The 72,089-nt window shown below is 38.4% G+C and overlaps 1 protein-coding gene across 1 annotated transcript; it reads right to left on the minus strand.

Annotated features, from left to right (window-relative positions):
* Positions 1-18,053: 18,053 nt before the first annotated feature.
* cdh10a (cadherin 10, type 2a (T2-cadherin)) lies at positions 18,054-46,993 on the minus strand. Its single transcript, XM_038732030.1, has 12 exons — positions 46,838-46,993; positions 41,336-41,677; positions 35,326-35,620; positions 32,669-32,788; positions 28,722-28,889; positions 28,384-28,565; positions 27,320-27,573; positions 26,138-26,274; positions 25,872-25,993; positions 25,213-25,321; positions 23,999-24,250; positions 18,054-19,339 (listed from the first exon to the last, which is right to left on the minus strand). The coding sequence occupies exons 2-12, from the start codon at positions 41,543-41,545 to the stop codon at positions 18,849-18,851; spliced, it is 2,340 nt and encodes a 779-aa protein (XP_038587958.1). The 5' UTR covers positions 41,546-41,677; positions 46,838-46,993; the 3' UTR covers positions 18,054-18,848.
* Between the last annotated feature and the right edge of the window lie 25,096 nt (positions 46,994-72,089).

A 72,089-nucleotide genomic window follows, 5' to 3' on the forward strand; every position in this document is an offset into this window, starting at 1 on the left:
AGCCTCTTAATTTTGCACCAAATTAATGCATTTACTTGACAGAGTAGCTTACACTCCAGTACTGCAACACACAAGCTGACACCATTTTGTCTACAAAGAATGGAATAACTTAATGTATTACATTTACCAGATTTACAAGAAGAAAATAATAATGGATTTGTAATAGACAGCGTTTCTCAAAGTTTATAAAGATTCCCCCAACTCTGTTTTTCTTTATGGGAATCTGGGGCGGATTAGCTGCAACCTCAAATTACTCACGCTCAGGTTTGGAGGACAGAGATCCTATGAACAGGATCATTGTGTATAATAATATTTCTCTCAACGGCATGAACAAGAGAAAATGTATAGAAAACGTTGCAGCACATAAAGAAACATAAACACACACATTTGGCTACAAAATTATTGTCTGAGCAAAGCAGATGACAACGCTAATCAGTGATTCACTGTACCATAACATATTTTCAATCGTACAGAAATTTGTATACAAAACAGTATATAAGCAGGGATTCATTTGGGTTTATTTCTGTGGTCACTCTTGTGAAATTTGCTCACTTCAATAAATCCCCATATTTCTTGAGGCCTATAATTCAATATAATATGGTATATTGTCAATGAAGAGTAACCCCTTTCTCCTTGATAGGATGGCCTAATTAATGGCAGGGATAATTAACCGAGTCCCATTTCATTGGGTACAAAGTGCAAGGCAGCAGCCCCATTATCCTGTTGATAACTAAAGTGTCCTTCCTTTCATCTGCATTCCTAATGCCATCAAATACCATTACTGATTGTCCAATTTACAGAGTGCTGTGAGATCTCACTGCTTGTTGAGGCACGGAAGTGCATCACAAATACGATGTCAATGCTCAGTGAGGTGCAACACACTGTGACATTTTCCACCTTACTTCTTAAACATGGCCTCATGGTGTTCGTGGTTGGATGTTGCAGAATGCCAGGATAGGATGTCATATCTGATGTCCAGAATATTTCACAGTTAACAGGACGGCGTGGAAAAGGTGAGTTTATCAGAGATTAGCTCTGCCGGGTCTCACGCACATTAAATGATTTCAGTGTTGAACATGGATGACAGTGACTTCCAAAAAGTTATTTTGACCACACAGAGGCAGGGGCAGAATCCAAACGCTTTAGAGATTGTGGAAATGGAGGTCAGTGTCGGGTAACCTTGGTAGCTCAGTTAAGTTAACCAAGATGGAGCCCAAGAACAACGAAGAGTTTCCAGATACAGTTTGATAACATGCTTACAGTATGTACTGCTTGTACTTACTTGTGATCTACTCACAGAAGTAGACACCAGATGCATATTGTCACACATTAGAGGCAATTTAATCTTTCAAGATATGCATAAAATATGTGGTTTCAATGTGACTGCTGTTTTAAGATTGAACACACATTTTCACCTCATGTTAAATAAAAAAATGATGACCAAAACTGTACTTTTTTGCGAGCAAATACAGAAATCGCAGTGATGATCTTGGTTCTTGGTCCACATATTAAACAGCGTAAGCATCATTTTAATTGTTTCCACTACTGTAGTTGACTTGATTCAAACCTGAAGGTATATTTAATGATGTAACTCCAATAAAGTTCTGCATTGTTGGTTTCTAAATGTATTACTGTTGGATGCAATTTTGGCAGTCAAGGTAGAAATTGTCATTTTTTCCATAGGCCTATACAGTTCTCATTATACATGTGGATGATATTGTGTACACGCAGTGCTAAAACAGAAGAACAGCAATAAGAATACTTATTGTAAGACAAATACGTAAGAGGAATTGAACCTAATAACCATGTATAAAACTTGTGGTCACTGCATTAAGCTCTCGGTCATCACGTGTACTAGTACTTTACTCACATTGCACTTTCAGAGCACATTGCTATTCTTGGCACATCAGTTGTGTAACATTTGATACTTAATTGTATATAACCTGCAGAAACAAGTAGGTCCACATCTGTCACTGACTTTAGAAATGTGTTTCCTTGACATCACCTGTAGACTGTGCATCAGTAACGTCCTGCCTCCTGGGTATACTTTGTTGCGGAAGTACAGACTAAACTTTAGTCTGACACAGTGATTACTTTTCCTGAACAGCAGATGCTTGGGAACATTGCAAGACTTTTACAAGGCAAATAACTTGTTGCCACATTGCAGACTATAAAGTGTTTCTGATGTCATTTGTAATAAAAAAAATAAAATAAAAAATGGCCTGAGCGTAAACAAATGCTTTTTGTGTTGATGAAACAGTTGTGACAGTTGTTCAAGCATTACTGGTGTGGGTTTATATTCTCTGGGGATTATGAGGAATCAACACGATGCAGTGAAGGTGGTGTTAGCATAAGCAGATGTTATTTTTTTAATACTTGGCGGGGTGGCGGTGGGGGGGTATGCTGCCGCAGGCATCTTTGCCTCAGACTTATTGGTTTATTCCAGCACAGCCTTTCTGTTGATATACCTTCTTGGTAAACATATGTGTTTCTAAGGTACAATGTCGGAATACAGTGTAGGTATTCATTTACATAGACTAGTCTGTTATAGGTCCCATATGCTCTTTTCATTAAGTTTTATTATTTTGCAAATGAATAAGTATACACACATATTTATTGAATTAACCTGCCCTCAGGCAACAATCACAATATTAGATTCTGAATGGCCCATAACACACAGCTGTTCTCAAATGAGCTAAATCTGCTAAGTGGGGGCTTCTTATTGTCAAATACAGCAAAACATTTCCTTTTCTTAATTGTTGTGAGTGTAGCCAGTCAACATTATCTCTAGATGTGTGCGATATGTTTAATGTGTCTTTGAATTCTCATGTTACCATATGCATTTTTGAGCTAGAGTTTGGAAATCAACATTTGTGTGTCAAGGAGCATTATAAACCAAATGCACCCTTATCTTTTAGATGCATCACAGCCAATATTGCAGTAGGCACTGTATAAATCTTCTAATGTTTTGTTTGCACATAAATATTGTTAGATTTTCTTCTAGTCCTTGCTCAGAACAAGATAATATTAGATTGATGGAAGCACAAAAGACACAGTCCTTTACTGAGACCGTGGATTTAAGACCATTAGCATTCATTATCTGTCCATGTGTGTCACTTGGTGTCGAAATTAATACGCTGGTCCAGATGTGGGTACATCTCATCTCCATGAATATAAAGGTGACCAGATTGCTCGTGTCTGATTACTTTAGGAGATAACATATGCATTAAAGGAACATACCTGAAACTTAACCAAGGTCAAACGTTAAACATGTACCATAGAAAATTGCAAATTGATGTGGTTAGAGATGGGCTGGGACATGATGTATAGCATGTGCCAAGTTGCATGATCTGACTTGTTTGCTGTGCCCCCTCTTTATATCCTGTTACAAATAAATCAACTATTGACATGTCCTTATGTGCAACCTGAAACACAAATACCGTTCATGAAAGAGACACTTGAAGCAGCATCACATCAGGGGCAAATACTACCTAGCGCTTGTAAACAGTAAACGAGGACAGCGCTCCACCTCCTGCTGCAGAGATTCAGGTGGGGAGGCTCTGTGCTGTTTCAAAAGTGCTGATCCTGATGTAATATTGACAGGCGCTGAGCCAGGCGAGGCGTTTGGGTCTGACACATTAAGGTCATATTACTTCCCTGCAACCTTTCTGCCTCTCTGACTGAGCTGAGCTCTAAAGATAGCATTTGGCCAATACTGAAGCTGAACGGTGTTGATGATTAATTATTCATGGACCTTTAATGTTAAACATGACAAAGGACACTGAGGCCAACACAAGTTTGTGACACGTGTTAGAAACCAATGTAAAGACATTTAACAGAAAAACCTGTCAGTCTGTCAATGCCAGAATGGATATTTATTATATTAATACTTTGATTAAATTAAAACTCAAACATGGCGTTTCAGTTTTATTATCAGATGCTATGTTTTACCTTAACACTCTTAAATTGGACAGACTTTATCTTATTGAGGTGTCAGAGCAAAATTCAATATTCCGTCTTGGCAGCATAAATAATGCATTACAGGCTCTTAGGGTAAAAAGGAGAGGAGGTTATAAATATGAAACATATGAGTTGTATTGACAAGGCCTAGCCAATCTGGCACCCGTCATCAGCAGGACAGCTTCCAGTGAAACAACAGACAAATGTCCTTTATCATCTCTGCCCTTTGTTGGACCTCTGGAGGTCGCGTTGGCACACACATTGTGGGAAGGTGAAATCTGCTCATGTTGGGCTTTTGCCAAATGCAACTTACCGTAATGGCTGTAAAAGTATTAGATTCTTTCTTTCTTTCTTTCTTGATGCAACAAACAACAAAAACATAAATTAAACAAGCAAACATCAAGAAGAACCTCAGCATATTTTGGTATATTGAATGATGGCATCACATGCTTTCTCCATAACGGCTGTGAGAGAACACCCTCGGCAATAAAATAGATACATTCTCAGATTTTACTCGTGTCTATTTTTACATATTAGATAACAGCACCAGCCTAATGCAGTCTACTATTTGTGTCTCATCCCGACTTGCAAACCTGAACAAGAACAATAATAAACACTCGGATATCTATTCAATATTTTATAATTGGAAAGGAAATAGGACTTTTTATTAGAAGTCAAAGACCTGCCATGATTTTTGAGCTGTCTTCAAGACAATTGTTACCTGGATCGATGATATTTCATTCCTCAGCCCAGCTGATTCTTGAGCAGTTGCAGTGGCAAAGAGTTGCTTTGCTTATGAAGGTACACGTACAGCCAGATTAATGGTCCACAAACCAATCTGAGTTACAGAGCTCAGTACCTGTAAGCCCTGAAAGAAAATAAATACCATTCCCATGGATAAAAAAAAAAAAAAGTTAATAGTCACATTGTAAATAACATATAACAGTGTTATACAATAATCACTGTATTCTAAAGAAAACATACAAACAAGACTTATTAATAAATTGAATATTAAACTGAATATTAAATGTAATACAAATTTGAGCAAATACTATTACTACTACTAAAATGAGTGTGTTACTATTGCCTGGGTTAGAGAAATTAATCCACCCATCAAGCTCCCACTACTGAAAATACAACAGTTAATTGAATGACACTGTATATTTAAATTAAAATACATAGCCTATTTTTTTTTTAAATGGTGGATTCAGTTGTTTATGGGCTATTTTAAAAGTGTGTGACAGACGTACACTGTTTTGGTGGGCGTTAGTAGTTAGTGTTGATTTTGTGCGTGCTCCCGAGCCTCTCTCAGTGACAACACCACAGCTAATGACATGCAGTCCACTAACACCACAAAACAACAGTCTCCCTGCACAACGCAGACTCCAAAGAGTATCAGAAGATGATTGGGTGAAAAGTCTTCCAGCCTTTCTGGGGTAAAAAGTCACACCAGAAACACAAAAAGAATCATGTTAGCTTGCCGGCTAACACTGTTATCCAGTGCAAAGTTGTATTGTTTTTCACATTACTTCACCAACTAACAGGATCCACATTACTATCCTGTGTACCACCGTTATTACTGTATGTCAAAGTATTGATTTAGCTTGCAAGAAAGGATGTAACGTCACAAAGCAAATGTGGAGCGATTTGTTTACTAACCAGCTAACACTACATTAGCACGGATCTACCGCTGCTGCAGTACCTTCAATTTAGATTTATTATCATTTTACCGATACTCAGGTACACAGCTTCTCCAACGGTCTCAGTCACTGTAACTAATGTGACCCACAGAATATGCAACAACAAGCTGACAACAACGCAGAGGAAGACTCATCCACTAACGTTACAGTAAAGTTACTTAACTGCGGTCTAACTGTTATAAAGTGTAACTACAATCTCATTTATAATATTCAGTTTAGCTCACTAACCTTTTCGTTTTCATCCAATACATTTAGCTTTGCTCACATTGCTGAGCCTCCGGTGAAGGATACACAAATGTGGCCAGGCCAGGAATGATGAGGGCAAACACACAATACATTTTATGGGTTTTTATTCCCCGAATGGACTCAAGCAAGAACAGCATTAACAATGTAAAGTCTAAGATTTAAAGCTGTTGGGGGTTATACAAAATGCAAGAATTACTCACTTAATCACTTGTCATTTACTTATTGCACCTGATCTCAACTATTTGATTTGACAGCTGTCATAAACTAGTTTACACTCACTCTGGTAGACTTCTGTTACTTCTGAACCGGAACTCTAGACAGTAAACTCTTGATTCTTCAAGCTAGACCTTAAACTGTCAAGTCTGCAACCTAGAATCTCATCTAGAAAACAGTCAAGTCTAGACATCACCAAAATCTAGACAACAGTCAAGAATAGACATTAAATTTCGACAACAGTAGTTTAGTTAGACTTTTCCAAATAGAGAAAAAAAAAAAATATATGTGTGGTGTATATATATATATATATATATGTGTGTGTGTATATATATATATATATATATATATATATTCATTCACTTAGCCAAGTCCAAAATCTCAAGGTAAAGTATTTAAATTTACCAGAAAACATAAAATACATCCATACACAAAATACAATTTGCCCAACACTTTGTACAGAAACTCTTAGGGCTGTCCCAAGGATTTACATGGTCGAATCACGTGTGTCTTTGTGCATGGCGATTGTGAGCCGAAGCTAAACTGAGGCTTATTGTTGACCATTTTTTCTCTCACTCTCTCTCTCTCTCTCTCTCGCCTGTCATTCACGGGTCTTGTGCAGAGTTTTGCGTGCAACTGCATGCACGTCGCGGGTCTATTTCAAGTAGCCGGCTTTGTGGTTCATCAACGGTGATAAATCATCCGAAAGTCCCGCGAGTTGCAGACAACTCAGCAACACCAGTTCAGCGAGTTTTCCTCTGCTGTCACTACACAATGTAATCAGTAACTCACTCTCTTCTTACGTGCAGTGTGCGCCTCCAGGACGCGCGCATGAGTCATGTGATCTCATGTTATCGCCGTTGGTCAGAGTGTCTTCCCGTGGTGGCAAAGATACACACACTCACTCTGCTATCAATCTTCAGGAATCAGCTGGGACACCCAGGTCTTTATGCATCTACTTTGGTCTGCTAGCCAGTTCATTCTTTCGTTTGCCGATCTTAAGGATTACTAATGTACTTTACCATGGTTTGTTTTCTTCCGTATTGATAAACCAAGGCTGCGGTGGAAAGTCAAAAAAATCTCCTTTTCTAACCACTTTTCCTTGATTTCGGAAGGAAAGATGTGAAAGAGAATTGATAAGGACTTAGGAAAAGACGACCGCGGGGGTCAGAGAATCCGACAGCGGATGTTACTCATGTGACCTGCCGTGATGAAAACTACAATGTTCAGAAGATGGACAACAAAAAGCGCATCTTTGACACTGTGCCCCATGTTGTTTTAATGCAGGCCATCTAAAGGTGGACAACACGTGGAATATTATTTCATAATCAAGATAGCAAAAAGGCCTATAGGGGACCGAGCAAGAGGAGGTGCTGAGTATATATACTTGGCTACACAAATAGCCAGGCTAAGTGTAGTAAATGTAACGTTATCATGTAACAAGCATGGATTACTTCAACCTCAAGCTGATACAAGTATTACTGTATCAGTAGGATGAAATTGATGGTTTGGACTGTCTGTTAAAAAAAAGAAATGGATAGCATTTTCCCTTGTTCAAGTCTGATGATTTGTTGACCATTCAATCCAGAGGGAAGTCTCTTTATAGCAAAAGCTGGTCTAAAACTGTAAAGTAAAATCCTTACCAGACATTATTGTTGCGTTGATTTAAAAGAGAGAGATAAGATTGCTATAATGGCAATTTGTTTCCTTCCGCCCACAACCCGAAGTGATCTCTGTTCTGTTTGAAATGGTAAACTGCATGTGTACGTGACAAGATATCCGTAAGTGTCACAGCTATGCACTGCACATCTGGTGTAGTTGCAGAGGCTTTGTAATTATCTCCCATAGTAATAACTGACTGAAAACGTACTCTTTGAAAAAAAAAAATATATAACCTCAAAGAACGTATGAGTCAGAAATTGAACAGGCTAATGCAAACATCTATCCGCTTACTTTCTGGGATGCTACTAAATTCAGCTTCTTTTTCTAATTTCTAGTCATTTCTCCTTTGCATTTTACCTTCAGAGTGAGGAAATGTGGTGTTCTCACTTAGCATACATGCAGCATGACTTTTGGAGGAGAATAGTCTCATGAGCAGAAAATTGTGGTTTTGGACCTCCAAAAAAAGGTGGCTTCCTCTGGCTTTTCCCCAGTTCTTACACCTTGCAGACTTGCTTTTGTCACTTTTATTTTGTCATTACAACCTCCTGCTGCTCTCCAGCAAGCCTCGAGTAGCTTTTTTGACATCATCCTGGCACTCATCTGCCACCTTTTTTCTCGCTCCAAGAAAGCCAACACAGAAGAAAATGCACTTTTGTAAATGCCCTGACTAAATATCCTCACTAAAGGCACGGCCTTTTAAATCAGTGGCGCTAAAGGATTAAACCTGTTTGCCATTTTGACAGTGTAACAGAAAGACACAAAACACATTTTAGAGTGAAGATAAGCTGATTTTTCATGACTTATTTATTTCTTTATACTTGTGAGCTTCAAATGTCAAAGGTTTGGAGAAAGTGTTGCTGTCAGAGGATAAATAAACTTAAAATGGGAACCCATTCAGTAATATGCTGTATAAGAGTAATTCCAGGTTAAAAGCACTTGTTGTTGTTAGTTAATTAACATTAATTTGAAAGCTCACGTTAAAAGCAATTTCAAATAAAACGCTGAAAAGGGCAGACTTTTTTTTATGAGCAGCATTTTTGCAAAATGTATTACAAATTAGACAAGTCTTTTGACAGTAGGCAAAGTCCTTGACAAAATGCTCTCCATCAGTCAATAACAAGAGTGCTTATGTTCAATGATTGTTAACCTTTTATATAATTATGAATTATTATGTGGGGGTGTTGTTTTCATCAAGTAATTAAAACACTGCCTTTTATTTTGTCATTCATGGATTTCTTAAACGATATAATAGATGTGTATGCCCTTTCCTAATTGCATCAAATGTATGTGAGAAGCTGTCCGTTTTGTGTCTTTCTGTTGTAATATATCAGGTTTTCTTATATTAAATTTATTCACATTGCTTACTGTGTAATGGAAATGTAATTCTAGAAGAAATTGCTTCCTTGGTGCACTAGTATGTCTGATCTGTCTAAAATCTGCATTCTTCCATAGTTTTAGTTTTAGCCAAAATTGAGTAGATTGACCAGGTAATTCAAGGAGTCAAACTTGTGTGATGCTGCACAGTTAGTTAGACATACAGTAAGTTAACTGATGAAACACCTTGTGTTCTGGGAAGTTATGGTGGCCACATACTTTTTTTGGACTAAATGATTATTTGAATAATCAACTGCCAGAATTAGTAATGAAAACTTATAGCCGTATTACAATTAGTTTGACCCGGCATGCTGGATGAGAAGACAAAATGTAAGAAGCTAACCAATATTGTCAGCAGTCATCAGCCTATGGAATCATGAGCCTTGAGCACTACTGAAAGTTTTTCCAAAGTATTTTATCCATCTTGCTACTGTATCTTTTGAGATACAGTTGGAAGATACTGAACACCCCAAGGAACTTTTGTTCAGAGGCTTACTAGCAAAGCCCAACAACGGAAATGTCAGTGCATCGACTCCGGGCTCCGTGTCTAAACAAAATCAAAGCTTTGAATCTTGTCTCTCTTTTTGCCAACCTTGGGATAAACTTAAACTATTTTCACACCTGGACAGAGTTATCTCAAGATCATAGGAATGTGCCTGTTTTTGGTTGTTGTTGTTGTTTTGTTTTATTGGAGTGATGTGCTGTGAATCACGCTATGGAAAGATGCTAGTTAGTGAGAAGAGATGACACTGTTGTATTGTGGGATGTCTGTTGAGCTACAGGCAACCCGCGGAGCTTTTTATCTGGCTGTGCAACCTGGCCGGATGGCATTCTCTTGGCACACCATCCTTATGACTGGCCGCTTGGCTTGTGGCCCAGGGATATTTGGCTCACTGTGCATAGCAGTCACCCCATCCCCCTAATTCCCTACTTTACTTCTCTCTCTTTCTCTCTCTCACTGGCCACTTGCCTAAGGACAACTGCAGTGCTTTGTGTGGCCTAGCGGGTCTCTTTATACTAGCTTCATGGCTGTGGCTGGTAGGAAGACAGTGCCATGATAGCTACAGACAACCACACAATTATACAACACAGTCAGTCATTCACTGCAAGGTGGCTTTTTGCATTGCGTGAGGCCCTATCAGCTGTGACTTACCAAGGCACCGGTGTAATTCAATTGTAGGGATGGCCTTGGGTGGTGCAGAATCAGGGGACATACAACAGCTTATTATACACCTCCCTGACTGTCTATCAAATTGATAGCTCACTCTTAGTGGCACCTCATTGACATTGTGTTGAATGTCCTGTGTCTGCCCTGCTTAATTGAACACAGAATCACCCTATTTGGACACAGTTAGCAGATCGGAGCTTAACGAACGTAGAAAATAGAAGATGAGATCAGAGTTGACCTCTGGAACACACTCCATATACAAAAGCCAGCACTCACAGAGATTATCTAAAGGGGGTGGTATGAACAGTTTGTGATCTGTCAAATGCTGGCACTGTAAGAATACACATTAAAAAAACAAAAAACAAAACAATGTTCAATCCTAATGTGTTGGAAGAAGAATCACTGTAGATTTAGTTGATTTTGTTTCATTGCAAAGTTTTGCAGATTATGGTTTGGTGTGGATGGAGAGAGATCACATGTGAGCTCTTTTAATTTGAATATTAAGGGGATAAATATGCAAGGGATAGGTTTCTAGGCGGATTTAGAGAGAGTTAATGAAAGATGACGCGTCTGATTTCTATGCAGATATTGTTTGATGAAAGTGTGCATTCATGTCTTTTGTTTTTTGTTTTCATTTTAAGCAGGGTGAAAGCAAGGACAAGTCTAAATCAGGAAATGTAATCATCCGTACAAAGGGTGTATGGTTTTGGCAGCATCTCATCTGTGTAACATGAAAATCAAATGGCCATGATCATAAACACTGAATGGTGCAACTCATATAACACAGCCAGTGAAAAGGTATCTAGAACGGTTGCTGTCACAACTTACTTAGTGTATGAACAATGCTATATAACCTATGAATGCAACGCTTACCTGAAGCTGACAAACAGCTGCTATCCATTAAAGATTAGACACTTTTGGAAATACACTTATTTGCTTACTTGCCAACTTAGATGAGAACACTGATGAAAATCAGTGTATAAGCTCACTAAATAACATGTTATATTATGTATCATAGTTTCTGCCATGCCACTGCTTAATGCCAAGAAATTTGAAAAAAACAGTGATCTGAAAGATGCTAAAATGCTTTGTAGAGCCGAAGAGCCATTTTCTGTGGGTTCATCACTAGCAGCGATCTCTTTCTTATTACATGTATTCATAATCAATCTATTGTCACCCAATTTAGTTTGGACATGTCACCTATTTTTTTCCAAGGATTTTGAACTCCTCTTCTACATAGACTTAAGAATCTTAAAAATATATATATATTTACATCTTTGGAGCTATAGCTTTTTTCTGTAGGTCAGTGCATGGGAGTCTGTGTAGCAGCAAAACAGTTAGTACAGCTTCCCACTATTTCTTTAAAGATCTCTGCTGCCCTCTGTTGATGGCCATCCGACCAAACAGCCGATTTACACTGTGTCTGTAACACACTGTAGATTGTTAAAATGTTACTTTAATACTGTATAATTGACTTAGTTACTGTGCAGTTACATTAATCTCTATCTAGAGCGGGGTTTCCAGAAAATAAAACTGCTACAGTCAGTAGTTCTGCTTCAGCCAAACTGAATGGAATAAAGCAATCTAGCAATTTAGATATTTTTTGAAATTGCTGTTTTATTGAATCATCCAGAAATATTTATCTTATTGTTTTTAATCAAATCAAATCAAATCTGTGAGGATGTCAACAAATGATGGAAATATTGCAGCATCTACATGTTCCAGGAGATGGAGCCAAATACCAATTAAAGAAATCTACTGTTGAAGCAGTAAGGTACTACATTCTTAAACCACACTACAGCACACAGTGTTGGAATTAGGAAATGACACAGACAAAAAGTCCCGCCTGTATGGAACTTATTTTTTTTACAGTAGATTCCCTGATGTTACTGATTTTTTTTATCTGTCCACTGTAAAAGTACATTACCACACACATGGAATAAACTATTACAGGCACAACTGACAGCACAGCATCAGCATTATGCATCATCTCAGGTGTTGTATGCCTTTTTCTGTGCATAAACTCACCATGACAAAGATTCACAATTTCTGAACAGCAATTACTTTTCCCCTAAGAAAATGATCCAGATGGGTTTGCAATATGCAACAATTTGTTTGGTCATTAAGATGCCTATTCAGAACTGCTTTTGCTTGTAATTATAACAAACTAGGCAGCATGCCATGCCACTGATGCATTCCCTTTGTGCTCAGAAGTAATTTTCTTTCCCTAAGGGGGGGAAAAAAGCTGCCTTGTGTTTTTTTTAATGTTCAACCCACATTCATAACTACTAGCCAGGGGGACACTGAAATGGCTTTAAACCTGCAAGAGTGGCTCCAAGATTTCATCTACTACAAAACAATGACCATGGCAAGGTTTTTGTCTTTTATAAAATTCCATGTGAAGTTCGGAAGTTATCACAAATGAAGAATTCAATTTTATGAAAAGTGAACCTTCTTTAAGGTAAAAGAATGGTTGAAATTGCTGCCATCACAAAAATTATGACAATTATGGCCATTTTGTGGGGTGGGGGTTAAATCATGTCCCTCAGGCAGGTTCTTTTTTTCACTAGCACACACAAAGTATGCTGAAATGCTTTATTGTGGATCAGCTACATGTTTTTACATTTACCCACATGAGCTACAATGATTTTGATTGAAATTAACATTTAGCACCAGATTTCACTAACAGCTTACACAGTTTATTAACAATGTATTTATTTACCTTCTACTTTAGGATTTTAAGTTTTGGAAATCTGGTTTCAGTTGGTCTTCAGTTGTAATGTCATAACTGACATGTGTCATAATTTTAATCAGTTGATCCAAAAATGTATAAGTTATCAAGGTAGTTTATTTAAATTTCTAGACCCTTCATGCTAAACGGTAACATCATAGCAGAAAATTAAATGTATATTAGAAAATGGTAACATATAAATAGATTAAATAAAACAAGATATACAGTTATTTATATACCTGCACACATATACTCCCAGGAAGCTAGTGCATTTTTTAAAACTTGCCTCTCCAAGAATGTAAACAGCAGTAACAAGATAGCGATGACAATATGGTTTTCATCATATAAAGTTTGACATTTGGCAAACAGTGTCCATCCACTTTGACTGCATTTGAGCACCAATCATCATCAATGTAAACACGCAGTCTGCCTCTTCTCACGTTGCCGGAGTCCTGCGCTCTGACAGCTCAGAACATGGTCCACGTGCTGAGTGCTTGATCGGGGATGATGAGACTTTCTCAGCCTGGATTGTATCTTCGAGTTTAGCTGAATTGATTAACATGCTAGTTCAGAGTGTGTTATCACCAACCCATAACTGGTTATCATGTATAATGTGTTTTTCTTGTGAAAAAAAGTTGTGCTTTGTAAATTGTTGACTGTCTAAAAAAAAAAGAGCAGTTGTAGAAGGTGTATGTGACAGAGCAGGTGTCACCACCTGTCAAAACCCTGGGATTCAACTAAGCTTCACAGTCTTGTGTTCTCTTCACTGGCCCTCACTTGTCCATGCTGTGACTTGTCTGGCTCACATGCATGTGACATTCTGTCCTAAGGTGTGCAACCTGGCTAAAACTGGCCAGGCCATGCCTAACCCAGACACTCCACAGTCAGACCTTAGATCAGGCTATGGAATTGACTGTCGGATGAATAGTAAGTTATACAGAAACAAACAAACAAAAGAAAGTACCAGGAGTAGAGCTTACTAAGTTTTTACTATATGGCCAAAACAACACCAGTATCTATAGATTCCTGTTATGTATAACTATAGCTTTAGGCTTGTAGTAGTAGCTTTAAATAACAATGCTCTTCATGATTTATTTTAAAACAGAATTTATTTTACAACACATTTCTGAAGTCTGCCTATATTGGCACACGGAGGTTTCAGTTTCTAAAGGTCACTTAATGGAAAAATCAATTCTGCACTCAAGCTGGGTAACTGAGCCTTTACAAGTAGCCAAATGGACAGTTATGCAATCAATATTTGTTAAAAATAACACCCTTTCAGTTACATTTTAGCTACATTAAGTGCAGGCCATGTTAGATTTTGGGTATCTTGGGGATGTGCTTGTTACCTGTTTTGGGGGAAATAGAAAGGCCTATATTAAATAGTCCAGGCACAGGACACACACACAAAAAAAAGCCTCAGGTGGCCTGCCAGTGCTGTCACATCTTGTCTGCATACCAATATTTCACCTGCATTATTGATTTCAGAAGTTTGCATCTTTTTTCCCCCGGCCACAATAGACCCATGTAAAACATCATGCATTATGAATCCTGACACGAGGCTTGTTTCTTATGAGCTTAGCAGGGGGCACAAAAACATCCTAAAAATGAAAGGCTTGAAGTTATGACATCAACCTGCTGTCTGTAGTCTGTCTCTGATAACGCTAGAGGAGTTGTATACATACAATCTGGAATAGAGCTTTTCCAAGTTGGAGCTCAGCTGCCTCTTATGGCTGTATCCCCTTTGCATCAGGATAAAAATTTTCTGTGAGTTGCTGATGTAACTTTCAAGAAATGCACAACCAAAAACAAATATCACAACATCAGAAAAGATCAATATTGTTAGAAATCAATGGACATGGCATACAGCAACAGTGGTGAGTATAGCTGCCTTCTAGGCAGCTTATCCTAAGAGAAAGATTTCAGCAATCAATTTCTTCTTTTATGGATATCTTTTGAACTAAAGCTGCAGTAGCCAAAAGTTGTCATGTATTATTCCATGTGACGTGCAAATGCCTTTCTCACATCAGCCGGAATATGTTCTACGTAAGCTCTAATCATGCAGTCGCATGTGGGTAGGATTAGTGGAGAAAGTTCCCCCCTTCTGCCTGGATAGCCAATAGACATGCTCAGGAGGATATAAACCCTCTCACTAAACAGGTCACTGTGGTCAAATTAGTGGCAAGACATGAAACATAATGGGGATACACCATTAATGAAATGATGGAATAATAATAACTTCTCACTGGGCACGTGCCTCTGCATGACAGGTCAAATTCAGAACATTTCCTTTGATTCATCCCAGTAGAAATAAAAGAACATTATTTTATGAGAAGCAAAATCCTTCCACAGTGGTATTTCATATTCAGTAATACATTTTTAACGTCTATGACTCATGCACTTAAAAAAATTCTTGATAATCTTTACGGGTAAAACTCCACTCTTTCATTCTAACTAATTTGTTTAAGTGCAAAAATTATTGATCATAATCTCCATGTTTTAGTACAAATGTGCCAATATCGATTAGTTAATTTATGGTCCATTAAAGACAGATGCCTCTACCGTTTACACAATAAACGGGAATATATATCTACAGCTAAATTGTGTTGAAAGGGATTTAAATTAATGTGCATGTGGTATAGCAAGTAAAAGAACAACCAACCAAGTTTTGATTATACATTTAAAAGAAGAGTGTGCAGTCGCTATTTCTCTAGCCAACTGGGTGCTTAACAATAGACCAAACATAGGAAGAAAAAAAGAAACAAAAATTGGTAACATTAATTGACCTACTGGGAGAGTCAGCTCTTTATTTAACAAATTTTTAACACAGGACTCCCTAAACATCCTTCATCTATCTATCTGTTATGTCATGAAATATTTTGTTAACATCACTTATATCATCATTAGTAGCTGAAAGATGATCAATATGGGAAACACAAAAAGCTCTGCTGTGATCAGCAGGTATGCTCTGTGGACTGTGTGTGCAAACTGTGGCAGGTGACAGAACGAAGGATAGTCAATAATAATTGTGTGACATGCTGCGGTGTGGTCAGGGCTTGAACTCCAGAGACTCCAGATGAAGGTTTTGCAGAATTAGGTCCAGGCTTTGCTGCTGGCTCTCGCTTTCAGAATAAGCAGTACCATGAAAGGAAGCACGGCCACTGCTCCCTCGTGTTGGTTGTCTTTGAATGTGCATTTAATATAATGCAGTAATAATAGGTTTTACAGCACTAATATTCTAAATCTGTAGAATATAATGCAAATCATATTTTAATTTACAGTGTTTTTGAGGCCATGGTGTATGTTGTTGTTCTGGACTGCATTATTTTAAGAGGTGATTGTAATAGCGATGGACAAAGCAATAAAAACACATATCCATGCATTGCAGTCCAGTGCAACACAAACACTAACACAGGGCTAAAGCTTCACTGAGCTGGGATTTATTGCTTGGCTGTTATATTGGCTCGCATTAGATTGTACAGGTACAGCTAATCATAGTTCTTCCTAATTCAGCAATACTGTAGAACTGGTTTTAATTCTTTTGTAAAGCGAGTCCTGAAATCCTCATTTCTGTAATTCTATTTTTAGTTATAGCTAACATGGTATCTTTAAAATTCAAATGCGCAAAACTGAAAGCTTTCGTGGACTCAGTAAGTAAATAAATAAATAACTGATGTCAAATAGACAGACTGGGTAGATGCACAGACATTTAACAATAGAACAACAGTTAAACTTGCAAATAATTCCTCTGGGTATGGTGCACATGTTGGGAGATCCTCTGGAGACATTGATAAACAGGACATCAGCTACATGTATAGCACTGCAACAGTGAGCTGGCAGCTGTTAAAATTTGAAACCAAGTGAAGGGACATGAGAAGGGTATTGATTTGAGGTATTGTCATCTCCACAGCTGCCCACTAATCAACAAGTACTGTGCAGAATAACAAAACATTTGCAGATGAATGTGTAATTAACGGCACAGAGTTTGGTAGACTACACAAGGGTATTGTGTAAGGTTGTCTACAGATTTAACACTCACACACAAAAAAAATCATAGCTGTACCATAAAAATAGCTTGCTCTTCAAGTAATGTCTAGATAGGTGTAGCAAACAGCATCAAATAAGAAACATTTTTTTCCTTTTAAAGTCAGATTTAAAAGAGGAAAACAGAATCTCCGCTCAAAACGCAAAACTAAAACAAAATCAAATACCCTTAAAGAATACAACTCATTGATATCCTCTTAATTTTACAAAAAAGCCAAGATGAAATGTAGAGCAGAAAGCGGCATATCATGTGCCTTAAATGTTGCTAGGAATACAGATTGGATCCATCTGAATGTGCATATACAACTACCCACAAGTGTACATAGCACTGTAATATCACAAAAACACTTACAGCACTTCACCTCTGTACGTGATATTCGTTTGTCGAAACCCAAGTCAGCGCCTCTTGCGTCTTTGCTGAATTCAGGCAGCTTGCCAATTTCAGCACCAGCATGGTAATACTAACAAGACTGCTAGATTTCTAAATGTGTTTTCTGCTCTTTGATAAAGGAAGGTTAATTATTGCAATACTGAAAATAAAATGGATAGATATGAAGAAAACATTTTGGCCTCTATTTATTTATTTATTTATTTATTTTTGTCACTATCCTGCTGTTGTTTTATTCTGAAGACACTTCTAACCAACACTCAAGAAGAAACAACTGAAAATGCAATATCCTCACCACGTACACTGGGCCTCATATCGGTATAGATAGTTTCAATTAATCCCAAAATGCCCTTATTTATTACATTGCTTACAAACATATGCAAGTTTTTAATGAACCACACCTGCATTGTCTTAGTGGGTGAACAGTATTCCCAACATGCAAACTGCATGAAATTTGGATACCTGCTGTCCTTCAGGAAAGTACCGGTGTGTAGGTCTTAAATCTGTAATTACAGCAATACCCTTTCAGTAACAACAAAAACAGGCAATAAACTGAAAATATAGCTGCTTTTTTTTTTTTTTTTTTTTTTTTACATAATTTTATTAAGAAAATAAGTATAAAAATATAAATATAAAACAATATGACTCAGCATTCAAACAGCGTGAATTCAGTGTATGACAGTTTCCTACAACATACACTTTCCATTACATATTACACCTATATGATGAAATGAATTCACAGTTTGACAAATAAATTGCACCAACCACTCACGTGAACATTGCTTGTCAAACAAAGATAGCAAATAGTATATAGGATGTCCATCATTAAAAACACTTTGTACATATACAGTATTTAATGGAGGTGGCTGGAAAAACCACTTGACTCCTTCCCTACCCCACCCAAACCCAGTCCAGTGCCATTAAACATTGATAGTATACAATACTACTATCTCTCAGGTCAATTACAAAACACATTGTCCACACCATTGTTCACAAAAAATCCTAAAATTCAAAGGCATCTTTACTGATTATGACCAAAAACAGTAAAACATGGTATGTTTTATCTCCATTAATGAGAAAATTCAACTCAGTTCAAGTCAGCATCCACAAGAGGACTGCGGATGTGTGGGTGGGTGTGTGTGTCTGTTATTTGTGTATGATAATCAAATAGACTACTAGTTAACTAGCGAGCTAGCTAGCAAACTAGACAGATAAACAGATAGATAGCTTGATAGATAGGTAGACAGACAGTCAACTAGATTGCTAGCTAACTAACTAGACAAATAGCTGTCTGGCTAGCTAACTAGATAAACTGACGATAAAAAATGGGCTTTGAAAAAAGAGAGATCACCATGGCTCTGTCTAGGTCTCCCTGTCAGGACTCTTCCCTATGTACATCTCTGCCAACTTTTTGAATTGTGGTCCCCAGTTGCTGAGATAATCATAATCATGGTCCCCATCGGTGGCAGCAGACTCCAGTGAACTGAGGGATTCTGCCAGTGACCCGCTGCCCTCATAAGCATATGTGGCCAGGGAGTCATAGGGGGGTGCTGTAGGATCTGAATCGTTCTCCTGAAGCCTCCCATTAATGAAGTCTCTGACATCTGTGTTGTCCTTTATAGGGGATGTCCTCCGAAAGGGAAACAGCATTTCGGGTATGATGTCCCTGCGTAGCTTGTTAGCATCCATCACCTCTGGGTTGCGCAGCGTGCCAATATCAAAGGCCTGAGTGTCCTCCTCTCCGCCCCCTTCATCGTTGTAGCTGACAACGTTGTCTCTGACATCCTCTTTGGAGATGATCAGAGGCTCCTTCTTCCTCTGTCTCCTTAGGGCAGCAAACAGCACCACGATCACTACACAAAAATAGTGGGAAATGCAGAGAGAGAGAGCTCAGCGTAAGATGTGTTCCTCCTAACATGTGTCATGCATTAAAGAGCACAGGGGAGCAAAAGCGCAGAGGGGAGACACATTTGCTACCAGTGATAAATCCCCAACACTGCCTCCAGGCATTCACCTCCCATTATTAAAGATTCAGCGAAAAAGCATTTTCTTTCCTTTCCCTCGAACTGTATGAAATGCAAGTTGGTTGGAGAATCCTTTTTTTTTTCTCTCTCTCTCCATCACACAGCCTCATATCTCATATCCTTCATTCTGTTTTAGCAGTAAAAGACAATCCAAGATTGCAGAGTGAGCATGTTTCCAGAGTGTGGCACCGTGTGGTAGCAAGGTTTTAAATAAACCCATGCTTCTTCAGAAAAAGAGGAAGCGATTTCTCATTTAGGAGAGAATCAAACCCTGCTTCACCGTTTCCTCCTCCCTTTCCGTTTTTTTTTCCTACCAGCAGGTACTGTAGTTGTCTACTTGCCTCCCACCTGGGTGTTAATTACAATGCCTTCAACGTGGGTTAGGAAGGCGTATGGGTGGCTGTTTATAAGGTTCTTTGCGGACATTTGTGAATGACCAGTGCCACGATTTTAGACGGCACAGAGGGCTGCAATGAGGAGGACCAGACAGGGAGAGCTGTTCCAGCTCAGCGCCTGCCTGTCAGAGTCAAGCAGAGGTGAATAAGACAGACTGTCAGGGGGCTTCAAGCGCGAAAAGTGTCAGATAATGAGCAGATGTCATGATATTTTGCTCAAGAGGAGAGCATGGAGTTTAACCTTCGGTGCACTCGATATGCGAGAGATCTGCCCACCATCAGACATTTCATTTTAAAATTTGGCATTAAAACAAGCAGATGGAAGAAAAGCTGCTCAATACCAATTTGCTTGTATCACTGGTTTAGCCAGGGTGCAGATCAAAATGTACATCAAACTCCAAAACAACACACTATGGCAGGAGGACGGGGTGGTTCACATTCAACACATGGAACACACATGTGGATGCCCGCAAACATGGCTACAGCTTCGCATTGCCCTCAACAATATGCAAGGAATTCCACATCCACAATGTGCAGTTAGTCAAAAATGTTCCATCAAAACACTTGGCTTGGCCGAGCAAGGTGAGGTTTAAAGACAGCTGAACCCCCCATTACTTATTAATGTACCCTTGACCAAAAGCACTACACATTTCTGATTTTTGCTGGGTGAAACGATAGGCACTGTTGCCGTTGTACCCTCTGTGCTGTCACGAGGAGGGTTAAAGTGGTGCTTTAGAATGTGAGAAGTAACATGCAACCTACTTTACCAGCGAAATACACCGACCATTTTGTGAAGTGGATTTATTTGCTAATGAATGGGGCTTAGAACCACAGTACTATTTTCAGAGGAAGAACTACCGCACATAACTGAATATGCAAAGTAACCTGCCTTAGTTTGGTCCTGCTTTATTTACTGACTGTCGTTTACATGTTAAAAGGAACCTAACATTAACCTAACAAATCCTCCTGTAGTTATTTGCAGAAGACCATACTATATATGAAATAATTTCTTTTAAGATTTCCGCAGTGTCCTTGATACTGCTGGGTTGACATACCGACAGCATTGGTCGTTTGTTCAAATACCTTAAATGGCTTATTTTCATGTTTTCTTGACAAGCAACCTCTTGTGGTCATGTGAGTAATGACTGTCCTCTCTCAGAAACAAAGGTGAAAGTGCTGTTGCGTGGCGTGTTTATAGTGCCTGGGGAAGACATAGGGCGGGTGGTTGGGCGTACAAAGTGTTTGCATCCTGTCTTTTCCCAGCAATGCAGTTTTCTTTTAACAAAGACTAAGATTAAGTCTTAGTCTTTGTTGAGAGACTAAGTTTCCCTAACTTAACCACTTACTTTGAGTGCTCAAAGGAGTCAGTGTTTTTGTGCCCGAATGGGTCCTTTGACAAATGCTGTTTAGGTATGAGTCTTGTGATCGTCATCAAATGTCAACAACTAACATTACGGAGGCAAACACAGGCTTCTGCTTGTTTGACACATCCCCGCTTCAGTTTTGTTTTTTTGCTTTTTCATCGAGCATTTATTGCTCAGCCTTTCACTGTCAAGTAGACTGAATCATTTCAGTGCATTATTTCTTATACCACAAGACAGCAGTGTTTAAGGGCAACATCCATTGTATCAACAATTGGAAGTATTTAATGTCACAGTAATGGTTTAAAGAAGCTTCTTAGCTGCTGCCAGGCATAGTGGGGACTGTTGACGGAAATGCATATTTTCAGCAACATTTTATTGATTGCAGTGAGTTAGGGCTCTAAGCTTTCAATCAATGTCTTGTTTGTAATGATATACCTTGTTATCACAGATATATTCACAAGTTCTGTACTTTTGTATATATATATTTCTTTTTTTTTCCCTCTATGTGTGCACTCAGCAGCACGTACTTGAGAATAGAAACTCACTCTGGGCCTTGTTATTGACTTCGCTGCAGCATGGGGCATATGAAAGTAAGGCCTGGCTGGAGTGTTAATCATGTATGTTTTCTGTGTGTTGTGTGTCTTAAAAAAAAACAACCCAGCATAAAAAAATAAATAAAAAAAAAAAAAAACTAAAAAGAAAACCACTTGCTTGAAAAGCAATATACGCTATAGCAAGGTCATTAAGGTGTTTTTGGCCAGGTCCTGTCCTACCAAGAGCACAAGAGCTGCAACGCTAAAAGGATAGCTGGTTCTCAGAACAGCCTTGGTAGCAATAGAGGCTGTTGTGGGATCGACAGATGTACTGTGTGTACTATATAAATCTCTGTAAAAAAACAAAAACTTCTTTCACAAATAAAGTGATGTGTTTGACAATGCAGGAAGCGGCAACATCTGATAGAATTGCAAAACCCTTTCCAAAAGCAACCCAAGTTTAATGAATCAAATAAGCATTGTGTTTGTCTGCTCTAATGTAAGTCGCAAATAGTAGCTTGTAATTGTATTTATAATAGCTAGTTTACAACATTACGTTACAAAAAGTCTGTTAGGTGTTTCCTGACATAGCTTTGCAAACTCAGCAGTTAGTGTTTTTCCCATCTAAGTGACACTTATTGTTGATAATGAATAACAATTATGGAAAATAAAGCTTTGTACGCATGTTTTTATTTTTCATTGTAAGCATCCAAACTGGGCTACGTTAATTGGATTTTTATTTGTAGTATTGTTATACCCTACCATACAGGAAGAGGACTCATTTACATGTCTGCTACATTGGCCATAAGCTGTTGAGGATGCTGACTTTTGGCTTAGGATATGTAGCTTTAGTGGATGCTTAAAGAGGTGGAATTATGCTCATTTTCAGGTTCCAAATCCTATTCAGGGGTTGCACCAGAACAGGTTTACAAGGTTTAATTTTCAAAAAACACCATATTTTTTGTCATACTGCACATTGCTGCAGCTCCTCTTTTCACCCTGTGTGTTGAAGGCTTCATTTTAGCTATGGAGAGATACATCTTGTCTCTAAATGAACTTTGTTGGGAGTTGCACATGTGCAGTTCCTAGTTAAGGACTACTAGCCAATCAGTAGTCGTTCGGCGAGCATTATGGTGAAGTAAAGGCTGGACTACAAACGAGCTATTTTTAGGCAGTTCAGAGCAGTGTTTTCTGTGGGAGATGGGAACTTGCTTTGGGGTGGACTTCGGGCTTTTTCACTTTGCAAACCTGTTACATGCACAAAAAAAGATATACAAGTCAATAAAGGAGAGGGAAAAAGGCAGAAACCATAATACCACCTCTTTAAGACTATAGACTTAAGGCTAAACCTAATAGTTCAAAGCCTCATTCATAACTTTGGCATTTGAATTCTAAATCAACATTTGAATGCTGCTCAAACTATAAAAACATACTAGTGACCCGGTTAGATCGCTGCCTCCATCTCTCTCCTCTACTTTCCGTCTGTGCCACGGATATATAGCTGCAGGTCAGAGTATCCGTTTGACCGAGGTTGGAGCCAACAGCAATATACAAAACCTACTCATTCAAGTCGGTGCGGGAAAAAGAGATCATATGACCTTATCCAAATTGAAGATTCTGTTTGAGGATTTAAATCATTTTTTAGGCTGATGTCGTCATAAAATATGACGACAGACAGGCAAAGCTTCATTTGAAAACCTCAATAGAAGCTTACTCGGTAAAGCCCTAATTAAGACTCTTTCACAGAGTACTTGTTTTAAAAAGAGTCTGCTGGGATTGTTAAAAAAGTCGTCTGGAGATGGATTTTTCAACCAACTTAAGGAAACAATGTTAAGTAGCCAGTTAAGTACAGCTGATACAGTGGCATTTTTTCAGCCAGCAAAATCCATGGTCGCTGGCTTAAAATGAGATGCCTACTTTTAACTTGTATGTGAAATCAGAGACCCATTGTTTCAAGAACAAGTACAAATTTAAAAACCTGCCACTATTATTGCATATTGTTGTATATATTCCAAAGCATGTGAGGCCAGTTTTTGATTTTTGATTATGGGTGGATAAATAAAATTGACTCGACTTGAATAAAAGAACTGAATTGTTCCAACCACAGCTTGAACAAAGAAACAAACATCACAGTGAATGCCAAGAGGTTTCATACACACACACACACACACACACGCTCATATACCAGAGACTTACTGAGGAGAATAATGACACAGAGCAGTATGGCCACCAGAGCACCAGTTGTGAGACCATCTGAGAAGGGCAGGACCTCAGGGTTACATGATTGCATGTTTCCACGGCTGTCGCAAGCACACACACGCACAATCAGTGTGCTGGTGCTGCTCTGAATCGGGTAGTCATTGTCTGAGATCACTACAGGCAGGAAGTACATGCTCATCTCACGGCGGCTGAAACCTCCCCTCCGCGTCAGGATATTGGCAGTGTTATCTGTGGAAAGATGCAAATGGGCAAAGCATTTAAACGATGAGATGCTTCACTTATCTACCTGATGTTAGAGGAAAGAATTGCAATCTTTATTTCCTTTCCTCTGTACCCTGTGTCAGACAGGATAATAGTAACTTTGCAGGGCCATTTAGAATTACTGGTGTCTTGGATGAAGATGTCCAATTTGTAATTAAAACAAGCACTAAACATCTTAAAACAATCTGTTATTCGCTCAAACATATTCTTAGATTGCAATGATACAGTAATCTTTATTTTACAAAGACAACAGTGTGGTGGTTACACATGGCCATGCTTTCTTGCAGAACTAATTAAAAGTCCAAAGTTTGGTTGTTAAAATTCCTCTTCCAGTGGAGTTTCCAGTCTCCACAGCAGTCTTTTCATTTGTCTACTGCAATACATCCCAGTAGTTAAAGAGATTCAGCGAATATTTACTCTGAATCAATGCTAAATATTGGACTAGGCATACCAAAGCAGTTATACTATAGACAGAAAATATAGATATCCAGCATTTGTTGCAAATGTTGACCAACTTGTTACTGCAAGCCTGCTGAGCTACTTCTGCCTTTCTTTCTCCCTAATAGGGTTGTTTGAAAAAAAACAACAACAACAAAAAAACTGTGTGGGCATTACCACTATTTCCAGTACCAGATGTGTTCATTGTATGACAGACAATCCAAAATCTGTCTGTAAGACAATGCATGTAGGGTGGCTGCCTGACAGCTGACTTCCTCAATGGCTCTTCTGTAAATTAAATTTTGCCTTACAACTGTAGACAGTAAAAGCTTTTCAAGAAGTCAATCAAAAGACAATGATCACACAATGGAAATGTATAATTGCAATTGTCAAATATATTGTATAAATTCTGTTCCAATTTATGATTTTCTCCACCATATTTAAAGTTAAATACAATTACAATCACATCAAACCTTATTTATCTTACTTACCTTCCCTGTCAACAATTGTGAAGTTCGGGTTGGTGGCACTTATACTAAAGACAAACTTGTGTCCAACAAGGGGTTCGTCTGTGTCAACAGCACTTATTGTCTGAATCAGCTGAGTGGGGAAATTGAGAAGCAACCAATATTAGTCACATGACCCAAAGCAGTTTTCTCAACTAGCTTTTGATTAAATTCAAAATGTATACATTTTTATGCATTATAGGTTACTGCCTTGCAAAGCAAGACTGCACCATGGAAGCTTACTGATGTAAAAAATGAATATTTACTGAGAATAAACGTGTGCCAGTCAGATACATAGTTGTCTAATCTGCAATTAGTGAGTGTTTGTGCTGTCTCTCAAAACTAACACCATAAAAAAATGTGGCCCCCAACACAGATCAGTCAGTGTGCATGAGTACAGACACTTCCAAGTCAATTTAAATAATTATACATATATATAGTGTGTGTGTGTGTGTGTATACAGACACATGTACATACAGTATGTTTTCTATGTAGTAAGTAGATATGTCAAAACTGTGACATGTCTACATCGTGTGTGTGTGTGTGTGTTACTGTGACATAGCTCAATAAAATCCATTCAAATAAACCTGAACCTATACTAAAATGACAACATTAGCCATATATAACATCATGGGTTTTATCACCTGTCCTGCCCTGACATTCTCACAGACAAATGTGTCGTAGGACATTGCAAACTCAGGGGCGTTGTCGTTGACATCTAACACCTTGATGAACACAGGCACTCGAGTTGTCTGGCGTGGGTTATCTGAAATAAATGGATTAAAGGAATTACATTAGCATATTTTTGAAGACTTAAAAATATAAAATCACCGTGGCAGAAAGTTGGTTAAAGGTCACAGAATTTCAACATAAAACACAAAACTATTTTGGAAATTGAAAAAACAATTACTTATTTCAGTGGCCACCACGGAGATGTTGTGCCATTTAGACATTTCTCTATCCAGTGCTTTCAGTGTTGTGATGGTGCCATTCACAGAATCGATGTTGAACAGCCTCTCTAGATCTGTATGCCGATCAATGGAGTATCTAAAAGAATAGCACGCAAGCAGGTTATTGCAAATACCAATAAAAAAAAAACAAAAAAAAAAACAAAAAAAAAAAAACATCCCTTCAACTGGGAGCATACAGTGTGTTATCTGTTATTATTTAGTCTCTACAACATCTACATACCTGTAATATTACTAAATACAATCAAGTGCAGTTCCTTCCTTTCTGCTTGCTCAGATCTCTCTTCACCAGACAAACACACTAAAGTACTTCTTTACTTCAAAAACACATGTTTAACATATGTACATCACTCATTGTTTCCAAAAGAAAATATATTCCATTTTCTAAGTTGTCAAAAGATGATGCATATTTCCCTATGCCTGCTCATTTGTCATAGTCAGCTTTCATATTCCGCTGAAATTTGAATATGCAACACAATACGCCATGTGGCGTGCGCTGAGAGTGGCATATCTCTGTGTCAGAGACGTGCAGGCGCCATATGTGTGGGATGGCGGCACTAAGCTGTGTGAATCGATACAGCAAATTAGGCTCTTTCACTTTGACTTTGTGCAGTGCCACAGAGGGCTTGCATAATTCTGGGAAATAAACAGTGTCTGTATTCACTTCACAGGGACGCCGCCATCTTCCACTGGGAAATGACCAGGAGGGAACCATGAATAATATCCTTTTCTTCCCCCCCTCCACACTGACACATGGTTAGGCTGATGGATTAGATTTAGCCAAGTGGGCACATTTTTATCCTCCCGCTGAAAAACTGATAAGAGAAGATTTGTATTTCTATCATGAGTTGCCTGCTGTCTTATTGATTTTATACTAGTATAATTAAAGCTGGAACAATGAGTTTTGAAATAGTGAAATTACCGCAGTAAAGCATTACATCCACTTGGTTGGTGAGGAAATATTCGCCTAACAGGTCATTGATTAAGTTCTTAGTTTACTAAATTGTGAGTACTCAATTCCCAAAGACAATTTATTTATTGTGAAAAGGTAGGGATGAGATTTGACTCTTGGCTCTAACAGGCACTCTTTAAGGTCTAAACACTTGCTGTCTCTTATAGCATACTTGACTGGCTTGTTGTCAGCGTCAGGGTCCCTGGCCGACACCACACCGACAAAGCTGCCAGCAGCCGTGTCCTCGTGCACCTCGATGATGTAAGGGTTCCTGGTGAAAACAGGCGGCTCGTCCACATCCTCTACCGTTACCTTGACGGTGGCGTAGTCTTTGAATTGCAAACCGTGGATGAACCTTGCGTCTAAATAGGTGTTTTTCACCTCCACTCTGAACTCATAGTCCCTCTTACTTTCGTAATCCAGTGCCTGGAGATGAAAGAGCATCAGAAGTCAAGCTGTAGACTCTTCCATAAAAACAGTCCGCCTCCAGGATTTTGATAGGCGATTCATCGCATTTCATTTGTCTGCCTTTATCTTATTCATACTCTAAATTCGAAGTAACGATCCAAGTGAGGAATACTGATCTGAGACATCATGAGGGAAAACTAAAAAGAGTTTCTAGCAAAAGACTGCTTTATATTATTCATTTCACAGGCTTAGGGTATCTGATTTTACTCTATAGCTCAAAAATCAATTATGTCATATTTCTCTTTTACATGAATACATGTTATCAGGGGACTATTCTGTATCCACATTGCAGTTACATACACATAAGACAAGATAAAAAGACAGCTTCAATTTAAATTAAAACATGCAGGCTGCAAATTCATTCAAAAAAGGCACATGTTTATAAAAAAACAAACATCTTTAAGTCTTGTACTGGATGCACACTGGGAATTTGTCTTGAGTTTTAAACTCATTTTATTCATACAGGTGTTTAGATGAGTCCTCCAAATATCACTTGATGTATGAGTTGAATGTATTCTATTTAAAGAGTTTGCCTGAAGCACTTCAGCATTTCTTGAAGGCAAGAGAGCTGTTCATTGCAGCTGTGTGAAAACATGTCACGTGTCACAAGAAATGCTTTGTTTGATTGCACAGCCATTATCAATCCAGTAATAGTTATATGACTGCTAAAAATGGTTGTAACCTACAAAGCACGAAGCAGTGAAGTACATAAAAGAAGACTTTAATGCAAATAAAAATAAATTGAAATAAGTATAAAATATAAGTTACCTTTTTGATTATGATGACTCCCTCCTGTGTTGTTTGGTCAGTGATAATGTTGAATATGTCATGACCACCAACAATGCTGTACTCCATCTCAGCATTACGCCCAACATCTGGATCATCAGCCTTAATACGGCCAATTGCACCTCCAATCTCTGTAGACTCCACAGTAGTCACACGAAAGGAATCTATATGTGATGGTGAATGAAACAAATTCATTACGAGCTCTGTTTGCATGTGTTCTTGTGTCATTAGTACATGTAAGAGGGTTGTCTTTACTTGTGACAAAAATGTTTAAAAGTCTGTTACAAATCAAGACAACATAGGGAGAAATGGCCTCTCACGGTTAGCAAAGCGCGGTGGACTGTCGTTCACATCGGACAGGGTGATGCTGACAGTGGTGGTTCCTGAGAGGCCGCCCATCTGTCCAGCCATGTCTTTAGCTTGGATCACAACCTGGTAGTTTTCCTTGACTTCTCTGTCCATGCCGGGCAGGGCTGTCTTGATGGTGCCTGGGGTAAAAAATAACATTATTTCCACCATTTTTTGATAATTTAAAACTTCATTTGAAATTGATTTGCTTTCTTACTGAAAATTAGATCAATTCCATATCTGTGCTCAACCGTGTCTCCTAGAAAATTGCATTTATATACGACTAATTTGGTTTGCCAATTACGTGTTGAAGGGAAATGTAAATGCTCCCTATGTTATGTTCCCTAGTGTCAGAAGTGCTACATACATGTACCTGATGCAAGTATATCTATATATCTATATCAATATAGAGATGCGAACCATATAGCTGTATCAATATAGAGGAAAGAAAGAAATATCAGAAAGGACTTTTGCATCATGTAAATGGAGTCAAGCTGTTGTTGGTCAAGGAACAGATCCACTGCCTAAGCCAAATGTTAAACCATATTATCTTTTCTCTTTTCTCCATCTTTAATAAACACAGCCAATGTGTATATAGTGGGCTAACAATGTTACAGAGCTATGCACTGTGTACTGAACACCTAGAGATGAAACTGACATTTATCATCTCATCAACAAACATGTCCCACAATCTCAGATATCACTTAACTAATTTTAGACCTGCTGCAAATAAATAATGTGAATAATGACTTTTAAAAATGGTTTTGAAGCTTTTATGAGACACAGACAAAGTAAATGATTCATTAATACATTGTCTTTTTTTTTTTTTTTTTTTTTCCTTTTTTTTTCTTTGTAGAAATTGTATAACAACAAACACTACAGAGTTTGTGAAAAGCAGTACAGTGCTGGAGCCAGTTGCACCAGCTGTTCACTACTTCAAACTTTGTGTGTTTTATGAAGTAACAATATGCTTATTCCTAAATTAAAGTAGATTGCACCACACAAACTAGTTCTTATGTAGGTCTTAGATGTTAGATGCTGAACATGTACGTCAACTTATAACAAGATGCTACCTAACCAATTGGCCTGCAATACATGGCTCGTTTGGAGACTAGAAGAGCTAAATGAGAATCAAAAGCGTAGGCTGCACCCTCTTGATCATTAACATGAAGTGGATATTTATTCCATTTATTGATTCAGGCGCGAGCAGTTAATGATGATGACAGAACTCCTGTCAGCTGTTCTTGAACATCAAACAGATCAGCAAGTCTACAAGTCTGCATGACGTTTAGGCATTTTGTCACTTGCTTGATGCAGAACGTAGTTAGAGACACAATTCAAGTTCCTAAGAGCACTGTGTGTGCAGAGCGTGGCTCTCACACTATAGAGATGCATCACTAACTATGCCCTGAAGGGGAATATAGTGATGATATTAAGTACTTTCCATGGTGGAATTCAAAAAGACAATAAGAAATGTTAAATTAAGTGTGGAAAAATCAATTCCTCATCCTACATTAATCACCAACAGTAAATTAACCCTATATATTTAATGCACTTATTTAATTCCTGAAGGGCAGATAAAAAGATGAAAAACACTCCATTGATGTGACGTTATGGCAAAAAGAAAAATACAAATCAGAGATAAATTCGCACAGTGTGGCAATTGCCTGCAAGTAGCTGGTCAAGGTCCTGAAGTGAGTGAGTTCAAAGCAATTACCCAAACATACGTATCTTAATATGGATACAGAATAGAATAGAAATATTAAACAGTTTAACTTAATGAAGTCTTTACTCTAATGCATCCTTTATGAAACATATTATTATTATGTCCAGGTGAAGGGAGTCACCCCCCTTATTAGTGAAAATCATTCATTATGTTAACAGGCATTACAATGGATCCTGACAGGGCGGCCACGTTATAGAAAGTTCCCTTTGAGGAGCCAGCCATTCAAGAGAACAGAGACAAGGACGAGTCAGTCCATAAAGAGCTCAGGAAGGAGCAACACTTCAAGCATATACACCATACATTTTGCCTGAAGATGTAATAATAAGACGGGCAAATCAAGCGAAAAAAATGTATATACTGTAAACATTGTGAATTGAAACAAAAAATATTTTCAATGTTATAGTTTCCTCTTGTAGCTTCATGATTCCGAGGTTGAGTTAAATTTTCAAGTTGATCTTGTTCTTTCTCAGCCTCTAGATCTAGTCTCTTTTTCGATTTCGTAAAGCTCTGCCTTGTAAAGCTTGCACCTCCAGGTCTCAGTTTCCAACATTAAGGCTCCTCTCTTGACAGGATGTCTGACTGAGAAACAGCTGATGGATCAGAAGGAGAGAGGTCTATGTGGGTGCTTGTATAGGAATTATGTTGTGGGCTGGCATATGATTATTCATCTGATTGGATGACTGGATACCAGTTGCTGGCTGATTGACAGGCTGGTAGACTGGCTCTTTGACACGGTGGTTGACTGGCTAGAGGGCTGGGTGTCTGACAGTTGGCATTTTGAGGTTCTCCAGAGCATTTTGACTAGTCTTTTCACACCGAAGTCCTCTAAAACATCTCCAATTATACTGAGGACCAGTCATGAATAAGGTCCCACCTCTGGCTTAGGACCATTTCCAGTTTGAAAGCGTTTTGACCTCGGGAAGTCCTCTGTCGCCTGGCTTTTAAGTTCACTCCATTTCTTCTTCACCTCTCGCACTTGAACTTCAATTCCTTTTGAATCAGTGGCTGTAGTTACATCTTACATTTCTCAAGCTTCCTTCTGTCGGTGGTGCTGTTATTCAACTTGGAGTTAGAGTAGTGATTTGTTTTTCTTCACAAGACTCCTTCATGTGTTAAGTTTATTCTTTTGCCCTGTGACACTTGTCCATGTAATTTGTCGACCCCTAAATATCAAAAATCACAAGCTTAACTGCCAAATTAGAGAGTATACCACAGTAACTGCAAGGCTATTGCAGATCACTGTGGGGGTCAGAGTGTAACTATTCACTACAACTGTAATCTTAATCTGTTAGGCTATTTAGACGCAGGTAGTGATCCAGCTTGTCAGATCAAAATGGTGTTAACTGCAATCACAGTGTGCAGGCCTATTCTCGGCAAAATTTATATATTTTTATTTAATTTAATTTTTAATTTGATATAAACGTATTTAAATTAAAGGATGCCTTTTTAAGATTTGACCCAAAAGTTGGGTGGCACAACCCTAATTTTAAAAGTCACTCGCTTTACACTGCACAAATTAAATAAAATACATAAATGCTCATATACTACTCTTATATATATATATACTGTGTGTAACAACACTTACCTTTAAGAGCAACATACCACCACGTAGTGCTTGTAAACGCTGAAAATGTTATTCAGTGCTATGATGGATCTTTTGCTGAAACGTGACGCTGCCTTGTTTAGGTTAATGAAAGCTTTCTGACTGGACACTGCCAGTTGGTTGTAGCTTAGTAACCTGTTTACACAGCCTTTACTAGGTAAGACATCACTTATGTTTGACTGGTGCAACCGGACTTAGTGACTTGTTAGTTTGAGACTAGCTAGTAGTTAGTTTGTGCATACTGCCCTTCCTAAGTGAATAATGTACCAACAGCTGGTGCAACCCAGTCTAGACCTACATATTTTACCTAATGAGAAGTTGTAAGATGCATTTTTCAGACATAAACACATTTCACAAAATAAGTTACAGCGGAAATAATTCACCTCATTCATGTGTTCCTGAATATAGTTTACAGTTTATGTGAAATAAAACCTTGAGTTTTATAAAATTAGCAGCACTGACAAGCAGTTGTATTTTTATTCTGCTTGTTTAATTCTCAGAAACACTAACCGAGCAGCGCAAGAGATCTGTTTACAAGTTTGCATAACATTAGAAACTGCAACTAAGAGATCCTGCTGGGCTTGGCTTACCATTTTCAGAATCCACAGAGAAATAGGGTTGTCCCTGCAGAATGCTATATACGAGCTTGGCACTGTTCCCATACGTTTGATCATCGGCATCAGTGGCAGTTATAGTGGCAACAGATGTACCTGCAAAAAGAACATGCCAAGTCAATTTTAATGCGAACGCAGTGATTCCAGGCGTATTGAGACGAGACATGATCAAGCAACTGATTTTTATTCACTTTAATATTTATTCATATAGAGAGGCTTTGCTGTAAACCTCACCGTGTTATCCAGAAATGCAGTGAGTCACACTGACTAATCTCTAATGTTCATGTCAAACAGCAGGGCTCTGGAGACAATCAAATTAGTTGCCTACAGAAAGGCAGTGATGTCTTTCGTAAAATGAATCATGAACATAGCGTTAGTAGTAAATCCTTCCCTTTTTAAACAGACAACAAGTGCTTACAGACTAAAACTGGGCCTCTTCTGTCACCTCGGTGAAAATGATTGCTTTGTTGAAACACTTCTGTCCTAGTAGATGAATCTTTTAAATGTCAGTGAGACTAAACAGTTCTACGTCATCAAGACGTGAAGAATTCTCTCTCCCTAGGTAATAGGAGTGAGAATCACCTGAGGCCCCACGAGATGATATTATCACGATATTTATGTTGCGATTCGATTTTATTGCGATTTTAAATATATTGAGATATATTGCAATTTATTACCTTTTTCCAACTTCCAATTAGGTCCCTAAAATCAAACTTTGTCAACATCTGTTTATCTAAAAAGGTACTCTGTTTGTTCATATCACTTTTTCAGTCCTGTATATGGTCCTTATTAAGTTTTGTAGTGGACTAAAAAAGCAATAGATTTTATTATTCTAGTACCAAAAAGTTAAAACTCCCATCTGCAATTTATATATTAAAATATCGGTACTTCATCGTCCATGAATCGATACGATTTTTTCCCCCACCCCCTGCTAGGTAATATATCACAGGGTCTGCACTAAGTCTGATGAATTTAATATTTTACTGTGGCCAGTTAATAAACCTGGACATGTTTGTTGCAACTGTCTTTCGGCTGGAAATAAATAATAAAATAAATATATATATATAATATATTTATTTTTTATTATTATTATTTATTTATTTGTTATTTTTTTGACTCATGTACAAACTCACACAATCAGTGCTGCCTTAGCTTAGCAAGATCATATTAGTGATGCATTTTTTTCCTGACCTCTATTGTCAGGCCAGAGGTGTGGCAACATTAGGGACGTACTGACAAGCTTCTGCCATGAAGCTGGAATACAATTGCTGTGCTCGTGGACACTGTAGAATAACAGCTTGTGGGCATTATGTGTTATATTTCCAGCTAGGAATTGACCAAACAACATTCACTGAACATGTTATTTGGCTGTATGAAACAGTATCACCTTTCATTATCATTATAAATCCAACCACAGGGACTCTATGTACACATTACGTATGAATCTCAACAATCAAGTGATATGCGCTCAAATATGTGTGATTTGCATACTAAATAAATACAAATAGCAGAATTAATAAATATGTAAGCATAGGCAGTTCCTCTCCGACATCCTGTCACCGAGTCCCGCATAATCCACCCAAGTGTTTCGGTAATGTCACATTGCAAATACTGTCCTTGGCATTCAGGAGACCTCTGCCGTGTCCTGTTTGGGTCTGTCTGTCTCCGTGCATACTAATGAACCCTTGAACATCTGTCCCACTTAGTCCCAGCACTGATAGCATAAAAGGGAGATGCTGATTTTTCATGGCTGGCTGGGTTGATTAACTAGTGTGTTCAGTCTGAACATATAAGGCACTTTATTAGTCCGGGGACGAGTAGTGGTGACCCTGACCCACCTTTTGCCAGTATCCATGCAGAGAGAAATCTAAGAACAGTGCATCATGAATTCCAAATAGGCCATTGTTAATTGTCATATAGACAATTGGGTTTTGATTTACCCTTGATTACTCCCGTGTATTAATTTGTGGTTGCATAATTGAGGATTGATTTCAAGTTGCTTGCATTATTTCCGTAAGCTTTGTTTATATTCATTCCAATTGGCTTATTTATATTACTTGAATGGAGTGAAGTGGAGTGCAATGAAGCAAATCCTTAATTGGAAAGACTGTGACAATCAAATCTTTCAATATTTCTGCTGCCTATTAAAAAATGGCAAATGGCATTACTTGTCATGAATGCCCAATGAGCCTGACCAAACAAATAACAATCACAAAAAGAGCAACTAACTTTGAAGAACCAAATACAGGGTCACAATGGGCCAGCTGACTGGTGAACAGCACTGTGAAAAGTGGTTTGGTTTTCCTACAATGCCTGAAAAGTGTTTCTTGCTAACTTATATTAATCACATAATTCCAATATTTTTAAATAAAAAAATAAATGTGTCTGCAACTAGTGATTATTTAAGATTTATCTGCAGATTAATTTCTTGATTAATTGTTTAATCCTTTGGTCTATGAAGAAAATAATAATCTTGCATATTTTGTCCCATTAAGAGCTCAACCAACATTTTACAATTATATAAAACGGAGAAGCAGCAATCACATTTGAGAAGCTTGAACCAGAAAATGTTGAAAAATCACCGGAACAATTCATCGATTATCATAATCTGTTTTTGTAGAACTTCAGCTTACCAACTTCAGACATTTCGGGGACGCTGGCAAAGTAGATTTCCTTTTCAAACTTTGGCGCATTGTCGTTGATGTCGTGAATTTTGATGTTAAATTCGGTGTCAGGCTCCAGCTCTGCATTGGTGTTCCTATCCAACACCTTTGCATGGAGTGTGTACATAGCTTTCTCTTCCCTGTCCAGCCTCTTGGTGGCATGAATATCCCCAGACTTCTCATCAATCAGGAACAGCGTGCCTGCCCCGTCTCCAGTCAGAACATACTTCACATTGCCTTCACCCTTGTCCATGTTAGAGTGCAGCTGGAAATTAGAGAGGGAGACAAAATATAGAGTCAGACTAGTACAAATAAAATCATGTTTTGTGGGGTTCTAGTTTGGGGCATTGTAAACTCTTCTCTCATGCAGATCAGATTGACAAGAAAACCCTGCGCCCTGTTAAGATTTTGTGTAACCACTGGCAAAGGTACATACTGTTGCTTTTTGTTTGTTCTTGCTTTCAATTTCTACTGAAAAAAGAAAGTTTTCCAGGATATTTACAATAATCACCTCTCCACACAATAACAAATCCTTGCCTTCCTTGTTGCTACATCAAGTCGATAGTATAGTATTGTTGGCTATGGCTATGCTACAGTTTTCTTTAGCAGGAAAAAAACTGCTAAACTCCTACTGGAGTTGCAAAGGATTAGGATCAGTGGTGTGTATGCTTTACAGAAAAGTCCCATGAGCCAAATTTTGATCTTACGATATGGAAATATAATTGACTTGACTTGACTGGCCTAAGAACCAAACTTATCAATACACGCCTTCATAAACACTTAACACTTAAGTAAACAGTACATGCTACATTAGTTTCTTGGGAATTAATATATTAAATCTGTTTTGGCAAGGGGACTACATTTAGGCAATAGTCTAGATGTATAAAAAAAATGTGATACTCTTGCAAACACTGGGATAATGGTGTGAACCATCTGAGGAATTTATCTGTTTCAGTCTCCGAACAGAATATTGCCTTGGCACCCACACGCTCCATTAGTTCTGATCAAATTAGTCTTAGATTTTTCTTCCAAATTGTGCCTTTGAAAAATGATGAAAACCTGACCTACAGCAACAACTGCTAAAATTAGTCACCTCTGACCTATCCATCACCTTGAAGCGGCTCTAAGTGTCATGGAGGAGTAATGGTGGCATACTGTGACAGACACTTGATTCAAGCTCATTACTGTACTGGATCTGTCAGCAGATATATTTAGAGCACTATCTCATGGGTTCACATTTTAAATGACATGTAGTTAGGGACACAGAATGTACGTCAGTAACTTATTAATATTAATGTCTGCATGCTGTGAGAAAACTAATTATTTTTCCCCGCAGTTGGAAGAGTGATGTCAACAGTACAACTTTGAATGGGAAGCAGAAATGTATTGCCAGAGTGCTAGATATTCTCAGGCAGAATTAAAAATGGGAACGCATGTGAAAACAACATGCTGTCAAGTTCAAATGAACAATATGCACAGTAGTTGCCGTTGTGTTGATGAACTCCATTATCCAAAGTCTATTAAAGAGGGATACCACTGAGCTTGAATTTTACATATATATGTTCTGGGACAGTCTGTTGTAATGTTTGTGAATATGAAATGTATCCTAAGCTGTAGACCAAGGATTTATGTTATGGATGCAGATACTGTTACTGCTATTGACCATGAATGACAGACTAATTTTGGTGCACAGGAGAGTGTTTGTACGATTTTTTGCTTTCATACGGGCTTCAAATCTGTGGCATGCATATTTACTCCCAGGAAAAAACTTTGAAATTTATTTTCTTTGTAGTGGTACATTGGCTGTAGGAGGCATTAGCACAGACTCACTAAGCAATGCTGACCTGCTCTGTGACATAAGAATGAATATATATATATATATATATATATATATATATATATATATATATATATATATTTATTCAGAACTGTTACCATTCAAACACACTTCTGTGCTGCCAGTCTGATAATTAAGCCAATGCAATGTCAGACCACAGGAAATCTTTTTATTGTTTTCTACAGCAGTTTTCATCAGATTATTAACACATTTCGAGTCGTGGTTGTTAATCCTGTAAAAAAATACCTGAAAAGCAAAAACAACAAGCCATCAAATGATCCTGTACTTTATGCACCCAAGCTGTCTACACGGTAATAGGAATTTTACAGTCTTTGCAGAACCTTGTGGTATACATTTTACATATTTCCCTTAGTCGACGAGGGAGCATGCAAGCCCTTACCTCATGCACTTTTGCTAGTTATTGGATGTCTCCGTAACGCCAGCTTCCTAATCATATGGGTAAACAGATCTTCTCCCCATGGCCATATAGATTTCTTACCGAGTGGTAGTGCAAATAAGGAGGAGTTTTGCAAATGTAAGCAATGTTGTTCTAAGTTGTGATGAGATATGCTCCAGTACATGTAAATCGGTGAGGCACTATGCCAGCAACGTAGCAGATTCGATTTCTGCAGGGATATCCCATAGAAATGTAATAGATTTAATACATTTACTGCATACAGTGTGGTGGCCTAAAGTGTAGAACAGAAGCAGAATTGATTTTTCTTGACATATATAACAGAAGTGAGTTTGATGTCAAAATGCACTAAACTTTGCATCTAACATACAGTGTCAACCTATTACAGCTACTACAGCTAGAAAAATATGGCACTGATACTATTGACAAAGTGTGGCACAAAGTGTTTTCACACAGCTTTAACAAAATCAAATGTTAGCACTACCGCACTATATTTGCAGGGATTTAGTGGCTCTCCTTTCAAGGCCTTGCAGCACAAACACAGCCTTTTCAAGGCCTTACAACAGAAGCACAGAAGAGAGCCTTGATGAGTTAAATCGCCTTGCACAAACACTGAGGAATTGTCAGTAAAGCAGCAAAATCATTGGCAATTCTTGTCAGGTCTCTGGTAAGCATTGCTCGGTGCTGCAAAGAGGAGATAGCGAAATAGAGCGCAGGACGGATACAGAATAATTACTCTTCCTCACTCTCTCCCTCTGTCTCTTAAGACATTCTTTACTATTGGAACACTGTACTTTAATGTATGTTAAGTTACAGCGTACAGTATCTCTAGTATGCTTTGTATTTTCCATAGCTCATACAAGTTCTGCAAAATCCATGCAGAAATGTATCGAGCGAGGCCTTGCAAAATCTCAAGGATGCTTATTGGCAGAATATTAACACAACAAAGTGAGCTACCTTGAATATTATAATTTAGAGCAGCGCATTTTCTTTACAAGGCACAAGACAATACAATGTACCAGGAATTTAATAGGATTTTGTTCACTTCAAACACGCCACTCAAATGCTCCAGAATCCAAAGTTTGTGGTTGTATTGCTCAGCATTGCAAGTGTTCACACTTCACAGCCCTGCTTAAGAAGTAGGGCATCACAGCTGCACACAGTGAGTGCTCACACTCATTAATGGCCCCGTGAAAGTCAGTTAAAATGAGAAGTGAGGGCTTTATGCTGCATACATGCACAACCACTGCATAGTAGATTGGCAATTGTAAAACATACAGTTTTTCCCCCCAGTGCTACTGGAAACCTTACTTTTACTATTGCAGTTATTTTCCTTATCATACTGTGAGGTATCAGTCAGCACCACTCAGTATTTAAGCTTCAAAGCAGTGTGTCTTTTAAGCACCTTGATAAGCAATATAAGCTGCATTTATTATGTAGTGCAGTCGCAGTAGTGCACTGCTTACTTTTCAGTTAAGAAGCAGGCCATCCAAGAGTGCGGCTGTTCTTTACATCAGATTTGATTGCTTGTAATCTAGAAATCAACCTCAAGTGACAGTCAGTGTGTGTGGGTTGATTGGAGAGGTCTGATTGAATGTGAAATAAACAGGGTCTAACCACAGTGCACTGCAAAGGCCATTAAATGGTCTTTATGAGGAAGACCATCAAGGCTTTGATGGCTTCATGCTGGGCATGAGAGTGCTTTTTGCATTTGGGCTTGGTTCTCCATCTTGTTTTCTCTCTCTCTTTCTATTTATCCCTCCCTTCCACTCCCATCTATCCCTCCATCCATCCATTCATCCAGCCACTTGTTTTTAGGGCTGCGGCTGACAATTGTTTTCATTATTGATTCATCTGCATATTATTAATTGATTAACAATTGAGTCGATAAAATGTTGTTGTAAAAACTGTGAAAAAATTAAAATTCACAATTTCTCCAAAACCAGTAATATCTTCAATTTGCTTGTTTTGTCTGACTAATAGTCTTTGACCATAAGATATTCAGTTTACTGTCAGATATGACAAAGAAAAAACACAAACTGTCCCAATTGAAAAGCTTGACCCTGAGGATGTTTGACACTTTTGCTCGACAAATGACTGAAACGATTAAGCAATTATCAAAATGGTTACAGATTGGGCTATTCACTAAATTGTAGTTGTTGCAGCTCTGCTTGTTTAGTATATCTATCAATGTTTCTATCCTTCTTCGCTCTACACCTGTCTCTGCCTCTGTCTAAAACCCTAAAGTTAAACTGATGGAATTAGTGATACGGATCGCTACAACCTTTTCTGTAAAGCAGAGTGGCAGTATGTAGTGGCCCTATCCCTACCTGGTAATTTATTATAGCCTCATGTTTTTCTGACAGTTTGGTAGTGAATGATATTGGACACAGGAAGAGTGGGGAGCTGGTGAATGCGATTGCTGTCATGCTGCAGAAGTTGGATGCCAGGAAGCATCAAAGAGTCAAGAAGAAAGCCACATCGCACTAGTCACTGCCATATCAAGGGATGGCCCCATTTATAGTTAGCATTTGCTTTGCTGCTTCATCACATCACATAACACAACAAGGTGAATTTCATTGGCCTTCTTGATTGATATGTTTTCTTCGTCCTCCTCTCTCCCTATTCGATTTATTTTTGCTGTTCTTTTCTCTTCACCACATCAGGATGATGGTTGCTGCAAAAGAAGTTGTCATATCCCCCTACTCAACCTTGCACAAGACACTTGTTTACTCCGGAGAATGAGGTGTGTGATGAAAGCCAACTTCCTCTGAGAAAATTGGCTGTCGACAGTCACCTCATTTCCCTCCCTTGAGCTGATAACTGTAGCGTTCCCCATCACACCTGTCTTTATAGTGCTAGCACGGGTGAGCTGACAAGAACCTCTCTGATCTGGGTGGGTGGGTGGGGAGGAGTACTGTCCCGAAACTCTCCTTTTTTGAGGGATTCTTGGGAGAAAAGTGTCTTGCAAGAGCTGTAGTTTTAAAATAAGGTCTCAGACCACCTGAGACTGGTTCAAGTCTTACGCCTGTTTTGAGTAGGACTTGTCTGAGCCTTGACCGGATATTAATTTTTACACTTACCATATGTGTTTGCATTGTGTGTGAAATGACTCATGGGATTATACATCATAAAGGAAAGCTTCATTAAATGCGTTTAAATACATGTTCGGCCCTAAGAAACATGTTTTAGTCGTGGACACTGTGAAATTATGACTGTCAGAGTTTGCTTTCTGTTTATTATATTTTTGCTTCTTTTAGCCTGACATTTTTCACAATGGCCATGTACCTCCCCTACCTTTATGACCCTAGTTTTGAATAGGGCTTTGCCAATGACTCATGTACCCTTGGTGTTACTGAATGATTTAAGCAGTGATTATGACACTTGTATAAAACTACAGATTGTTGTTTTTGGTTAACAATGATATATTCTTATTACATTGGTGGCATTTGCCTGACAAGAAGTCAGTGGAATTATGATTTTGCATTTAATAGAATGTTTTTCAGTCAATGTGATTAGAAAGTACTGTTCAAAAGAACTGTGGAAGACTTGAGGCAAAGACCGCAATTTGTGTGCACTTGCTGTGTATCTGATAGCTCCAGTTAACTGTGCCTGTAACAGCAAGATTTCTGGCAGCCCATTCGTCTTCAGCCAATTACATCAAAAACTACTTCAACAAGCTAAACCTTCTATAATTAGTCTGCAGACAATGTGTTTGGACACGTTACCTTGCCGACATATTGATGGTCATTTCCTGTGTATTCCTCGAGCAGAAAGAATTGATTCCACATCCATCCACGTTTGGACCGCTGAAGAATCCTCCCATCACTCTCTGGCATCCCAAACAGATTCCCAATATTCCCAGGCGTGAAAGGCAGGGCAGTACTGGGCCACAGGATAGAGAGCATCAGGAGGAGCAGAACCTGATTGGTTATCATGGTATCCAATCAGCTGGGAAATGTCCTTGATGACTTCAGAATTATGGTAAAAAGCTTCTGATAGGATGAACACTGGACGGCAGTGTCACCAGAACAGACATTGTATTCCTCTCATAGATGTCCTTTAGATCCCTGTGAAAAGAGGAAACTTCAGTCAAGAAGGTCTTTTATGACGCTTCCTTATCTATTTTACACTAGGCTTTAAATCATAGAGCAACACTTGTATACACACAGATGCTTTTCTGTGTCTCTCTTTCAGTTCACACTTTACCAGGGCGGCAGCTAATTATACAATCAGCAAATATGAATTCCTTCAATTTGCATTGTGTGAGTGTTTAAAAGGACAGTTTAAAAGTCCCAATTCAGTGGTGGGATTTTTCAGTGACCTCATATACTGTATTTAAATACACTGGTTGAAAAAATGAAAAAGACTATTCAACCCCACATTAGAAATCTTTTAGTGTATATTTTCTTTCACAAAGGTGCAAAAACATTAACGATAAGAACAGAAGCAAAACTAACGCAGTACAAGTCATTAGGCAAACTCGTAAGGAAGTGACTGAAATAAAAAACCACTGCCATGTAAATGTATCATCACAGTGCATTAACAACTTAGTGGATGTCAAATTCAAATAAAGTTTCATCACTGCAACTACAACTCCCTGTCATGTCTCCTCCTTTCCCTGTGTTTGAGTTGAGAAGGAGTGAGCCGCACTAATTATAAGTTGCATTGCTGGTGATACGCAAACAGTGCTTCACAGCCCGTGAGTATGTTTGAATAGCATAATACATGCTTTTCTAGGAGCAGAAGATATGAGCAAAAGGCACCACTGTAAAACACTTTACCGAACGGTGAAGTGGTGCCTTTTGCGCAGTTTTTATTTGTATCCCCTGGTTAATACTCATTCAGTTCCAGAGCAACCTACACTACTGTATGCAGAGATTAATTGTCTTTCTAAAAATAGGTGTCTTTTTCATCTCGTCCATCCAGTTCATCCCTCTTAACCATTTTCTCCCAAATTGAAATCCATTTCGTCTATGCATACATCGCTGATAGTTAACCCCATAGACTATTTGCCCAAAAGAACAACATCAATATAATCGTGTGATGAATTCCCAAAACCATCACAATTGTGATGAGGTATTTTGTGGTAGTCTTCTTCAGATAGTTCACTAAGGCTGTGTCCCCACAAGGACTCATCCTGATAGGTAATTTAGGTATGCATGCATAATTTATGGGCTTTTGGAAGTTAATCCTAATAAATCTTTCTTTCTAATAGAGCCCATTTAGTAGGGTTCCCATATAAAGGCTAGAATACTAGAGTTATCCTGCCAAGCATTCACTGCATACCTTAGGGAATGCTTTGTAAAGATGGATGCTAGTTTAGCAATTCCTCTGCTTTTGTTCAGAGCTTTTAAATAAGGACTGTAATGTCAGTGGAGGCATTCAATATGAACAAATTAGTATTATGGATCTATTGTTAAAAGTGAAGTACAATATATAAATGAATGGAATCCTTTCAATAGACAATCAAATGGCTGAGCTACAGTAATGACATCTCAATGTAAGGCATTGCTCATTCTTAGTCACTCAGACAGATAACTCAATTGAATCCATTTAATCAGCAATCATTTTTAATAACATTAAATAATGTGTAAAAAAAACAAGAAAAGTTGATCCAAGTTTGTTATGGATGAACTTTGACATTAGACACAGAGCTTGGTTTGTATGTATAGAATCTATAAACATATTGAACAAGATAATGTAAATACCAATCACAACCGTGTCTTTTTCTGACGCCAGAGCAGAAACTACTGAGATTTTAACTTACTGTTAGAATAGAAGAGGAGATAAAATATAGATAGTGTTGTAAATCGCTCATCAGTGCTACATTTTTTATGTTATTTTCTTGTGCATTCCCATAATGTGGCATGAGTGAGACACGTGCAGTCCCGAAATCAGGAAACGCCGCCTTGCAATTAATCTAGTCTGATGCTTGTGATTGCATTTTCTAATTATCATTCCAGCCTGTCCTTGAGTTTTAATAGCATTGTGGATATTAATCTTTGATGTGGCGTGCCTATTAAGCATTAGGCCAGTGTGTTTTTTCAGAATTCTTCCAAACACTCCATTAAAGGATGAGTGAGCATGCTGAATTTATGCCAGATCCTATACAATCAAGCAGAATTATCTCAACTTATGCAGCCTATTAAATAGTGGGGTTTATTAAAAAAAAGTTGTTTATGATTGGATTAAGTTGTAGACAGCTTATATGGCTTGGCATTGAAAACAGAGATGTGAAGGGACATAATTGTTAAATATGCTTTTAAAGTGTTGTCAAGGGTTGTTATTCTTAATCTTGGCTAAGAAAACATTCTGGCAAGAGCTCCGCTGTGCTCTATTTCTGTAATCTGCAAAATTATACATTCTTGTTTTGCTGAATAAGAATATCTTTGATCAGATAAACTAGCTGTTCATCAGGATATGCTTCCTAGAAAAGCACAGCCTTGCACATTGGTCTGTATAATTTATATGCACATGCATCCAAAAATTGAACATTCAGGCTTCCCCGCAAACATTTAACTGAGCACTGCAACTAAGCACTTTTATGGCTTCTGTGACTTTAGCAGGACAACAATTTTAGATGCAATGTGCAGTCTGGCTGGTTAAGGGATCTTGCACGCACAATAAATTGATTACCCTCTATACATGGGATGCTATAAACACCTAAATTGACCATCTGTTCTACGTTGCTGCAGCCTTTGGCACATCGATTATTTTAAACATACAACTTGGTGTGCACGGTTTAATGTAACACTGTACTTTCACCCAGAACCTCCTGAATATGACATTTCCCATTTAGTCCAAAGGCAAAAATGTCCTAAAGTAGTCAGTAGACTTGCAGCCATATTTTGATAAAATAAGCATGTACATTTTTTACTTTTACGTTCACAGAGCATTATTGTAGAAGCCCACGCCTTCCAGAGCAAATCAACGCACACACACACACACACACACACACACACACACACACACACACATACACAGGTGCAGCGTTATATAAGCATGAGCCGGCATAATTTTATTAAGATCTACTATCTAATATATAAGATGTGCCATCCAAAACCTCCTACTGTACTGTAACTGCTACATATCAACCTCATTTGAAACAGCCGGCATTCAAACACCATTTAAATTATAGTCTGATTTTGTACTGTTGAAGAATTCAACAAGTGACTATATTATATGAGAACCATACATAAACAAAAACAATTGGGAGAGGAAAAGACAAAGAGAGAGAGGGGGGGTTGCAATGTCATACTGGTGTCATGATTAGGCTCAGTGATTAACCTCACAATCCATACAGTAACATGATTTACGACTTCTTATGCAGTATTTTTGTAGGGGCAAACACCCACCACACATTTGAGTTGGGTGAAAGAAACTAGTGTTAGGTGATTGGCAGTTTGAGTAGCTCCACTGATTGCTTGCTGGTATTGACAGGCTAGCACAGAGAGCGTAAATCTGGCATGAGGGGCGTTGATGCACCAAGAGGCAGCACATGAGCAAACCTCCACTTGGTGGAGCCCTAGACCTTCCCAAGTCTGCCTCCACTGGCTGCAGTCTTTGGCAAACCTCAGCAAGCTTTACTCATGTTTTGAAATCCTCTAAGCAATTTTGTGATAGATACAGTGCACACTTCCTTGTTGAAAAGCTACTCTGAAAGGGAGGGAGGGCCTTCTTTCTTGAAAAGGGTATGTTCAGAGTGAAAATCTAACAAAAAACCCACTCTGTTATGTACAAATGTAAATTTCTTTTATTGGGATGCCTTTGGACGTGTGTAATAATTTTAACAATGTAATAATTATCAAGTAAACATGCTAAAGATCTAACAACTGTGTGAAGGAAAGTCTGTCCAGGTTAGCATAGCCAAACTACAGGAAAACACACACTGGCAAAAGATACTGTAAGAATATAAAAATTTGCTTTTTTTAATTAGAACTGCTTAACGAAAATGTCCACATTAATTCCATTATTTTGCCAAGAAAACACCCCCATTTCTGTTGTATATTTCCTCACTAACATTATGCAGTGTTTTATGAATAAATACTTGTGCTTAATCCTTTAAAACCAGCTGTGTGAATGCCCATGAGAGCTTCTGTGCCTGTGTGGGAGAATGGATTTCCACATCTTTTTTATTTCAACACTGAAAGGTCACTCCATATCTGACAATAATTCTGGGAGCGTGTTAGTGGCTAATTTGCACTAAACAATAATGGCATTACATGGATGACCTAGTGCCCACTACTATACCATAAAATATCACCGGTGACTGTAAAGCTGTTGGTGTTTAAGGCAACAAACAAAGCACTAGATGGTTAGAAAGAGTATGGGGCAGATTAAGTTTGTGCTGTGGAGGATATGCACATGTACATAGTCTCGTTCTCGCTGTTCGAACACCACGATAGACACCTCCATGCGTTTTTAGAGATATGAATGGTACAGTGCCTCTCCATCACATCTGCCCGGAGCACATCACAAGTATGATTCACCCTCACTGCCTCTCATCAGACAAATACGTCTACTCACACACAGCTTGGCACGGACACTTGAACAGGTGCACACAGACACTTACAGATATTCACATATATTGCACAGGCGCATGCATCTCCGCATGTACATGCACTTAAGCTGTATGTGCACAGTATGGAGTCAAAATAGCACTCAGTTGGATAAAGCACTTTGGATTGAGTGACAAGTTAATGCTAGTTTTTAAAAAAGCACAATATGAGCCCGAACAATAATGCCCATCTTAAAGTTACATATGCATTGTTATTCACTGTGTGACAGGTGTCATGGGATGACTATTAGAAAATTCCAAGGGAATGCACAAATGCTAAAAATGTGTACTCATACTAATTTGTAGGTTTGTTGTATCAGGCATCATTAATTAGCTTAAAGTTCAAATTTGTCAAAAAATACAACTCATTATTGAGAATGTCGCTGGTACCACTACAGTTCCATTCATTTCATTTTCAAAACACCTTGTACATAAATAAATTCTGAAGACAAATTCAAATTAGACTATTGAACAGCAAATCTAATCATTTCCTACTTCAGTCGATTTAGCTGTTATCAGCCTCTTTGAAGTTGCAACACTTTTCATGAGATATCCACACTGCTGCATTAGTCTGGGTTTGTCACAGTGCAAGGAGCAGATCATCCCCTGGAGTCTGGAGGCAGACAAAATAAAAATATATCCTTAAACATTAATCAGAAAAAGCCCTTACCTTTTGATTTTCACAGCTTAGCATCCGTCGGTGTCACTGTGTGCACGATACTGTGTTCCTACTCCTTAGCAGTGCTTAGCGGTAGAGAATCAGACTCCTCACGGCAGTGCTTACATTCCAAGACTGACAACAGCACAGCTGGTGCGAATGTGTATGGGAGTGTGTGTGTGTAAGTGTGTGTGTGTGTGTGCAAGAGAGAGAGAGAGACTCTCCTGCTTGCTTCTCTCGCTCTATGCTTCTCTCTTTCTCTCTGCCCTCCCTCGCTCCATTTCTCCTCCCCGCTCGCTGGCTTCTCTCCCTTTCCTCCTCTACACTTTCTTTCTATCATCTCTTCTCTCTCTCTGTGCCCCCCCCCCCCCCCCCCCCCCCCCCCCCATCCCCTCCTCTCTCTTTCTCTAGCAGTGCACCACTTCTGGCCGTGGATGTCACTGAGGCTGAAGCTGAGGCGACTCTGCCCCTGATTGGCTGCCATTCACAAGTTAGCGATAAAGAAAAGGGAGAAAGAAAAAAGGGGAAGAAAAGGAGAAGGGAGGGAAAGAAGTGGGGAGGGGTAAGGGAGAAAATAGCGCCCTTACATCCCAGTGAGCATCAGTTGACTGTGGAATGGAGAAACGGGGGAGGTTAGAGGCTGGGGAAGAGGGTGGACGCCGGGAAGGCACATAGTGTGATTTCCTTTTTTCTTACTGTGAATGCATCCAGAAAACTCTCTACATAAGAGACTGCGCTGAAAGCAACTGCTATGACGGATCGGCTCTGTGATGTTTGATGTCTAAAGCAATCGGCCCCATCTAATCTCTTTTTCAATGACAGTGGAATGAAGGAGAAAAAGGCCATAACTTGTAAATCAGCCACGCAGCGAGGGATATGTGTGTGTGTGTGGGGGGGTGGGGTGGGGGGGTTAGCTCTGTTCATCTCCATCTTCGTCTCTCGCCCTGCTGACTTGGCCGACAGTCTGTGGCAGGTGCACATGCAGTCCAGACACTCTGTCATCTCTTCTCATTGCACGCGCCGTGTTGGATGCATATCAATACATCTTCATACAGTATGTGCTATTGAGAGTGATATAGCATTTTAATTCAACTGAATGGAACAGAGTTGGGGGTAGTATATCACGGGGTTGTTTGATGATGGGAGGTGAGACAGAGAGGGGACGGCCGGCGGTAAGTTATTAGATGCCGATATCCATCCCCAACATGTACCTTGACCAGATAAACGGTTGGTGACTTTGAAATGCATGGGTTGTCACTCAGAGCTGCGATGTTGATGAATAATTTAAGAAAAGCAGCAGTTTCTCTGGCCAATCTCATCTGAGCTCAAGCTCTATCTCCTAATATCAGTGTGAAAGGATTATCATCTCAAACTCTCTGCACCAGATAAATAAAAATGCAAACAGGCCAAACTAATTAACATCCCGACAAGCAATGAGGTAGCCTCCCTCTGATACCAAGCCAAGTCCTCACACTTCATAATTCACTCCCTGGTTGTGTTTATGGTGCTGAGAGATTAAGAAGTATAGGTGTTTGTTCATGTGTAGTGTATTTGTATGTATGACTGGGGGAGGAGAGGTGTGTCATGTTTACTTATACCCATGTATGTTCGGGATGGATGCAAATGCGTTTCTCTGTGAGTTTGTTTGTGTGTGTGTGTGTGTGTGTATGTGGTTTTCCTCCCTAACAAGCCACTGGGAAAAAAAAAGCAGGCTAATTTGTACATCTCTGAATAGCATTAGTATTAATTTACCTGCTATCTACACCCCTGGGGCTGTAATAACGCTGTTGTTACAGAGCCCAAACAACTCTGTGCAAACAACAAAAAACAAGAACAAGCATTTTACCCGGGAAATACAGAAATGTGTTTTCACAGCCAAAGTTCTCTACTACTGTGTACGCACAAACAACAATTCCAATCTTCTTATCTTAATTTCACAGGCCTTCCAGGCAAACCAAAAATCCAAATCCCCATTGTTTTTTCTTACCCTCCTGATGAGGACTCCATTACATTAAATCAAAGTTTTCCAGGCTAAGGAAACGGCTTCCTTAAGTAAGGGTGTCTCCTGATCCTCTCCCAATTCTCAATGTCAGCTCCCATCAGCATCACCAGCTTGTTGCACTTGCATTCACCTCCACAGTCCTAGCTGCTGCTGATTAGTTCTCTGATTTCCCTTGCCTTCCCAAAGGAACGCTCAAGTGCGGATGTCTGCCCACTGTTTGCTGTGCTAGCATAACAACAGCAGCTGCTGATAGATGATTGATATAGTTCTATGTATGGCAATGACAAGACCACATTAGCTGAGCACTGAAAACTCTAATCCCGTCCCCTGTCGCTGCTTTTAGTTTCACATGAAGATCCTTTACAAACTAGCAAAAGGTGTATGCTGAAGGTAAGTGTGCTTGTGTGCATGTGTGCACATAAGCACATAATACACAAGGTTAAATCTAACAGACACAATTTTACACTACTTACATACTAGGGTTAGAAGTCTTTAAACATTTTCATATGTGTTTAATAAATTGCTTTAAAAGTTTGAGCGAGCTACAAATCTGCCAAACATTAACTCCATTAACATAAATGCAATGGTTTTTTTTTACATTGGTCACTGTCTTTTTCTTAAGCATACATTTCTCAAATCATACTGACTTTTGCATTTTGAATAACTTTTATATACTTCTACCAAGTCATTTTTTTAAAAAGGTGCTTTAGTTGATTCTTGATTACTAGAGTTAGATGGCCTTCTTCTTTAAAGTACAATGATTATATTTATTTGTTTTATATGTATTTCCCCAGGCATCCATAGAGTAAGAAATGCATGAGTGAACAATAGGATGGTTAATGATCCTTGACCTTATAAATCTTGTAACCTTGACTTTGCTTGACCCGTACATGTCTGATCCACAAACACAGGTAGAACAGCCCAAACCAACTTCTCAACCTAGACTCGAGCAACACGTTTCAGAGTAGTTTCAGAGTTATTAATCCGTAAAAAATTGATCGATCTTACGTAAAATTTTGACTGTGCACTGTCTCTACATCATCTTTATGTCCATCAACTGCCTGGAGGTTCTCTCACTAGCTTGCTTTGAGGGCATGCCACACTAGATGCTTGGTAAGCATTATGATACATGTTACAAAGTGACACAGATAGGTTGCACAAGTAAAGCCTGGACTACAGTCTGTTTTCCAGTATTTCAGAGCAGTGTTTTCTGTGGGAGATGGTAACTCCCTTTGGAGTGGATAAAAAAGATATATAACACAATAAAGCAAAGGGAAAAACATACTATGACCTCTTTAACATAATTTATATGTGGTTTCTAGCCATATTTTCTATTTACACTGCCACCCAAAGAAAATTGTCTTAACACTCTGTCAGTTTCAATATTATCTTCGGTTTGTTTTCTTAGTCTGTTATACTATTACCAAAAATAATGAATGTGGTCTTGTTTAACTTCAAATATAGTTTGTTAAAATTAATTAGCTATTAAAAAGTTTCAATCATTTTCCCATTGTATCACAAAATTAAATTCCTATTACAACAAATTCAATAATTCTGAATTACATCAATGAAAGGTTCAGTGTGTAATATTTCTGAGGATCTATCGGCAGAAATGCAATATGAGATCCTTAACTATGTTTCCCGTGGTTTATAAAGACCTTATATAATAAACCGTTATGTTTTTATTACCTTAGAATGAGCCATTTATATCTCCATAACCGCGGGCCCCCCCTTCCATGGATGTCGCCACCTTGTGTCGTCGTGTTTCTACAGTAGCTGAAAACGGACAAACAGCGCTACAGAGCGTGTTTCGTCATTACGTTCTTCTTATTCTACTTCTGGTAGAATTCAGGCGGTGTAGACACTCATCACTATGTTGAATACGTACGTTCAAAGGGAAAGAAGTAGTAATTATACACAGCAGAGGTCTGCAAATAAGCAGTATTTTCAACCATTAGATGGTGGATGAGAATATAATACATAATATTGACTTGAATCTACATGTTGTTTGGTTAACTCAGTTGGTAAAGTGATGGACTTGCAACCCAAGGGGTGAGTGTTTGATCCCACATGCCGTGACCTCATGACCGTGAGATCACGGCATGAGCTGCACTGTTTGTGTTTCGGCGTTTGATCCGTATCCTTCAATCTACGAATGCTTTTTCATTTCTCTGTATCTACAGAGTACATTTAGGGGAATCATGTTTTCTGACAGCTATTTCAGAGGTTTGTCAAGCAGGCTACAGACTATTTTAATGTCGTTCAGCTCAGTTCAACTCCAAATACAGCATTACAGTAAACAAGCTTCTTGCGCTTTTACTTTTTAGGCTATTTCAGCACGTTATCAAAGTATTTATTTATTTATATTTTTTGCCACTATCAAAGCACCATAATTTGACCGTGGGCCAGATATTATTGATGGCGGAGAGGGTCCATAAACACAAAGAGAATGAAAATGTTTTCCTTGTCTATGTTTGTATAAACTTTATCTAATGCATGGTTTACAATGGACTGTGGTGCAGAAACAGTGACAATGTTACACACTCTTGGCTTACATTTTCCATGTTACCCGTCAGTGGCCAAGTCACAATAACATGCTGTTTTACTGAATAATTAAATAAATATAATTTCTTAATAAATATAGCTAAAGAAGCCTCATTTCTTGACCGGCTACTCTCTTCTGTCTCAGAAGAGGGACCTTTTGTGCTGTTGTCAGCCACCGTGGCTGTCATACGCTCTGTGAAAGGGTAGGGGGCAGCGGTAGACTGGAAAGTTGGTTGCAATTCACAAACCTCACCACTAGATAGCACTAAATCTAACACACTGAACCTTTAAATTAAACTGTGTATAAAAAATACAACGATCTGATGCTTAAGTGGGTTCTGTGGCATCAGGGATGTTGGGGAATGGGTCCAAACCACCTGTTGGACTTTTACAACATAAACCTACCTCTTGACTGACTGAACCAAGCTGTTTCAGGTTCATTAGGGATAGATCACATGTTGAAATGATGTTGATCTTTCAAAGGAAAGTAATTCACTTTGCTGAATAATGCAAACATAAAAAAAAGAAAATCAGTGCAGTTTTAGTCAGTTCTTCTTTACAGAAATACTTACCTACCAGGTGTGTAGCATTTGCATTTGCATTGTGGCTTTTGTGTTGGCTTCATCTCTGACAGCATTGTTTGCAATAAAAACTGTGTATTGTTGGAATAGCTGAAACACATAAAAAATTGACTGTCAGCTGAAAAAAATGGTTTTGTCAAGGCCAGAACTGTGTGGGCGAATAGTTTTCTCCTTCTCTAAAATACAGTAACATTTTTTTTTACATCTGAAAGGAAGCAGTTAAATAATATAGAGTGACATTTGCTTTATTTCTAGATGATTCTGATTCTAGTTTAGTGCAGCGGCTGTCTCAATGTCTTTCGTTAAATAACTGCAAGGATAGAATAATCGAACAAAGCTGTTGCTTCAGTAGAAAGCACAGCAGTAAATTAATAATGATTCTCCGTCATTTTCAGATGTTTGGCAATGGTGCAGTGCTGGGCTATTATATGGCAGATGTTTGTATCTGTGGGCATGTAAAGACACTACCATACACCATCATTTTATTAACATACATGACTTGTATATGTCTTACAGGTAGTCATTCAGTGTGTCAGCCCCACCATCAAAAGTAGGAGGCATCTACCAGTACCTGTAGTCACCTTTTCATACAATAACCCTAAAATCTTTACATAATTACACACAAAGGTTTGCAGATATGGAGGGCAGAGTCTGATCCATAATGACTTAGTTTCATTTACATACATTTCACTGATTTACTGCAGCTATAGGTTCAGGTCTTTTCTCAAGGACATGATGACAGTTTTGTACAGCTGTTAATGGACACCGTAGCTATTAAAGGAACTGCACCTGTAAGAGATCACATGGTGAAATGATGTCAATCCAACTGAAACCAACCTGTAACCATCTTTGTTCTATGACTGCTAGCCCAGCCTGATTCTTGAGAAAGGATTTTTTTTTTTTTAAATCAAAGGTAATTCAGAAGTCATCTTCACTTAGGATGTAAGCTTTGTGATTAGTATTTCATTATGCACCTGGGCTCTGAACATAAAAGGAAGTTGAATTTGGGCCGATTCACTAAATTGCAAGTCCTCTTTTGTGCAACTTTTCAATGACACCGCAGTATTTTTTAGCAAAAGCATTTTCTTAAGGTGTCTGAATAGTAATAATGGATAATCATTTGCATAGATTAGTTTTGAACTGCTACTTTGCTCTTTAGTTAGTGAATCTTTCGCTATCGCATTAAAGTAAACCTTTCAAGTACTATACTTAAGTACAATTTTGAGGTAATTGGGTATCTCCTACTTTCAGAAGGAAGTATTGTACTTGTTAATCCACTACATTTATCTGATAACTTTATTTACTTTACAGACAGATTAAGAAAACCGAATATATCAACAAATAAATCATGATATATTATTATAAAGATAAGAGAAAATGTGGGAAAAGTAGTACATAAACTAAGCAAAATTAGGGAGGTAACCTACACAACCCAGCTGTATTCTAACGTTAACATAGCTATCCTAGCTAGGAGCTAGGCTCCTTGCTTGCTAATAACTTATCTGAGGATGGGTCTCAGATTGACAGTGTTGTGTTAAGAACATAGATAGACTAACTTAATCAGAAGTAACTTGAAAGCAGTAGTCTTGGACAAATGTATGCATCCGCCATTTACTGCATTTAGTCTGCATTAGCTCGCCTCCTACTTCTCAGTAACTATCTTTATTTTTTTACACAGCTAAATGTAGTGGATGAAAACGGTTAGTGAGAAGGGTTGAACTTTATAAATGAGATTGTTGCCACACTTTATAACAGACTGCAGGAAGTAACATTACTTTAGTGAATGTTGTCCTGTGCTGTTATGTTGCATTATTGTATATTATGTGGGTTACGTAAGTTACAGCGACTGAGACTGGTGAAGAAGCTGTGTACCTGAGTATCAGTAAAACAACAATAAATCTTTATTTATTTATTCTTGCTGGCTAAAATCAACACTTTGACATAATACCGGTGGTACACAGGATAGGATTATGGGTCATGTTAGCTGGGGAAGTAATGTGGAAAGAAATACAACTGTAGTATTTTGCACCGGATAGGCCTAACAGATTAGCAGCTGGTCGGCGTTAGCTGGTGAACTAACATTGTCTAACTTGAGCCAGCAAAATAATAATAATCTTTATTTGTAGAGCACTTTTCAAAAACAAGTTACAAAGTGCTTTAACAAGTGTAAAGACATAGCAAACCTTCACAATATATCTCACATGCTTTGAAGAAATTTTAGGTTACCTGTCCAATAGTATGAAACTCTGTGTTGGTTTTGTAGGTTCCAATACAAAGCAGAGGTCTCTCCGTGACTTTAGCCTTTCTGATGTTGACTGTGTGTTTTCACCGGACATTGATTTTATTCTTGTTTGTCCTGATGGGCTTCAGCACATAAAACTTTGTTGTTGTTTTTTATCCTTACAAGGAGGTTATGCTGGAGCCTGTGCTGTGCTGGGGGCCAGTTGTTTTGTAGTGTTAATTGACTGCATGTTGTCTGCTGCCGTGTTGGCGCTGTAGTCTGTGAGATGCATGAGAGAGTGCATGCAGCTACATCCTGACCCAATATCTTCACACAAGATGCAGAATAGTGGTTGTTGCAAGCAACAGAGAAAACCGGTTCACAAAATGTAAATGTCTTGCATGTTCACTGGTGGGCACAAGTCCCCGCTAATGTACAGTGACATTTGTGTGGGAAGTGCTGGATGATGGTTTCACAAGAAAAACCCTGAGGATCCTCCTGTCCCAGCCAAAGTAATGACACTTCATTTAGTCTGTGAGCACTTACTTTTGGAAGTGCTCAGCAGGTAATACATCCGCTTTTATTGACTAAATTGACACTATCATAAACATTTCACAGTCCACTCCCCCCACATGGGTATTTACCAGATTTTGTAGTGCAGCGCTCAACTCGGGAAATAAATAATTTATTACTAGATAAATAATTATGCTGAGTGTCTCTTTGCATAATATCTTTTAATGCATGTTTCTGTCACATGCCTTTCTGAAAAGTAAGCAACGATCAATAAACGATGAAAAAAAAACTTTGCCTTTTCTCCATTACTTCCCATGTGCAACATATTTTATGTTAACTTGTGGAAAACAAGAAGGTCAAAAAATGTGTCTTTGAAACTGTGAAAATCAATGCTAAAACTCCCAAGCCACATCTTACAAAAATTTATGTATTTGTGCAGTTTATTTTGAACTGGGACCAAAGCGAAGTGGGAAGAAGGCAGTAGGGGTATGTCAAAAACAATAAAATGTCAACAGTGCAATGTTGAAGTCAAGGACAACTTGGATTTGTGGACTTGTGTCATCTCCTCAAATGTTGGTAATGTAAAGTGAAGGTCATATTCAGTGTAGTATTTGTGGCTCTCATGTGAAGCACTCAGGTTCCCAAAATCTTCAAAACCTTTTTACAGATGACAAGGTTACTGATGTTACTTTTCAAGGCCCAGAAGCAAGAAAGTAAATCCTGATATAAAGTGGGATCTTTGTCAGAGGATTGCTCCACTGATTTGGTAATGTACTTCAATGTCTTCCATAGATCCTCCTAAATGCCAATTGTTTTCAAACCCCACACCTCGAGTTTGTAATTTTGCTTCTTCTTTTTTTTCCCTTTCTTTTTTTTTTTTTTTTTTTAAACAGACTGGATATAGATTTAGATATCTACAGAGATATGAGTATGAGAGAGTCATGATGTCATATCTGGGTTAGCCTCTCTTCATCTACCTTCTGTAACCTGATGAATCTCTTATTCATCTACTACAGCAGTAGTAGTAAATTTAAACCATGATTACTCTGTGAGCCAAACCAAAAAAAAAAAGATTAAATAAACTACATGTCTGTCAGCTCAGGTACTTCAGTTACTGTTAATTGTTTTTTGTCCATATACATAAAACTCACCAACACACTCAGGCTTATGGGGAATAGTATTCGTTATAGCCTGATCAAAACAAAAATATTGAATAAACACTAATTTTAGATACATTTTCAAAATATAAATGCATCCCGGGCATAGAGTTTAATATGCGAACGCCTACATAGTCAATAGATGTGAGGGACTGGTGGAGAATGCTGGCGGATGCTCGCCTTCCTAAAGACAAACTGTTTGTTGAGTCTGCTGCCAGTTCTTATTGGCTCTTTGCCCTATTTCATAATTTAATGGTTCTGTGCATTGGACAGTGGATCTCCTAGGACCAATGGTAAACAAACGTGTTATCATTTTCTGACATAATTTAATTGAATGTGCTTTGTAATCATTCTTGTGATGTTATACCGCCCAACACAGACATAGTTTTCGGCTTGGAAGATGCTTTTGTGGCAAATCCGCTCTGGTCCATTCTCTCCACCAAAATTGACTCAAATTGTACTGCTTTTAAAGGAAGGGAAAGAAGTGATTTGATTGGCCATGACTGATGCAAGCCTCTACAGCAGCTAGAAGTAATGTATTCCTCCTTGCTGTTTTCAATTGGGCTGCTGTTATACCACACACCTCTTGACCACACTCTGAGCTGCGAGCTGTGCACCAGTGAGCCTTGAAAATACAGCCAAAAGAGAGACTCAGGCTTCATTAAGACTTCAAGCAAAATTGTCTCAATTTTGATAATTATTTTCTGCTGACCTGTTATGTATTCACCTGTTGCTACAGAAATCTGCAACATGTTTGCTAAACAGGACAATATAACTGCATCTTGAACTTGATCTGATAAATGTCAATAATTTATAGTAAGTTAACAAATTATTAAAAAAATGTCTTCGTAGGTCAATGAGCAGATTCTTGTGTCTTGGTAATAAACTGCTGAACTGTAATACACTTCACAAGAAGTGTCCATCAGTGTGCCTTATTCCATTCAAAGTTTGAAGGTGCATTATGTAACTGGAAAGAGATCAAAACACATGGGAATAGCCTAACTTCCAAAACCAATACGATTCTATTCTTTTCAGCATCGGATTACATTGTCAGTTGCAGGTTCACATACCAGACATTCACATAGCATACAAACTGCTAATTATAATTGAACATGTAGGCCAAGGGGGTAAACTTGGATAGAAATATAGCCTCAACTATCCCAGCGGAAAACTACCCCTAAAGGTTTTTATTACCAATTTGGTGGAGGGTGACTTAAGCCCAGTTTACACTACACGGTTTTTTAGCCTGATTTGCTGCTCGGCGAGCTTGGCGAGCATCAGGCTGTGATCGGGGATAAATCAGCGGCCGCCAGTCATTATGTGTGAACTTAAACGACATCAAAACGGTTCCCTGACACATCACTGCCACATCGCCGACATCTGCCAGATATCTAGCATGCCATATATCTGGAGAAGTCGGCCGACTCGACATTAACATCCAGCCAATGAGAGCAGGCAGCTGGCAGAGCAGGCAGCTACTTTTTCACTGCAAAACCCTTTTTACTCGCTTCCAGCTCTCTCTGTAGCTCAGACAATCCCTGCTGCCTGCGTGTGCTAATCCATTCTTTCACCCATATTATTGGTCTTTATAAGTTCTATCTTTGTAACAACAAACAACAGCAGTTTCATGTATGTTGCACCATTTCCCGTTTCACATTTCACGTGTGTTTTCTTGACAAAACGTGGTTTGGAAACCAACGTTGGGTGACAGCTCGTGTAGTGTGTGACCCCCTGTCACTGATCAGTCACGTAGTGTGAACCAAGAGAAGTAACCATGACGTTACACAGACCTACAGGTCACTTGTTGATTGGACAGCTTTGGCGATTGTCATCCTGCATCATCAGGACCTAGGTGGGGAAACCAAACCTCGGTGACTGCCAAAAGTTTATGCAGCACTTTAATGCTTCTGATCTGTATCGCAAAGTGCTGACAAAGTAATAATTTATTAAAAGCATTATTAGCAATGTTACGTAATGTAATGTAAAAACAGGACATGTACAGTAAGAATTCAGGGCTTATTAGCCTATACTATACTGTGGGATCGCTGTCACAAATGTTTTATGGACTTAATGAACTGACAGGGTGAAGGGAGTTTGCCCTCTGTTAGATTTTTGTATACGTTACCAAATGATTTTCATAAACATAACGTGGCTTATACAGATCAATTATAAGATCGCTGAACACATTTTGCGGTCAGCAGACGGATTTATTAATGGTTTAGCTTTGGAAATGATGCTCAGATCGCATCTCTGCTATCATAAAATCCTGCGGTTGGTTCGTTTGCTTTCACACCACAAGTGAACCGCACCAGAGTTTGTTTGAAAGCGTACCGAGACCACCTCTTCAAGGAGGTCTCGGTACGCTTGTTTGGTCCGCTTTTGGTGCGCGCCCCAGTTCGATTGCTGCATTCACACCTGTCCAAACGGACCGCAGCAACGGGGGGGAAACGAACTCTAATGCGATTCAACCAAACTAAATGAGGCAGGTGTGAAAGCACCCTTACATTGCAGTATGTTATCAGTGTGTCAGTGCATTTAAGTCACTGTTACAAACTGACACCTTTTATGTTTCTGGATGTCTCACCATGGTTGCCTTCCTCTCACCCCTATATTCACCATGAATACCAAGCCAAGAGATGCAACACCATAAAGCAATATATAGTCCTACATTCATATACAGTATTGTATAATGCAGTTGCAGTGAGGGACTACGCTAAGTAGAGTAAATAACCTAATTTAAAAAAAAAATCAAGATTACCAATTTAACCATGGCTCCAAACACAATCCAAGTTTTAACCAAATATTTTTCATGCCCTACTAATATATGTCTCTAACAGTGGGAAATTGCATTACCAGTTTAAATAGTGCTCATGCAATTTAATTGAATTATCACATAATTTCTAGTGATTTCAATAATTCAACTTGTGCCAAGTACCCTTTTCTTCAAACTGTGTCAAAATAGTTTCAGTTTTCGCTTATTTCACAGTTTTACAAACACAGAGCAAGATGGCCTCTATAGTAACCACCTGTAATGTCTAATACTGTGTTTTATTACAAGGTGCATCTAATATTTTACTAGTATTTCAAGTACTTGGGCAGTGACTGAGAGCAAACCGTAAAACATTGTAAGCTAGCAACAATTTTCATTATTAATTGAAAATACATAAGTCGAAATATAAAACAAAATCTATGGATACCTCCATGTGGAATGTCGAAGAGATGCTGAATAAAAGCCCAGAACACACTGGATGGATTGTATTGTATATCCTGTCTAGCCCAGGAATATCCCAGGATCTTCAAGACATAGCATGGGGAAAGGTCCAGGAAAGTGGATGGATGGATAGGGTCAATAGCTCTCTGACATGTTTCACCAAACGTTTAACATCATATGCTTCGCAGTAGTCATATACATCATGTTATGCTTCATTACACTGGATAGATGTTGCTTTTGTTTTGATTTTATTGATTAACTGATTGGATGATTCTGCAAGTTAAGATTTACATCCACTTCCAACATTCATTCCCAACACAGCAAGTAGTGTGTCTGTTATGTTATGAAAAAAAAGTGTGTGGAGCAGGGTGGTTGATTGGCATGTAATAAATCAGGTTTTCATGCAGGATACCAGAGTTTGTGTCCTGTCACAGACCTGCACTGTGAACATATTCTATCTCCAGCCTTAATGGGCTGTTTTTTTTTTTTACCTAACCCTAACCACATCATTATTATAGTTTAATTACCATAATGTGTGCCATGATCTTTCCCTGACCTTAGGTGCAGATATTGTAGCGTTGCAAACTTAATTTTGCTGCTCTTTTCTGACAGTAAGGTTGCAAGACTTAGCCCAAAACAGCCATCAGAGCAAGTTTCTCATCATCCTTGGTCATTTCACTCTTTATTGTTAGGTTGTCTTAAAACATATGGGACTTGTAATGTTATATATAAAAATAATAACCAATATATTGTGACAACCTGCAATTATCACCAGATTTCCCACCTGTGTAAACCCCACGAATCGGCCATTTCACAATCCACTCACTGATTCGTTCCCAGCTGGTCCCACAATTCAGCCTCCTTTCTGTTATGTGTCTTTGTGTTTGGAGGAGAGAGAAGAGTAGAAGTGGAAAATAATGAAAATTAGTAATGTTGTTAAAATCTCTTGGGTGCTGTTTTTCATCCACCATCGTCAGGCCCTCTCCGATCATAACATGTCTATCTTCTGGATTACTGTGCGCAGTTGTTTGTGGAAACCAGCCAATCATTCACAGCCCAGCAGCAAAACCCAGACTGGATTCTTAGACTGACTGGACCAACTGACTGACTTGACTCTTAACCCTTTTCTTTTTTCTGTCTTTTTCTTTCATCTCTTCATTGTCTGGACTAAAAGAAAACATATGGCAGAACATTCTTGCTAGATTTACATCCTTTGTGGAGTAAATAAATAATTAAATAATTTTGAAAAAAACAAAAACAAACAAATCTGCTTAATCTCAATGCCAGGAGAGAAGCATGGCTGGCACCCCTACCAAATTATGAATTTAATAAAAAAAGCGAACCACAAACGTCAAACTATCAAAATATACAAGTAAACCATAGTGTTAGTACTGATAAACAAATATGTTGTGTCAAGTTTAACAGATTCACGGATATTAAACCAGTCCATGTTGTTCGTTTTTTTTTGCATTAGCTTTCCCATGTATGAATACGTAAGAGGGCACTTCAGTTCTCCCCTTTCTTTCCTTTCTGCATTGGGTGACCCACATATCGTTTTATTTGTTATTATTCATCTAGTGGATTTTATGTTACGTAACGTCTTTTTGTACTGTACGCATGGGCAGGCTGCATGCAGCATATGTGGTGGGAGGCTATTATAAAAAAAAAAAGAAAAAAACAACTTCCTTTTACAGCAAACAATTAATTTTTTCTGTGGGTTTGACATCATCCGTGTAGCTGTTTCCTTTTGTTCCCCTTGCTATAATTCTCTTAAAGAGTCTAAGGGCAAATGACAGACCTGGACTTTGACACTGACATGCATCAGACATTTCTCTCTCCCCAGGTTATTAATTTTCTAATTAATTCTTTAATTGTCCAAAACCAAGGCTGATTAACCAACAATCACTACATGCACCCGATGAGATATGAGGGATAATGTATTCAGTTACTAGGTCTATAAAATGACATTATGACAAGAACCAACCGTCTGACATTGTTGTCTATCCAACCCGTTTTTATTAAATGTTTATGCTTTTTTTTTTACCCCTTGGGGATTACATGAAAACAGTGTTGCCTTGGCACTGTATTGGTGAGTTTACAAGACATGGGATAAAATGATGATGATTCTGAAGCCTTATTCCTGTGGCATGTTGTGGAAAACAAAGAAATACATGGCGTCAAAAGAAGCAATAGTATATCCTATTTCACCACCTGCCATTCAAAGAAAAAAATCTATTCTGTAGAGTTAAATTTTCCACTGAAATTCTGACATATAAGATTAGTTTTTGTCCTATTTGGACTGTGCAAATTGACAGTTTTGAATTTGGCCATGTTCACATCGATCTAATTATCTACAGTAAATCCTCACTACACAGCTACGCACACACAAACACATTTTCCCTGAAGCACATGATAAGCATTTTAAGTGAAAAATAAAGCTTGCCAATCTAACATTACTTAAGGACACAAGAGTAATAGCTCAAGGCATTTCAGTGATGTTGACCACGCACTCAAAAAATGTTTCTTGCAGCACCATAAGAAAATGGATAATTCAATAGGCAAGTTATGTTATCATCACCACAATTACTGATTAGTGACCACAGTGTGGCATAGTAATGGAAGTTGCTTGCACTCTAAAAAGCAAGGCAGAGTTTTTGCCATCTGTGGCATCAGAAATGGATTATGAATATATTGTAAAATACAAGGACAATTACACTAACAAGACACCTTTTTACATGTCTAAATGCTAAAAAGAGAGCAAAGCTTCCCTTTGCCCAACAATTTCTCTTGTGGATGAGGGTTAGGGCAACAGCAACACATGCAGGAGGACTTATATCTGGTTAAGTGCTGTAACTGGGCATAATGTAAAAGGAAAAGCAAAATGAAACCGGATACAATACAGTGGTAACATTTGAATTGTAAACATGTCCATGCTGTGAAATTGTTTATTCACAGTATTATAGAGGCTTTGCACACTCAATCACACATCCCTCAGATCATAGAAACCCAGTACAAAGTTGGCTGTGTGCAAGTAATGTCTGTGTCAAAATATACTTTATAGCAAAAACTGTAATTTAAACGTTTGCTGCGATGTGGTTCTACAGCAGTTAAAAAAGTGAATTTGAATGTAGAATTTTTGTCAAATCTAGAGTTTACTTGAGTGCATTTATTAATAAATAGACACGTGGCACTGGGCAAACAATGCTAATGAGAGCAGTAAGAGTGAACCAACATAGTGAAAACCAAAACAATGACCTGAAAAACCCTATGAAGCAACATAGAACTGAAAGAAACAACAGCGCTGAGTGATAATCATGTGTGTTTGTCACTATGTGCTATTCCTTTCACAAACAAGTAGTCATATTAATAAATTATATATATTGATTGTAGCCACGTTATGGTCTCAGACATTCCATCTATCCATCATCTCATCCGTGCGGGGTGGGGGGTGGAGCCAATCCCAGCTGGGCGAGAGCCGTTGTACACCCTGGATATGTCACCAGTTAATCACAGGGCTGATACATAGAAAAACAACCCTTCATACACACACATTCAAACCTGAGGGCAGTTTAGAGTCAACAATTAACCTATGCATGTCTTTGGACTGTGGGAGGAAGCCGAAGCACCCGGAAATTACCCACGTGGACGTGAAGAGAACATGCAGACTCAACACAGAAAGGCCTGGGACGACCAAGGTTCGACTTGGCTATCCACTGCACTACCATGCCGCCAGGTCTCTGATATTATTGATTGGTATATTTTTTTTTTTACACTTGATACTAACATCCCAAAACAATTTGTTGCCTTTTTACTTGCTGTAAGTTTCTACAATACCTTGATTCTAGTTGGAGTGCAACAACCTATTCAGAGTTAGATGTTTTTTTCCCCTCACTTTCAGGGCACTGTGACAAAGTTAACTGGCTTGTTTTCAGCCCGCTGTAATCAGTCCTCTAAAGCATTATAAGCCTGACAAGTAATAGCTCAGTAAACCTGATCAGGTACTATAGTTACAGGTAGTTCGCTAAAATACCATAATACAATTTTGGATCACGTATATTTTGACAAAATGAACAGTTCCCAGTCATTCTGTGTACTATAGGTATAAAAAGTGCTGCTGAGAAATTATTAATTTCGGCCTGACACCCCACCGCAGCTCAGTTTCCTCCCTTTATCATTTGCTGTGGCCAACAGTCTACATCCTTTTATTGAACTCCCGCTTTACCCAAGCATTCTTCCGACAGCTAGCAGAAGGTACCATGTAAAACTACTTTCAGAGCAACTCAAGCTCCACAGTATACCTCCACTCCTCTTTCTGACAAGTGGTGACACAATAACTGTCGATCTTTCCTCCCCCATTAAGGAGGAGGTTTCACATTTCTCCGCTTCAGGCTGCCAACATTCTTTTCTGTCTTAGTATCTCTCTTTGAAACTTGCCATACTCAGAGAAATCAAATCATGACGTATCGAACAGCACTGTTCTCAAATAGTGGCTTCTCTGACAACGCTGGAGACAACTTTGGATGCCTGGTGTGGTGTATTGTTACTTGTGGTAGCTGGCTGTTATCCAGCAAAGGAAAAAGGATCATTCTGGTGACAGCTGAGGTGTAAAAATATATTCATTCTACTACACTGCTTTTAGATGTATGCCCATCGCTTATGAAGTCTTTAAAAAATGCATAAAATCCGTCTGGGTCTGTTCATTTATTTTCAAAAACATTCAAGCCAGGACAGACTGCATTTCAAATGCAGAAATTTAAATAACACATATACTAAGATATATGAAAATATATTGTATCCTCTGATGACAAAATGGACAAGGGAAACTGACAACAAGTCATATGACACAGGGAATATATTGTTTTATGGTTGTTTTGTTAGTGGCTTATCATAGTCAAGAAAGCTGGATTTTAATTAGGAACTGAATGTGGAATCAACTCTAAAAGTTAAAAACAATAGCACTAGTTTTTCAACTATTCTTTTATAACTCATTGGTTCAGGATAACTGCGACAAATTTACATTTTTTTGCAATTCAAATACATCTCTGCTGGTAATAATATCTTTCCATGAGCACACTGCATTAGCTAAAATCACAACACACTGGAGTCCAGTTTTCTTTTTTGTTTCAGAAGCTTACTAAATTGCATGTTTTTGTTTACTAAAGATTTTTGTTTGAAATTGTGATTAACAGGAAGTACCCAGGTGCTTTAACGGTGTGGATGTCTATCACTGGGCTCTGCATGGCCCAGCGGACCTGCACTGGCAGTGGCTGCTGGATGGATTTAACGCCTCCACCAGATGTTTTCATGGCTCAGGGGTATTCCTAGGGTAGATACTCTTGCATCAAGGGATTTAAGCTTGTGTTACATCATTTATTTTTATTTTTTTTAGGATATATTATAGAATAGCTGATTTTCACAGGCAATTTGGTGGTGATATTGTGCCTGGTGTGTTAGCACAGTTCATCATAATGATGCACAGTCTGGGAAAGTTATTTTTGAAAATATATTCATTTCATTATAGTGTGGAGTTAAAAAGAAACCCTTGAGAACTTGATGATTAAAATGGGAGAAATATAACAGACATCAGAGAAGGAAGAAAGAAGAATGACTGACATTTATTTACATCTGGTGCGAAAGTGAGAAAAAAAAAAGAACCATTCTGCCAAAAACAGGCACACATAAAAAACACCATTAAACAAGTGATACAAAGAAGTTACACTGAAGTCTAATTAAGATGACAACTGGGATGCCGGCTTTTCATGTTCCATAGATAGCCGTAGATTAGTAATGCAATAAGTAAATTCACATCGTACTAATACTCTAAAGGCAGCATGCGCTAAAGATGCCATCACAAAGGATCACCATCGTGCTGTACATTACACTGCCATGTTGTTTGTTGTTGAAGGGAAAAAAACACCATTATGGACTGTATAAGAAATGTGAGTTGTTTAAATGAAAAATTGAAAGATTGAGCCAAATTCTAGCTGTGTCAACTTGGTTATGATTAATCTTAATTATGATGAGCAAACACATGCATTACTTGATCTTAACTTGATCAAAGCAATAAGCCAAATGTCAAAACTGCCATGTTGTCTCCTTTAACTGATTATCATAATCAAAGAAAGGTTAGTCAGTGGAAGCCTCACCCATTAGCATCAATTTAAGTGATCTAATGCAGATGTTAGCAAAAAAAAAAGATTTCAGAACTCTATATAATAGGCTAATTCAATGTTATGTAAACAGTTTAACTGAAGTGAATATGTGAAGTATAAATATTACTTTTTTTTAATCAGTTACTATGTGTGAAGAAGTTGTGTGACACCATGAACTTCTCTGCATTAATTAGGGGCAGGGGGTATGGGTTACAATTTTGGAATAGCCATTAAATTATACTTAAAGTATAGTTTATGCAACTATTGTCTTAACAAATATATTTTCCTTTGTTTTTACCAGCACCTGGTTGTAAGAATTCACTGCTGTTGGTAAAAGTATAATGTGCGACCCACTTTTGCATTTTGCTGAGAAATACAGAGAGAATTGTTATCATTACGTTGCAAGACACAGACACTATGGACATTGCATTTTACAAGCACAGAGCAGGTAAAGCAACAGCGAACACACCAGTGCAGATGTCATTCGGTAACAGGTTGGTTTTGATCTTTTCAATAGGCTACGTCACCTTTACCTGCTGCTGTAAAAATGGAGAAATCCAAAACACAAGTTCTTTGTTTTTTTGGCAACTTTATAAAAGGTACTGCTGATGGAGAAAGCCAAAAAAGCAGACCCATACAGGTAGATAGACAGGAAGAGGTGGGGCAAGCTGGTTTGTTTGCAGTAAGAGACCAGAGGTGTAGGTGTGTGGGTGAACAGAGAACTGAAGTGAAAGGGAGCAGATTCAAGTAGTGATTAAACACTAAAAAAAGGTGGAGAATAAAATAGAATTAAAACAGTGATATAAAGATAGCCTTCTAGTAATAGAAATAAACACACAGTTACACTGTCATTCTGTGGGAAACCATGACATTACAAGTCTGCAACGCTATTCAGTCAGGTGAGAGTGAAGCACTCTCTTGCTCTGACTCTTTGTGTGTGCGTGCGTGGGGAGATATCCGAAGAGTAGTCAAATTGTTCCCAGCAACTATCAAATAGTATTGTTCCTTCAAATGCCCATTCCTACTACTCTGTGCTGTGTTCTGCTATTTTATTTCAGTATCTGAATTCTGAGTTTGAAATATTTGTAGAATGTGGTGCCCTCAAAATGTCCATAGTGGAACAAAAAATGTAGTGTCCGTGGTATGCACAGTATTTTCTGGTAATAGACCCACAATGCAATGCATCACATTTTAAAAGACACTACTAATTTGCTGCTCAGTATAGAGCCATGTTTCCCAAACTTAGGGTCGGGACCCAAAATGAGTCTCAGGCCTATTTTTATTGGGTCACTAAGTAAAATTTCTTAACAATATTACAATATGAAAATATGTGACACTACACTAGGGCTGACCCCAAATAGTTGAAGATCCGATACTTCGATGGGCAGAGACTGATTCAGCTGTCAATCTCACAGTCGAAGCTTCGCAGCGAAAACAAACCGGTATATGGCAGGCAAGAGAGAGTGAGAGAGAGAAAAGGGTCTTCAATAAGCGTCAGCTTAGCTGGAAATTTACAGCTTAAGTTGAATGAATAGAGACTGCAGCTCTGCAGCTTCTCAAGATTAAAGTGGAGCCACCATGTGTAATGTAAATTTGGGTCCCAGGGAGACACCAGATTTCTCTTTCGGGTCTCAAGCTGAAAAACTTTGGGAACCAGTGGTTTAGAGTAATCTACAGTCTATTATATAAGGACTAGAAATTGCAATGTTAGATGTTGTCTATTACATCTGATCAAACCCCACCTTCACAGTCAATCAATCTCAGTCACCTTCACTGACAAAGCAGTTTACATGAATGTTGGAGTTGGGGCTGACCCCCGAATAGTCGAAGATTCGACGCTTCGGTGGGCAGAGCCTGATTCGACTGTCAATCTCACAGTCGAAGCTTCGCAGCGAAACAAGGATCATGCCGAAGTTGACCATTCTGATTCGACAATGTAAATCCTTAGTCAGGGACAGCCCTAGTTGGAGTGCTAAACAATCTTTTAGCAAACTGTCTTCCCTTAAAAAGCAGAACTGTGTTTCTGTGATGGCTTATTTTGAGTACTGTCTCTTGTTTTGTTGTCTCGATACAATATGCGCATGCCACTTTGACATCAACAGTACAAAGGGTCCTGTTCTTCTGCTACCTCTATTTCACCACGCTATCCAATGCAGGTAGACCAACAGAATACAAGGTGATTGCTGCAAATGACCCAGTTTGCACAAAGGTAGTAGGTTACAACTTCAATTCCAATTATTCATTATTTGAGAATTAGTTTTGGGACATTACCCTTCTTGAGTGACACTTGTGGGTGGATGGGAGGTTATTCACTCATTCAGTGAGATTATATTGCAATGGACCCTTACAATATAATGAAGAGGTCAAAGCAATCAGGCATGCAGGAAAAAAAGGAGACACCAGGTATAGAAGTAGGTATGAGTCACCCTTTTTCCCCCATTTTATTTATTTATTTTGACTCGTAAAATTAAATGTTGAGGAGGGAATTCACAACATTGGCAGTACCTCTGAATGTTTGACATAACCAGTTTGTAGTATGTAATCATTAAACACCGTGCCATGTGATTTAAAATAAGATTGTTTAAGATTTCTTATGCTACACTGAAACAGACGAATCTCTTTTGATTGATCAATTGATTGGTGAAGTTATCTAACAGATAAAAGTGCATTGGGCTAGGAATGAGGGTGCATTCTTCCAACAGGTGTAACATTAATTGAAATGCATAGAAACCCATGAAATAAAGCAGAACTGTGGCTCAGGGCAATGTTAATTATAATCACCATCCACCTCATTTGCACACTGATGGTGGTTCAGCAGCTGCTAAATGGTTATCACTATTAATGTTGTTAAAAGTGAGATGACCACATTCTGGAGAGAAGATACTACTTATTATATATATTATAAGGCACCACTGGGCAGGTAGAAATAGTCCTTCTCTCAAGGATTAAAGAGATGTGCTAATTATCACTGTAAAAACTAAAATCCTACTTGAGACAACATAAAATGACAAATCAAACCACCACACTCTGGTATTGATATCTTCAATTGCACAAACTGCATTTTCTCCCAAATAACTTAAGTTTCTATTTTTAAACAGGACCAGTAACAGTAACAGTGATTTAGCACAGAACATTTACCCTAATATTGCTATTTTATTTCAGTTCAAAATTGACAGTGATCATACTATGCCTTCGGTATTGATCTACTTTGTATTATAACTCTGAATTGTATTACAAATATCACATATTTAAATGTTTCAGTGGATATTAGGCAGACATTAATATCAAAAACCTGTATGCAGCTGCCAGCCACTGTGCTTTTACCATACAGGAACAACTGACAATGTATTAAAAAACAACAGTCTTCATCACATTTTCACAAAATCTGCATTTAATTGGTCTGTGAATAGTGTTGGCCTTTTGTTTTTCTTTCTATCATCAGCCTTTGGTTAAGCATTTTAACCATGTGATGTGTATGTGGGCATGGTGGTGTGTTTCGTGTGTGAGATTGACTGTTTACAACATTTGCATAACTCGAGCAGACCGAAACACTGATAGCTTTTTGCTGCCACAACTTGCCACTGCACTTTGCCCTCAGGCATCATGTTTTGCAGTTCACCCATTTTTGCTGAACAATTGCAACTACTGATCCCCATGAAATTTGTATTAGTTCAAAAGAGTACTTCACTTCCCGGGGATGGTATATGTTATGTCTGTAAAGAAGATCTGTCAATGTTGCAAAGGCATTGGCAATATCTCTTAGCTCGTACAGAATGGAGCGCTATTCCAGTACAACCACAACATCAACATTGTTGCTTGCTTTCATCTTCCTCTGTGACAATAAGAAGGCCCACCCCTTTTGTAGCCTCCTCCCCTGAATTGGAAGCCTAAAGAACACAATTATGGGTTCAGTTCTTAAACATGTACCATCACTATAACAAACTTCCTTTACCTCTTTATGTTGGGTAAGACACAAGGACAACAAAGGCAGCATGATGACGAATTCTCCTTAACACCGAATGACATGGTGCCAGTTTACCCAGACAGGGAAATCCCACTTTCACACTTATCCATAGACTTTTTACTATGGTTTTTTGTTAGTCTGGGCACAGAAAAAACATGTAGTTCACACTGAGGTCTTGTGAGGTCTGTTTGCTCCCAAACCTATTTTCGATTGCATAATAAAGACACAAAAGTAACTCCATACGGGACAGATTGCTCCAAAGTACTTAGTGCAGTTTCCAGCTCAGTAGTAAAAGAAAGTCAAAGTCAGGCATCTCCCCACTTGGAGTTATGTATGAACACACAGTGCTGACTGGCTGGCTGGTATATAAATTCAATTTCTCTCAAGTGGTGATGCAAATATCGAATACTGGCTTGAGCATTAAAATCCATTCTCATATAACATACAATCAGAAGCAATTATTTTTTTATTTAACCTTTATTTTACCAGGAAAGAAATCCATTGAGATTTTTAATCTCTTTTACGAGGATGTCTTGGCGGACAATTAGGGTGAGCAAGCAAAAACATTAAAAAACACAGTAAACAGTGAGAGCAGACTTTACCGCTTTGGAGGCAGAAACACCTGTAGAAAGCATGGGAGGAGAGAGACGCACAAAACTGTGGGAGAGGGGGAGAGAAGTGGAGTTACTAACATGTATTGATGTGATACAAATGCATACAGATGGAGGAGGTGAGAGGAGCTCAGTGCAACGTGGGGAGTCTCCCTGCAGTCTAGGCCTATCTGAGCCAGCTCTAACTATAAGCTTTATTAAAGAGGAATTTCTTAAGCGTACTCTTAAATGTAGAGATGGTGTTTGCCTCCCGAACCCAAAGTGGGACCTCATTCCACAATAGAGGAGCGTAATAGCTGAAGGCTCTGGCTTCCATACTACTTTTTGACACTCAAGGAGCCACAAGTAACCTTGCACTCTGGGAGCACAGTGTTCTAGTTCTAGTGGCGTACTATGGTACTATACACTCTTTAAGATATAATGGTGCCTCTCCATTAAGGGCTCTGTAGGTGAGGAGAAACAATTTAAATTCCATTCTGGATTTTACAGGGAGCCAGTGGTTCTTGTGCTGCAGCATTCTGGATCAGCTCAAGATTGTTAAGGGACTTATTCAAGCAACCTGATAATAAAGAATTGTATAATCCAGCCTAGAAGTAACAAATGCGTTGACTGCTTTTTCCATTTCATTTTGAGACTGGGTAACCTGATTTCTGCAATATTGCATAGGTGAAAAAAGGTGGTCCTTGAATGCTGCTTTACGTAGGAGTAAAAATATATTCTGCTCAAGGATAACTCAGAGGTTTCTTACAGAGGTGCTGGAGGCCAGGTCTTTGCATAATGCTTCTCGGAGGTGTCTGGGGCCAAGTGCTGTAAATATGGCTATAGAGCTGTGTTTTGATTTATCCTTGAACCAACTATATGGAAACCATAATAATCACTCCAAAATCTTCCTATAGCGCTGCTCCTCCGTCCATGATGATCAGAAAAATATTATGTCATAGTTTTGAATTGCTATCTATTAACATTCAATTACAGGATAAATATAGCATTCATCCATCCAAGAAGTATATTTAACGTACAAATCAGGAGTTGAACCACTGTCTGTGCTAATATTTTATCAGTACTGTATTTTACTTATAGATAAAGTTTGAAGTTCTTTGAAAGTCACTTCCAAGTAAAATACTAAATGGCCCACATTGCTGCAGTTCATATTATGAGATAATAGCTACTTTACTGAGATAGGCCTGCTTAAAATGCACTCAAAATGACACTAAAAAATGCAATACTTGCTGGAAACTCACTTGTGACTATTTTTAAAATGATTATGTCAAATGTAAAAGGAATCTAATGAATCTGTTGACAGCCCAAGGTCTCCACTTTGCTTGCTAAGCTAATGTTATGACAGACTGCTGCTCAGGCTTAAATGTTTCCGAGGTCCTCATTCAGAGCTACAGTATAAAGGCAAAGAGCTAACGTTTTGCCTAAAAATGATTTTTCACTGTTGTATATTGTAAGCTAGCATTTGCTGTTGATCAGTATTGTCGACTAACTACAGTAGCAAACTGTTAACTCTGTTTGAAAATACAACCAACCAAATTTATTATTGATTTTTGACTAATAATAAGAATGGAGAATTGGACATGAATTGTGTGCTGCACCCTCATCCAGTATGAACATACCGGCCAGAAAACATGCGAATTGAGTGATAGCCTAAGTAAATATTGTCTCTATTAAACATATTTATATTATATACTAACGTGTTTAGTTTCAGATATCATTTTTATGTGTTCAAAATGTCCCATCAGTACACAAAAAAATATAACTCCATAGCTTAGCTGTGTAAACTAACAGTCACGTTGTTGTTTAGTTTGAGCAATATGTACTGTACAAGTGGAGATCAAAGTGGAAACACTGGATATCAAACAAGTATCATGAAACAAGTATACATGAAAAGGCTTTGCACTACTGTGGACTTTCTTTTTCTTAACCCCCATTGTATTTACATTTATCTCTGTATTTCTTCATTTGTGCCTGCGAAATGTCTGAATTGTTGTTAGACAGCAGCATATACTTGACCCAAGCCACATCTTGTTGTTTATCACTGTAATTAACAACATAGCAATATGGCAACATGACCGACAGCATACCGCACTTGACTATTCTGGTCTCATTTTCCCAACGATTTATTCCAACATCTGCACTAACTCATTTGCATAATACACCAGAGATCATTGCAGGCCTCAAAAACTGATAATGGCCAGTCACAATGTCGTGTCACAGTTTCAGTTGATGCTACAGAATTTAGGAATCGATTTTAATACCAAATTATGTCAAGTAATTTAATTTTTATCATTGAGCTGAATTAGGG

This window comes from Micropterus salmoides, unplaced genomic scaffold, assembly GCF_014851395.1.
Source record: "Micropterus salmoides isolate LMB-PRFRI ecotype aquatic unplaced genomic scaffold, ASM1485139v1 Ms_hic_scaffold_1, whole genome shotgun sequence".
In the NCBI taxonomy this organism is placed as follows: domain Eukaryota; kingdom Metazoa; phylum Chordata; class Actinopteri; order Centrarchiformes; family Centrarchidae; genus Micropterus; species Micropterus salmoides.

Excerpts from the sequence above, each read along its gene's own strand:
- cdh10a (XM_038732030.1), bottom strand. The coding sequence starts at position 41,545 with ATGATAACCAATCAGGTTCTGCTCCTCCTGATGCTCTCTATCCTGTGG. Across the intron at positions 28,566-28,721 it reads TCCACCGCGCTTTGCTAACC|ATTCCTTTCGTGTGACTACT; the intron begins GTGAGAGGCCAT and ends CATCACATATAG. Across the intron at positions 19,340-23,998 it reads CTGTGTCATTATTCTCCTCA|TGATCGTGGTGCTGTTTGCT; the intron begins GTAAGTCTCTGG and ends ATTTTTGTGTAG.